Below are 72,089 nucleotides of genomic sequence, written 5' to 3' on the forward strand. Positions count from 1 at the left end.
AGAGACTCGAATTTGTGCACCAAAATCTAACATCTCATCTCTCGTCTATACGAGCCCGGTTATTTGATCGCGAAGGATCGCGGTTCGAACTGACCATCGTAAAACCTTTCGAGGTTTAATAAAAACCGATAACCACTCGGGGAAAAAGGCTAAAAATATATCCGCGGCAGCGGGAATCCTCTCGGCAATAAAAGCGATCCGATTTATTTGGTAACTGGGGCCCTATTTTTGCCCGAGAATATTTCCAGTTCCTCTACTCCCTGAAGGTGTAACCCAAACCTCTAACCATCCACCGTCATAATGCGCGCACCCTTGTATCTGTGATTGGGTTTACACCTTTCGGCTTCTGCGGCACAGGTATAAATCCTCCCGTTGGAACATATTCGTTCGTTCATGGACAAACACCTTCGTTACACACGTGTGGACGAACGCACCAATTTACCATCCACCCCTTTTTGCCGGTGTGGTCAAACATTGTTTGGACACGGTCACTTCGGTCAAATGCCCACTCGGTTACGCGTTGGCCACCACTTATAACTGTGCTTCACGATTCATCGACCAGGGGAATCAGGGGATCATCTCTTTCGCCATTTCTCTCACTCTCTATTTTTTTTTTTTTTTTTGTTTGTAACTTCCCTCTCACCCACCGTGACGAATTAATACATCCATGCATGTGTGGCGAAACAACAAACAGTGCAGGGGTCGATGGCGATTTCAATGCAAGTCAGTTGCTATGGTTCGTTGAATCTCAAGCGGATCAGAATCGTTAGAAAGTTAGCATTCAGGATTACGTATTGACCGAGCAGAAACAATTTTTCAATTATCACTCGCAACGATGGGCAAGTTTGATGCGACTTTTTGTATACTGTTGGTAAGAAAAATTCGATGTCTCGATATTTTTCGTATGGAAAAATGGATGCGTTTGAAATTTTTTTTAAGATAATTATTTATTATAGAAAAATGTATATTATAAAAAGAGTGTCTGTGGCTGTTTTGCAAGAAATTTAATGCTCTGCAAAAAAAAACTTTGGAAAAATTTTCCTAAATTACATATTGACCACGTTATTAGCGAAAATTTTACAAGAGATCTTATTTGTAGAGAATTAAATTTTTTTTTTCTTATAATATACAGTTTTAAAGTAATCAACGGTTTTCTTGAAAAAAAATTTCAAAAATATGCATTTTTCCGTATAAATATTTGACTGCTTGCCGGGCGTGTCAGATTTTTCGGAAAAATTCGAGAACTTGGCCAAACATTTTTACAAATGTGTTGATAACTTTTGAGGAGTGAGCGCGAAGGAATTCCTACATGACAAAAATAAGAACGGCTCTAATCTGCAGCATTACTTGTGCGTTTCAGTACTTACGGCGTTTGCTTTCCAAAAGAATACGATCAAGCAAAAGTATTCATCACTTTTCCAATTTTCCAATCGAAATGCGGAATCACGGTATTTTTCTGAAAATCGTACCACGTCTCGCGGAGGATCCAACCAGAGTATCGATCAGGCGAGAGACCAACAACACGGTCGTTGAAAACGTGGGATTAATGGCAGTAACTCATGCGAATCAGCACAGAAGGGATGTACTCTATGTTATTTATTGGGGCCAGGTCGCGTCGAATGAAAGGGCCCGATATATACACAAATAAATCTATCTCGAGGTTCGAGATGTGTGCCAACACGCAAGTGGCGCGCCTCTCTCGCCTTCCAGATTCGTGGTCAATTGGCCGTGGTTAACACGCCAAGCGCGAAGCTCTCCAAGGTATCCGGGGTGTTTAGTGTTTGATCGTTGATGCAGAAACGGCGTTCCTGAGGGCAGATGGGCCTGATATTGACTCGGCCCTCCGCCGATGAACTCATTCTTCGAAACGCTGCGGCAAGCTGGATCCTCTCTTCCTGTTCACCAGTCCGGAATTCGAGAAGACAAACACTCTCGCCGTTGCGAAAATCGATAAGAAGCGTTGAAATCGATGAGAAATTCGCAACGATCGATATCGCGAATCGATGTGCACCCAAATCTACGCTGCGTTGGTTCACAGCTGATTGTCAGTCCATAGCCGGAGGCTGTGACGCGGACCGAAACCTGTTTCTTCATTCCGTATAATTTCAACCGGCGTCCCGGCCCAGGACATCTTCGCTAATTTATCACCGGTCCAACATTAAACCCTACCGTTATACCCGGAGTGAACGCATTTCGACATTCTACTGCCGCCGATCTTCCCGTTTGTAATGCCCCAATGGCGACTGGATACGTCTACGTTATATAAACATATATATATATATACACATATATATTATACTCTGATCACGATAGTTTTGAAATTAAATACACCGTCCCTTTATTCAATTTTGCAATTGTTATACGTAATAACTGAGAAAAATTTCATTCGTTACAGTAACTAGAAAAATTGAGTAAAACAGGTATCGTTAAAAAAACTGTTTGAATGTTGTTGGAATTACGAAAAAAGAGGTACGCTTAACCATTCTGCGCTATCGTCGATCCTTTTTGGTAATTCCAACGCAAAATTAGTTTGTGAGGTTTACTCCACTTTTTTAGTTAAACAAGGCAATTATTGTTGCACAAGCATTAAATTTTCGCGACAGTTACGAGAAAATATAGCAACAGTGATCGTAATGAGAAAGAATAGTAACGGATACCAGACTTTCCGGTAACAGCTAGAAAACTAATTTTCATTTTCTACCTAGAACTATATTTTTCGATTGTGGTAGAAAATGAAAATCGGAAGCAAAGGATTGAAAAGGGTAAACATAAACATCTACACACTACAGTCTCCTTACATTGTGCATGCAGAGAAGAAATTCTTACTCGAAAATGAAAATAGTTAAGGACTGAGCGGTAACCGCAACTAAAAATTCCTCTCAGTAATAAGTTGATTTTGAATTTTAGAATCTTAGGGTTGCGACTCCCGACTGCTTTTGAAGATGGAGAAAATGATGTTTTCACTTTTCGGAACATCGCTGAGAACCTTCTTCCGCTACAAATAATAGTATGATCGTTTGTAACGCGGTTTGAACTTCTGTTTTTGTTTGCCGGTAAACATACACACTGCATACAACATAGATTAAGTAGAAGAAAAAGGATCAGGGACAATAAGTAGCTTACTAAAGGGGCAAAACCATTTTGTGGTTTCTGACTTTGGCCGGCGTGAGTTGAACCGATTTAATAGATGCGTACGAAATAGGTTTAAGCTGTTATATATCCGGAGTGGTTGTAACTGCTGTCCGCAGATGGTTTGGGGAACGGGCCGTCGGTCCCCACTAGAACGAGGGGTAAGGCCCCGAACCGAGTCCGGCAAAATCGGCACCAACCGTTGGCGGAAAGGCAGCGATCGGCGGACGGCGATTGGTCGATACGATGACGGGCGGTCCCGGTGGGCGTGTCGGACCCCCACCACTGGGCCGATTCACCTGGATAGCACCTTGTGCGACCCAACAGGTCGGCGATCTAAACAAGCCAGTCTTCTCCCGTCCACCGACGTGGTCGCACCGATTCCGCGCCACTATCGGTAGCAAGGAAAAAAGAAAAAAGAAAAAAAAAACAAAAACAAAAACAATAACATTAAAAATAGAATTAAACCGTCGATACAAAGCGAAACGACTAAACAATGGAAATAAATCAACGGGAAAGAAAACTCGGGTAGGTCGAATAATGGAACGGTAAAACCTGAACGAGGAAAGACGAAAACACGAGATCACGGATACGGGGAAAAAAAATCAATATCAAAAAGTAAATCAGATGTACAACATCGATCGGACGCAGCCACGGGAAGTTCGTAAAAACCGAACGGTTCGTTGTCAAAAATCGGATCAACGTAGACACGGTGCTGTTTATTCATCGGTTGGACGTATTCGAGTCGGCGTAAAATTTTTCCCGTTCCGCAACTCGCTCGAATTGACGCGAGGATTACATGCGCTTAAGGATCGTCGCATCCTGCGCGGTTTGGATTAAAATATTACAACCGGAAATCAACGTCATCGGTGCACGCGCGCAAACACGCGTGCCCAGACGTGCGTCATCGTGACACTTGGATATTGTTGCACGCACACGCGTGCACGCGGGTCATCTGCAGTGACCACCTGGAGTATCGTCGTTTTTAATCGGGGTGGGGGTGGGGGTGGTGGTGGGGGGGGAGTGGGAGGGGGGGAGGGGGAGGAAATCGGAATTCTCAAACGGAGGCGATATATAAAACAGAGTTTTCACGATTGTACGAGACTGTTTTTTCGTTTTTGCATGTGTTCTTTTTTTTTTTTTTTTTGTACACAGTTCCGTTGTTTGTTTTTCTAATTTTAAACATTGTTCGCTCTTGTTGTGCTTCGAAGAGAGAAAACTCTTCGAGGAGAGTTTTTAATAACCGGTGAAGAAAAAAACCGTGCAGGGTTGGTCAACGACTGTTGCAGTGTTTATTTAGAATGATATTTTTAAACCGTAACGAAAAAGTTCAACTAATAATTGCTCATTATTTGTGGGTGAAAATCGGGTGATAATAATCGGAAGAAAGCTTGTTCGGAGCTACGTAAGTGGCGGATATTGATAAGGCGAGATGTTTTTATAGACGATATTTCCAATGACTTGATGATTTGGTTGGGTGTCTAATAGAACGAGACAGACTGTTCAGTGTGTTGTTACCGGTGAATATAATATCACAAGTCAGACGCCATCGGAATACGTGTCGTTAAAGGTCGGTGAAATTGTTTTAAATACCTAATAATCGTTAGATAACGTCGATAATTTGTGACGACGAAACCAAAAAATATCTTGTAATCCCTTTTTCTCAAGATCGCGACTCGATCGTGCGGCGCGTGTCTTATTATAAGCGAGCATTAAAGTCTCCAGTTTTCCCGATGGAATCCCGTTCCAAGCGAGCTTTTCACCGTCGTTACTTCGAATCGTTCTCTCTTTCGTGTTTTGCGAAATTCATTCTCTTCATTTTCTCCTCATTGTTTAAATAATTTCCCTCCCCGCCTCTCTGTCGTCCCAATTTTTTTTCTTTTTTTCTCCTTTTTCTTTCTTTCCAACACGTGAATATTCGCGACGCACTTTACACACAGCTTTTGTTCTCAAGACACAATGCCGAATGATTGAAAGTACCGTTCGCGTTATTTCAGCTGAAACGTATTCCACCGATTTACACAGTTGAAAGAAATGTCGTCGGGAGTATAAAGAACTCGACGTAAATTTTGAAAAAAAATTCATACTTCGCAACTTTCTAACATTGTTATTGGTCGAAATTTTCTTCTTTCTTTGAGAAAAAAAAAAAAAAAGAAACAAAAAACAAAAAACATTGCATACATATTTCCGAATCGATCGTAAATTTCAATAATATGTAATTAATCGCGAACGTAATTTGTACGGCGTGGCGTATACTTTTCTTTTTCACAATAATTTTTTTTTTTTTTTTTTTTTTTTTTACAACTCTTTTTCGAAACGTCACACCGCGTAACATATAACGACAGAGACGAAAACGTAACAAAAACATATCGCGATATTTATCACCATCCGCACAACGTATAATCCCCATAATATTTTCATCTCATTCTCACATTGTGGAGCCCCCCCCCCCCATAAAAGCCCTGCAGCTGATGACAATGCAGTCCACTCAACCTCGGGCGTTGCCTACTAGTCAAAACGAAATTGTAGCACCGCACGGATGCTATGAATAAGGATCACGGACGGTGCGTATATAGAACCCCGTAATAAATAAAAAAAAAAAACAACTTGGCGAGGAAATGAATAAGAATAAGCCGTGCATGATTTCGCCGCTATGTAACACAGAGAGAAAGAGAGTATTCTTACTACGGCGTCTAGTCTCCCATGTCAAAATATATTTATTGCCCCCCCCCCCCCCCCCTCCCCGTTCCCTGTTTTTTGGCGCGCGCCCCAAAGTCTGCGGTATGTCAAGAACCATTGTCGACCTTTCTTACGGTTTATTACGTACCTACCGGTGTTATTCTCCTCCTCGTGTGCTCGACTGCGGATAGAATAATTCCTGCGGCGTTGATACAGACGTTGGTAACGAGTCCTCGGGGCAAATCGGGCGCAGAACAATCAACCGGGTGACGTTTAGGGTCGTGGTACTGAGCAAAGGGCGCGAAGGGCTCGGATACGCCGATTAACTCCTTCGGTCACCACTTTTTCGAGTCAATATTATGGTCGGAATTTTGTTATTCGACGGTTGTCGGGCTGGTTGATCGTGAATTCGAAATCCGAATTTGATCATTTCTAAATCCAAGATGATGGATGCAATATGGCGGATGTGAAATATAAAAAATCAATCGAAATTCGATGATTTTTTGAGGCTATACGGAGTAACGAAGATCGTTTTAAGTTTTAAATAAACTGTGATTAAGGTAGGACACGAACGTTGATAATTCCGCCGGTTTTCCAACCAAGGGTGGTAAAATCGAGGCGTTTAAACGTAGGGGAAACGTGAAGAAACAAGGACGAGTGCGACGTGACGAACGGACAGAGACTCGCCGATCGTTATATCGACTGGGGTTCCTAATCATCATCCACGGGAGAATTCCGTAACGATGCGATAGGTCGGACGGCGATCGTGATGAATGCGGAGATCGATTTCGATTCAAAACCGATATCCGATTTCAGGCTGCCGGGGGTGAAGCGATCGGTTTCAGTCGTCGGTTGTTATTTTTGAGAAGGTGAATTCGACGCGCCCCGAAATTCGAATTCCTCTCGAGTATTCGGTACGAGGAAAATCTTGCGCGGTTATTCCCACAAGTGAATAAAGCGGCTGAGCTAAAGGGTGCATCGTCGTAGTTTCTTTGGTAGGAGATCGGTTGCGTTAAAAATAGGATCGGTCATGCCGCGCGGATAGGAATAAAGCGGGTTTGTCGTCCTTGCAGCGACGGGAGCTTAAACGGCGGGTATAAATGATCCTTCGGAAGGATATTAATTGTCTTTAGACTCCCGGCAGCAGGGGTATTGTGCAGATTGCGAAAACATTAACTTGAAGAAGTCCCGCGTGTCCCTGGGGAGTTGAGGATCATTTTTCAAGGACTTTGTATGAACCGAGTCTTAGAGATTCTAGGTATAACTTTACCGTACCGAGAAACCGAGGGACCTCTTCTTCTCCGCTCCTCGGAACCCGCCTTGGTCCGCGATCATCAATCAGGCTGATCGTTAAAACCGAATCCCAGAATACAAATTGCGCAAAACTGAAAGTCATTCTCGAGGTTTGCATTATTATCGAACCCGCTCGTTGTACGTATTCACGCACAAGTTCCGTTGGTCCGTTTTACCTTCACGAATGAATTCCATTATTCCATATTTTTTTATTTTTTTTTTTATTATAGGTCAACGAGAAAAACTGCCACAATAATCCTTAGATCCTCGTTCAAGACATTTTCACAATGGATTCCCTCCATTCACGATGATCCTTGCCCGTTCACCGATCACCCAATTTCGTGCCGTTGGCGTGTTCGCATACCTATCCATATAATACTTGTGCAAGAATCGAAATATGTCGCAGGTCGCAATTTGTTTCACCGTCTTTCTCTCCCTCGTATTCTCTGTTCTCTAAACTTTCGTCGCGAATCCTCGAGACGCCGAGGAGTCGAAAGGGCAAAAAGTTGACGAAGGAATTGAATAAAGGGCTCGAGCCCTTCGTTCGTCCGAAGAAAAGAACAAGCGGACGAAGGGCGAGGGAAGGGGGGAGGGGGGGGGAGGGGGCTAAAAATAAGATAAAAAGAACAAGTCTTCAACACCCGAAGACAAACCGGATGAACCCACGAGTTTAATGACGCGTAAACAGGGGCTGCTGCCCTTTTCACCCTTCGGCCTCGAGCAGCGGTGTAAAAACGGGGTAAAGTGCATTGTGCATCAGGGTATATGTATATATATGTATATATATATACAACAAGAGGTATAATAGGATCAGATCGCTTTGCCTGACCCGGTCTTGTATTTGGAGCAGGTAAAAGCGAGGCAGGAACGCGTCGCCAACTTCATTAACGGTCGAGTGTTTGGCAAATATTGACTCGCCTCGAAAAACTGGGCTACTGGGTGTTGTTTGACTTTACGGTTTCGTCTAGATATATACCCGTGAAACTTACGAGCGTAGCTAAGTATATATAGTTCGTCGAAAAGACTTAGCTTCCACGTTTCCACGTCAATTTTTACCGAATCTTTCTTCGTCTGAAATGAAGTCGGGGATGTCGCGGGCGAGAAAAAAAAAAAAAAAAACTAACCAAAAAACGTTTCACCGTTTGAATTTCAGCTCGTGCCACATATCGCGCGTTGCGATAAACGCACGAGCATGTACCGAGTGTGCATAAATGAGCGCTGGCGACGTTTCAACGCGAGACCGGATCTCTGACCGAGCTCCAATTACGTCAGACTAATTAAAATAATTCGGAACGTAGCGTCGGATTGGAATTTTATTCTGGAGAGAGAGCTGGAAGAAAAACAAATTTTTTTTTCTTTTTTTTTTATTTGTTTTTTCTCCTACGGTATCAAATCCATTAGGTTCACGGGTGACAAAATAGCCGGTGATACACGAATGTATCGATACTTTGTTGCAGGGTACCTTTAATATCGAAATAAGTATACTCGTTTGGATCGATCTAAACGGTTAAATAGCAAATGTTATCCTATGCGGAGCGACGCGCGTTTGACAACCACCATGTTTTATTTCCAATTAACTCGGATTTAACGTATAAATTAGCAGTTAAGTTATCGGCGCGTATTTTATGCCCCGGGAACCCGATGATAAATCAAAAGGCATGTATGCGTGTATATATATATATATATAGATATATATGTGTATATATATACATGCGATAATGTAACATCGTTGTATCGGAGCTAGGCGGGAGTAATTAGCTGGGGCAGCGTTAGTTACGCGTTACTTTACGTAGCTCCGATCTTCGTTGTTTTTATTAATTATTTATTTCTTTTTTTAATTTCGTGTTTTATCACCACCATCGAATAGGAAATGAGGAGCGAGGCGCGCGACAGAAGTGGGACAATTTAGAAGAGACGGAAACAAACTGCGCGAGGCAGATGTTTAAAATGTCAAATAACGCGGTTGGACCCGGTAAATTAGACTTATCAGATTCGGGGATAATTTTATTCCACTCTTCGCAAGAACGACGATCGAGTTGCCTCGTAGCTTGCACGCAGCTTGCCGTCATCCCATATGTGCAGCTTGCTTGGGTTTTCCGACATGAGCCGTGTATTTTTCACCACTTTCGTGTTACAGGCACACATTTATCACATAATTGCGTTTTGTTGTTGTTTTTTCTTTTCCCCCCCCCCCTTTAATGTCCATTTTTAATTTGTTGCAGATGAACCAGCAGTGCAAAGTCTGCGGCGAGCCGGCGGCAGGCTTCCACTTTGGAGCTTTTACGTGCGAAGGATGCAAGGTAAATTATACCCGAGATCAGGTCTTGATTACCACTCGCACTAATTACCGATCGAGGAAATTATTAGTATGCGGAATCAAACTCGATACAGTGTTTCTTTCTTTTTGAAAAAAAAAAAAAAAAAAACTTCGAATCGTAATTATGGTCGCCGAAAACTATGGCTTCGTATTGTAACTACATACTTTCCTTATTTTTTTTTACTTTCAAAACAACTCGCAACGCAAATTCCAACGAGATTGCAATCTCGAACAGTGATGAAAGTCACTCACATTATTTAAGTTCAGTCATCGGGTGTTAAGAAAACAGGTCTCAATTCTGAATTGCGATTTCCAATATTCGGGAACATTTCATCGGCAACCTTTAACAGTTTTTCTTACGCAATAGTGAGAGTTATTACAGTTTCAAGATTCATCGAGTTAAATAATATGTTATGAAAACATAATTGTGCCTCCAAATCAAACCATCGCATAGCAATGACAAAATCGACGTTATATTTCTATCTTTACACAGACGCGTGTGAAACTTGGTATATATTATTAGCCTACGGGACGTTTGTTTATGAATGATTTTTAAACTGAGAGAAACTAATTTTGAAGACTCTCAAACAGTTTGTGTAATAACTGATCACAGAGCGAAAACTTTTAATGCAATTTTAAACAAAACTGATATCGGCAGAATTTAATCTCCGTCCGACTTATTAGTTATAATTTACCGTTTGGCTTCTTGATACCATATTTCTGAATTCAAATTACGAGAAAATAAGTAATCAGCGCCAGACTTTTTACCGTTGCAATTTGATCCTTTGTTGAAAATCAAAAAACCATGTTTCGATTCATATGTTATTTATTAACGATCCGGCGTTGAGAAATTTCGTTTTCGCGTAAGAGAGGCTGTGTTATTTTGTCACCAATGTTTATGACCTCGGTTAAATTGTCGAGGAATTTCGTGCTTATCGCCAAACCGCGATAGGCGTAAATGACGCTGGATGCATTAATCGGAATTCCGAGTGCCGCACACGTGTACGACACGATTTTGCCACGCGCCGAAAGTGCGGTACATAAACTGGCCCAAAGTACACGCGTGTTCCAAAATGCTTTTACGTTTATACTCACCGGGCGAAAGAAGGCGTGTTGGAGTTATTCCTCGGTCGGTGTTTTGCCGACGGAACTTGGGTGACGCCGATGAATTTCCATCGATCGATCCGAGCTGCGCCGACCTGCGAATCACGACTGTTGGGAAAAAGGCAAAGAAGAAAAGAAAAGAAAATAAAAGAGAAGAGAAGAGGAGAGGAGAAGAGAAGAGAAGATCACCTCGCGGGAGCTAAGCTGGTAATTAATTAAAGACGTTCCTGGAAGAAGTCGGTTAATCGGTTCACCGAAGCGACGAGACAAGTCCCGGCTCCCTTCGAGAAGAGAATATTCTCTTCGAGGCAGTCTGTAGTTAGCAACGAATTAACGAACCACGGGACAAAGGTGCCCGAGCAACAATCGGCCGTCCAATTTTATTATTTGGCCCATTTCCCGCCGGATTGGCGGGTAACTCTTTTCTCCATGAGACCAATCCAGAGTTTATCGACTCAGAAATCGTCCTGCGATTCGTGGCACACATCCAACCAGGGAAGAACGAAAGGCGCCCGGTGATCGGCACGCAGGCTGTTACTCCAGTTTAAAGAACCCGAGCTGATAGGCCAAGGCGAATCGTCAAAGTACACCGAGGAAGAGGCCCGAGTCCGGCTCGAATCCGTAAGTGGAATACCGAGGGATCCGAGAGGGCGGATTGAAGGCGTGTGTATGGACACGGAGAGAGAGATTCGACCGCGTCCAATCGATTACCGCTGATCATGCTCTGACCATCCGCAAAAGATCGATTGCATCGGCTCTCGGATCCCACGAAGAACGTCGGCTTCTTAGACACTTGTTGATTCATTGACTCGATGGGTAACGGAAACTCGTACCACACTGAGAAAAATTTCATTTGTTACAGTAACTAGAAAATTTGAGTAAAACAGGTATCGTTGAAAAAAAAAAACTGTTCGGATATCGTTGGAATTACGAAAAACGAGGTACGCGTAACGATTTTGCGCTATCGTTGATCCTTTTTTGGTAATCGCAACGCAAAATCAGTTTCTGAGGTTCACTCTACTTTTTTAGCTAAACAAGGCTTTAACGTCAATTTATTCTTGCACAAGCGTTAAATTTCCGCAACAGTTGCAAGAAAATATAGCAACAGCGATCGTAATGAGAAAGAATAGTAACGGATACTAGATTTTCCAGTAACAGCTAGAAAACTAATTTTCATTTTCTACCTAGAACTATATTCTTCGATTGTAGTAAAAAATGAAAATAGTTAAGGACTGAGCGGTAACCGTAACTAAAAATTTCTCTCAGTGCAGCAGTTCGTATCTTTCTGACTTTCTACATGAAAATCGTGAAAAATGTAAGTAGACCATTTCGTCCGATCGGAGAGTGAAAATTCCTTTTGAGATTCGAGATGTGAAAGCTGCAATGGTCATCGGTGCAATCTGAAAAGTCAAGAGTCTTTAAGATGAATACCAATGGTCATTAAAGTGTCCCGAACAGTCCAAGTTTTGAGGAAAAATGATATCCCGGTGTTCCTTGAGTAAATTTTTCCCATTCAGGAACGAAAATCTCGATCATTCCGATCGGTGATAACGAAAATTTGGACCAGGACGTAGAGCGAACGCTGTTAGTGAAACGGCGTCGTTGTGGTTTCAGAAACAGGGTGTTCACCTCGACTCTCTTTATATTCAAATACCAATGTATTACACATAGCGAGTCGGATATCGGTTGTGAATACCAAGCGACCGAGAGCTGCCGATAGTAATTGGACCTCATTAGGGCAACAACGAGCAATACCTTACGTCCATCCATTTCCTGGATAGTCGTAGGACTCAGATAACGCGTTTTAGGTAAATTAGACTCTACGCTTCCCAGCGTTGTCCGCCACTCTGGAACCATAAATATTATACCCGCTCCGCGTTCTCATTCGACGTCCCGAGTAGAACCGCGCCGACGACCAACTGCCTCTTGTCCTCTTTCCTTCCTCTGAAAACCCCTCGCCCAACGCCTCGCCGAGGGGATATTTTTCACCTCTGCCTTACTCGTGTCCGGACAGTTTCCCCCGGCGATGACGCCCATTCGTCATGAGCTTTCGAAGCCACGAAACTCCGGAGTCATGAAATCCGAACGGTACCAACCGGAGTTAATCGACTTTGGAGAAGCACTCCTTTGCACCTTCGGCTCGGATAGGTACAGTGCGTAATCAACCGCTCCTCACAGAACCTCAACAGCCTTGACCATGCGGTGGTTATAAGTGGGAAATATCGTCCATTCACGGTAACTCGACGTCGTTCACAAGGAACGAACCAATCTCTTGAGACATTCTTGGGGCCCGGTAAAAGGGCCGATAGTCGGCATTGCTGCTCCTGGGGGACGGTCAACACCAATTAGAATGACATTTGAGAATATTCAAAATAATTCAACGAAAATGAACAGCACGAGCGATGAGGCGAAGTAGCGCTACGCGTTTCATTAGCATACTAACTACTCCTCGAAACTGTGCGTCACGCGTGAAATAAGTGCGAGGCGAGAAACGTCCGGAGTGGCTTTCGAAACCTTAACCTTTTATTTGGTAAAGTATGTTCCTCCGGGTTACTTTGTTATTCACATTCCTTCTCCGCATATTCGTTGCCACGTAGCTACCAGTCTTTCCGTTTATGCAGCAGCATATAATATGACGCGAAATGTGCGTACCGCATGAATATTTAGGGGCATGAAAGGAGCCTCTTCACTCTCTGAACCAATTTGCAAGGCTTTAGCGCGGTTCCTTGCCGCGGGTCAAGCGAGCTACTCGAAGCAGGACAAAATCCGAACATTACAACAGAGTTCGCATCGGTTATCCGGGTCGCGAATGCCACTTGTCATGCAAATAGCCACGAAGCTGTGAGTGGACATTGTTTTTCCAGCAACACCATCGGCACCAGCTTCAATGCACGAAATTATGCGCTTCCATTGTCAAAATTCCGGACCACACCCCTGGAGGCCTCGATACGGACGGTACTCGAGCCTCCGGTTGGCTGGTGTGATTCAGAAGATGACATATTCGTCGTACCGATAGCTACCGCGATGAGACAATGCCGACATCGACGTATCGGGGACACTTAACGTCTGTGAAATGTACGTTCGATACAATGAGAAGCGGCACGAAGCGAGGAGTCGGTAAGTCGGGACATGTGGCGCCACGGATACCGATCGTTGGAGGATCGATGCAAATCGGGTATCGTTACGGGGGTCGAACGGTTTTTCCCCTTCTTTAACTTTTCGCCGATCGTATTGCGCTGCGATGTTTTTGCCTTGAACTAAGAGGGTCGTAAAGTCGATTACGCCGCGGAGCAAATCTCCCCGTGATATCTTCTCGGTACAATTAGCTCCCTCATAAAGAGACATTAGCGCGAGACGCGTGTTCAACACACGGCAAGAATCTGGGCATCGGATTCGCGCATGATGATCGTTCCTCTTGCGCATAGTGCGCTGTTGCAGGTTGAGTTACCAACTCGAAACCGGCGATCGGCTTCAGGAGGAGCTGCTGTGGCTTAACTGCTGCCATTACGGCTCTAATTGCCCGCCATTTGAATACCCGGAGTGCTTCCATGTGCCCGAGAGCCGTGGATAGATTGACCGATATTTCACGCGCGTGTATTCATGCAACCTACGAAGATCGTTTCGACCAGCTGCTGTTGTCTCGATCGGCGACGGCTGCGATCCGGAGGAATCGAAGAACCCGACGCGGACAGGAAGCCGTTCCGATCGTACCTGCAACAATTTGTTGCGAACACAGCGCGCGGACTTCATCGGTATAAATCGCTCGCCGGTCTCGCTCGCCGATTTATTCCCTCGTTAAACTGTCATAACAGCACGGCGGCTGCTTCTTCGTCGTAAACTCAAAACCACCCCGCCGATATATTTTCCCCGTGTAAACCTCTCCTTCACACGGCGACCGATTTAAGCCTGAAACTGATTATGCGGCCGCTTCGTTTCACCGCGGAATTTATCAAGGAGAAAAAAAAAAAATAAAAAAACTCTGGGCACGTGCGCGGGGAATGAAATTATATTCAATTTAAATATATGCTCAAAGTCGTTCGAGGAATCGGTTACCGATCGGCTCAAGTTTTGAAATCATGAAATTTTACCGAAAAAATCTTACAGAGGTTATCAAAGCTTGTTGTGAAAATTCATCCAGGAATTCGAATCGAATGATACAAATTATGATAATTTTCCGATTTACGATCGAACATACTTTCGATTTATCGAATACTTGTTTAAATATTCCTCGGAATGTTACGAACGAATCCAATTATCTAATTATACAAATTATTCCATTGAATAATTCCACCGAATTCCTGCAACAAGTATAAAATCTGTCAAATGTAAACGGTAGAAAATTGTCGAAGCATTCTTTTCTCACTGACTAATTGAGTTACATCTCCACGAGCAAAAATACTACCACCAACAACAATCTGATTTGCCATGTTACAACATACTCAGACTAACGATACATTGTTTGAGTGGCGTGTAATGACAACCTATTTCGTTCATAGCACCTGCAATTCCACTCGCAACTTAAGACAACGAGGCTTCGTTTCTTCCAAGTGAAAAGAGCATCCATATAAGCTTCAGCAAGGATGCCCAAGTTGAATAGCTGCTGGGAAAGGATGCCAGATTTCAAACCGAGTCGTTCGAGGGACAGACATCAACTCGTCCGTTCAGGAGTTACAAGACACATCTCTCCGAGTGAAAGCTAAATTATTAGACTCTCCTCTCTGCGCACCCATCGGCCAGAGGGCGCCGGTTCACGACGCGGGTCTCGATGCTCGTTTGCGCGCTGCGTTCCGAGATCGAATTCTAACCTAAAATTCAGTTTCAGGCATCGAATCAACGATTCGTTGCCCCCGCGTTAAGCGCAACTTGGCTACAAAGGTACCGCGAGTAAAAAATTGGCGTTTGTCAGTTATTGCTACATTTCGATCGCCGATTTTCGGCTCTACAACCATGCGAAGTGACACTCGTGTAGTTGCGAAACTTGCCACCAGAGGGCAGAAGTGTCGCTGTCGCAGCGTACCGATTTTGAATGACATTTGACATAAGCAATGTCATTTCAGAGTTCTTACGGCCAATTTCAAATTTGATTCGCATCATTCGCATATTGGGTGCGAATCAAATTTTTTACATTAATAGTTGCCTACAATGATCAATGGATCAATGGAAACCTTCAAACTTTTGCAGGATTGATTTTTCTGCTTTCGCTCGTACTGAAAATAACTGTTTTGATTTTTTTTTCCTCCCTATTGTGTCACCTTTGTCGACAAAATGCGTTACAACGAGTCTGAGTTTATCCACGACGGCTTATGCTTAAACTGGTATTAGAAATTGGTTTCACATCTTTGCTGAGGATGATTTCAAAATTGTGAAAAAAATTCTTCTTCATATCATTCAATTTACGGGTTTCATGTATTTTGAGAAGTTCGTTTGCGAGTAAATGTGGACAAATAAGCTTCTCCTCAGCTTACATTAATAAATATGACATTTATTGTACCTGCTGTGATTTCATTCCAAGACTTTTATCACCCTTTTTGAGGCATCAAATTTTTTTCTCGTCATCTCTTTGATTGACTTGATTTTTGCAAACCACAAAAAGTCGGCTATACTTAATTGCAAGATAAACTTTCTCGACAGTTTAGGTTAAATTTTTCCTTTCAAAACGACTGCTACATTAATAATAAACTTGAGGTAAATTTTTGATAATACCGAGTTCTTCGTTTTTAAAATGACCGAAATCGGTGTATTCGAAAGTTCCTCCCAACAACATCGAGATTAAAATAGTCTTTGTCCTGAGAAAAATAAAAAAAAAAATCAAATCTACTATTGTGATCCGAATCCTTCCGAAAGAAATATTTCACAACAACTTCTTTCGAACAACATCAAAAACAAACGACTCATAAAAATTTCACCGAAAGCCCTGCTCAAGGAATCCAAGAATTCAAAACCTGCCAACGGTTGACCGAATTGCATCTGCGATGATTCAGACGTCAAGTCTATAAATTTTTACCTAAGAGGTTATGTCACACAATGGCGGAAAAGGGAATCTCTATTACGCAAGTGATACGCGGATTATAATAATATATGTATATAATATATATATATATATATATATATATATATATGTGTGTGTGTGTGTTACCCGTCGCAGTTTCTCAATATCGTTCTTCTTACCCAACGTTGTGGCGGCACGGCGCGCGTTGATCGTTCAAAGAAAGATCGTTGTTTCGCGTTTGAACCTGAACGTGAGGCCATTAGGGTTGCGCCGCTCGGTGTATCCCGGCGCATTTTAAACGATTCCGAACGGACGTACGCCCTTGGCCGGGTGGCGGCGCGGCTTCGGTTCGCCTCCGATTGTGGCAACAATAACTCATTGAGCGTGATCTAGGGCGCCTACGTGCCCCCCTTTGGGCCCCTTCCCCCACCCCTCCCGGGCCCAGGGCCTCTAACGACGCTCCAGTATTCGGTCCGGCGCACGTCCTTCTCGCCCCCGAATACCTACCGCTTTAAGTGCCTCCGTGAGCGGGACTGATTCGGAAATTAGGTGGCGATGGGGGAGGGGGGGGGGGGGGGGGGGGGAGGGAGGCATCACCCTGCCATCCCCGCTCCCTTTTGCCTCTCAGGCCCCACCGGGCCCCGTATTGCGCCTAGTTTTTGGAACGAAAACAAGAGTGAATCGGTGCTGCGACCGATATTGGCATTCGGCTCACACAACACGCGGCATGTCCAAGGTCTCTTCTTTACCGATGACATCATATTGTTATATCTACATACATAGGTATACATAATATTGTGGTATACATATATTATAACGTACATACAGGTACGAATAGTGTGATTGGGGTCTTTGAGTTGCGAAAAGATCGAAGTGGTTCGCATCGGTAACTATCGCTTTTTTTTCGGTACGCTTACAATATCTTTGGATCTTTTTGTTTCGGTACAAAGTATAAAGCTTGTTGGCGAAAAATTTTTCACATATCGTTGGTTGATTTTTCTACATTGCCGAAATTCGCTTCGTGATCTTTCTCTTCGTATCCTCGTAACCTTTTTTTTTTTGTTTTTTTTTTCTTCTTCCGATGCCGCCACGCGGAGGCGACTCAAGTCAACGACTTGATATGATTTCTAAGCCGCTCGCGAGGCCCCCGCACACTGTTACAACGCTGTTTTGTACGGGTCCGAAACGAGGAGGGGACCGTTTGAATGGATCGGCAACGCCGGCATGAAAACTGGAATACAGAATCGCGACTAATCCTGATTCTGAATCACTCACATAGGCTTTTGTCTGACGTGGGCCAAGCCATACGACGTAAGATTTTCGAATGTCGGTCGAAAGCTGGCAGCAAATTGTAAGGCGATAAAAATTCCTTGCTAAAAAGAAGTCGAATCTATGTTGCAACATCCGTATTTCGTTAAAAAAAAAAAAAAAACCAGCTTATCTTCATACGGAGAAAATATTCTAAAGGATTGTGAGTAATCACTGTTTGGTAGATCGACAATGCGCCGATGATTTAAGAGGCCGTATTTCCTTTCAACTACAGTTTACAAGTTAATCGTTTGTTATTTCAATCTTGCTTTGCAGTTGATTGATGAGGGATTTGGATTGTTGCAACAAATTGGCGGTACATTCGCGAAATTCTTAAGGAGGAAAGTTTAAACTCTCAGATAGGCAACTCGTAACATCGGGTTAATAATCTTAAGTTTCGCTTCCAATTTGGACATGATGTGAGTTGGCCGTATATTGTTAAGTGCAAAAACAAATTGCGACGTTTCACAACGTGATTCACGACACCCACAGCAACGTTTAGAACGGCCATTCACACGAGCGTTAAAGCTTCAACCAATTACTTCGTCTTTATTGAACCGAATTATTACTGGAACGTTAATTTTCGTACGGAACATGTTTTTTTCTACTTATAATTGAAGAAAGAAAAGGATATTATGAATAGAAATCGGTGGCTTATTTTTACTTCTTTCTCCACTCATTCTCGACTTATAAATATTTGATTTTTGCTTCAAGCAGCACCGGAGTGAGAAGAATAGGTTATTTATCTTTCGTTTATATATAATCGCAGAATAAGCGAAGAGGAAAAAAAATACTATCCCAAGTCCAGACACGTATGAAACATTTAATCTCGAATCAATAAATATGCGATTCTTTTTTATTGCCGACTGAGACAACCTGAATTGGCGAGCTAGGCGAAGAATTTCGTGATACGTATAATCGTTTACCTATTCGCGAAATTCTCGTTAAATCATTACAAGAATTAATCGCTGCTTACGTATATTCATACCTTTTTTTTTCCCCCCACACTGTACCTACACTGTTTTATTTCTTACCAGGGTATAAAATTACGTCGAGAAAAAAATCCCCGACGCGTGACGTCAACGAGATTTTTTTCTTTTTTTTTCTTTCTAATTCGCAAGCTTGAAAATGTTCGTACGTGTAAAAACGTTGTTTCAAATCTCTTTTTCTTTCCCTAATCTCTCGAAAAAACGAAACTTGTTGTAAAAGGCTCTATGTGGAAACAAGAAATAAATACGACTCGGTATTAAAATAATCAAAAACTACTAGGGGAGAAGAAATCGAAATGAAAAATTAAAAATGAAAAATAATTAAAGATCTTAATCAACCGGAGGAAAGAAAACCAAAACCGCTCAAGCAACGCGATTCAAAGCGTTTAAATCAAGACCTAAACGTCAGCGGTGTGTTTCCTCGAACCTTCATCGCGCCAATTATAATAATCATCCAGTCTCATCCTCGTGCACTGATTAATTGTCATGCGGACGTCGTAATCCACGCGAGTTCCCCGGACTAAATGACTACCGCGAAAGCGTTATTTCCCGCATCTGGATACGTATGACTAAGGCATAATAGATACGCGAAACGCGTCCCGTAAAACGTTCGCACGAATTGACACGGGAAAAAGTTTAATTCGATCGCTGTGTAATGTAATAAACTGAAATGGATTATCAAAAATGAGGCATAAAAATATTTGGTCGAATTTACATTCACCAAGATAATTATAACATGGACTACAGACGCACTGTTTTGTAGTAAAAATTACAGTTATTTCGGTAAAAATGACACATTAGCATGTTAAAGTTACATTTACTATAATGTTCTTTGAACTTGTCGAATACCGCAATCCCAGTAATTTTTACTCCGAAAAATCTGTGTCCCTATAATTACCGCCAAGCATGCAAATCAAACAGGTTTTATTCTCCCGCTGTACAATTTCGCAAAGATTTTACCTTTTTGATTCGCCATGAAAAAATTTTCGATTTAATTTTCAATTGTATTCAAATTTTGCAAACCTACGGAGACTGCAGCTACTATTTGATCGAAGCACGCGTTATTTTGTCGATCAGAGAAAAAATATTTCCGGTTGCGTATAATGTAAAACGAAGCGATAAATTAAAAAAAAAAAAAACAATGAAAAGAAACACGAAACTATCAGAGCAAAGGAATGTCGGTTAACGGGCAATTTCTTTCTCGAATAAGGAAAAATAGCGAAAAAGTAGCAAACGAAATATAATGTAATCGATCATGGGAAACGTCATCGTGAATATCCTCATGTTTGACTTACGCAATTAAACGTAAAAACACACAACTTCCACCTACGACTGATAGATCATTACATATTGCTGTGTGCGTGTGTGTGTGACGAAGAGCTATGTGCGAATAGCCGCGCGTATAGGCGAATCGGTGTAATATATACGTGTAGAACGCACACACCGTTCAAACGGCCGTTTCACATTCCCACGACCTTAATATAGATTCTTGATACGCGTCCGAGAGAGAAAGAGAGAGAGAGAGAGAGAGAGAGGATACGGGCGGAACGACTGGCGAGAGAAAAGGACGGAGGCCGCGGGTCCAGCGGCTGAGAGACGCCGGGGATTAAGAGAGACGGAAGAGGACGCCGCTATTTTATCCGGCGTGGGAGGGACGAGGAAAGGAGGCGAATATCTTGCCTGGCGCACAGGTGCCGAAGAGGGAGACGGAGGACTGCGCCGATCTATTAGAGAACTCGGGAACGACGACGAACTTGGGGACAATGAATCTGAGAGGGATCATTTTTTTACACTATACAGTTATGTTGGCGACACAGAAAAACCTACACTGACAATGAGGGAAATTTTTAGTTACGTTTACCGCTCGGTCCTTGACCATTTTCATTTTTTACCAGAATCGAAGAATATAGTTCCAGGTACGAAAATGAAAATTAGTTTTCTAGCCGTTACCGGAAAGTCTGGTATCCGTTACTATTCTTTATCATTACCATCACTGTTGCTATATTTTCTTGCGACTGTTGCGAAAATTTAACGCTCGTGCAACGATAAATTGACGTTCAAGCCTTGTTTAACTAAAAAAGTAGAGTAAACCTCACAAACTGATTTTGCGTTGCAATTACCAAAAAAGGATCGACAATAGCGCAAAAATAGTTAGGCGTACCTCGTTTTTCGTAATTCCAACGATATTCAAACACTTTTTTTTTAACGACACCTGTTTTACTGAATTTTTCTAGTTGTTATAACAAATGAAACACGTCAACAAGTATTCTAAGCTTAGATTCGACGGTCATGGGTTATGTTATGTTTATTGAGATTGAGTTTATTTCGCGCTCGGCCGACTGTGGCGCTGCAGGTTTCTCGGTGTTGCCAACATAACTGTCGAGTGTAAAAAATTAGTCGTCTCAGATTCATTGTCCCCAAGTAGGTGGACGATGCACTCGGAGAGGAGGATTGTCCTTGATGGAAAATCGTGGGATTTTGCTGCCCCGTTTGTCGTATCGAGAAGCGATAATTTTTTAAAGTTCTAAGGGGGAAAATTGGCCAATATTCAACGTAAACTCGTTGTTGAATTAGGAATTGGAAGCATATCGTGTGGGCAATATTTGATGTAGCGAAATCGAAGAAAAGATTTCACGGACTGTGCTGAGGAGAAGTTGATGATTGATTCGTTGCCTACTTGATAATGTGATACGTGTTCATTTCATAATTCATTAAAATAAATATGACTCAGTCGAACGAAACTCACGTCGGCTGATTCAATCTCAAATCAGTTGTGTGTAAACAGATATGAAGATGATTCGAGAGTGATGACTCAGTTGAATGGATTGAATCATTTTTTTTGATTCATTGTTCAAAATCATTCACTTTTTCAGTCTCAAAATCCGACCACTGAGAGTGAGACTAAACGAAATTTCTCGAATATTCTACGTACTATCAGATATTTGTTTTCAAATGTTGCCAAGTGAGGTCGAATTGTGGAGATTATTTTTGAAATTTTCGAGAACATTTTTTGGGAAGATCGGTCAAAATAGCTGTAAAATTTGACAAAACAAAATCATCGAAAATTGAATCCCAATGAAAACGGTCAATGAAACGATAGAAATGCCGTTCGATTGGCGGAAGAGTGAATAATGATTTAAATCGCTTTAGGCAAAGCGTAAGGCCACGTACAGTAAACGGAAAAACGGCTTTGAGCAATTCTTGTTCGATGGTAAAGATACAGACAGATATATAGCAATGCGACGATCAAGTTTCGTGTAAAACGCTCCAAACTTAAAACGACTCTAGTCGCAGGACCATTTACGGATCGGTACTTACGATCGGTACAAATTTGTCGCATTGATCTGGAAAATTTCTCGTGCCCAACCGGGTTGTTGGATTATATTTTAAATCGAACAGCCTGGCTTGCCCGGAATCCTGGACCGATTTGTAACGCCATAAGACGCGATTTCTTGGCCAGTATATTTATTGTCCACGGTCAGCCAAGTGCGAAAGACTTTTTCAATTTGCGATTTGATTTTTGACGGTTTGAGGTCAATCAACTTTCAGAATAAAAGGCCTCATGCTGCTGAAATAAATTTTTCGATTTCAAATAGCGGTGAACTTCAAAACGTGCGAATCAAACTTCCGTCCAAATGAGAGGACAATTATTTCTAGCCTCGAGTTGAGCAACGAGTCGGTATTACACCTGCGGATAGCATGTATTCGAGATCTGTGACATTTTCCACGAAGTGAGAAGCTATCGGATAATAAAATTGGAAAAATGCCTGTCGACACAGGAATTCCGTTGTTTTTTTTTCACGAGAACCAAAATCAGTCGGCATTCCACGACGGAAAAGGCGTCTCGTTTAGTAGAGTGGAAATTTTATTTTCGCACCAGCTTTAATTTCGCACGTTGCAAATAAACTCGCTTTCTGCTTGCTGCACTTTAGAACCAAATACTAAAATACGCAATATCTTTTGATTGCGTTGTGATTCTTGTATAAATTGTCTTGGCAAAAATTTCCGTTCGGAAAACTGTCTATTACTCAATAGTCCAGTGATTTTTCAAGATGCAGAAACGATCGATGAATCGTTAATTCAAATCGATAATATTATACATATCTGATAGTCGACAAATTCTTTCAAAGAGATATTCGAATATAAATTTAAAAAAAAAAAAGAAAAACGAAAAGTCCTACATGTCTGAAAGCTTGTTTTACTAGCTCAAAAGTCTACAAAATTGTTAAAGTAAACGCAAAGAAAATTGGTTCGCTTTTCAAGATGGAGAAAAATAATCGTCGTCTGGGGTGAAACTTTTGAGATGATATTGAAAATCTTTGTAACGATGTTATTCAAAAAGTGAATAAATCACGAAGGAAATCTTGACGCAGGTTCAAATCGCACCGGCTTCCGGAACAAAGCTCTGCAAGGCCTTTCAAGGATGATTTCGCGTCGAGCTTTCGCGAAGCTGTCGGGAAGTTGTGGGTTTCGCAGGTTGCCCGGGAGTGTGTGAAATGGGTCAGCATGCCACGAGGGAACTGCTGCCCTCTTTCGTCTTTCAGCTAGGCTGACGATCGTCGGGCGTAAAACGGGCCCCGTTTCTATCCCGCGGCTTATCTCAATTATATCGGAGGGACAAGCGAGCGCCCGGCGGACCGTGACGCGGCGCTGAAGTCGCGACCCCAGCGCGGACCTCGGGGCCCGGAATCCTTGGGCCCGGGCCCAGATCCTCACGGCGCACCGCAGCGCCGCGCAACGCCGCGCCGCGTACAAAGAGATCGGCTACGCGTCCCGAAAGCCGATCGTAAATTAACCGGCGATGAACGGCCGAGGTCTCGGTTATTCGCACTTGCTTGTAAGCCGCGGTTTATCGCTGCCCAACAACCGTTTAACTTTACGATCGAATTTGCTCGAGCCCTCCGATAGATTAGACCAACCGTCGGGATAGTCGATCTTACCGATCTCAGGCGGTAGCCCGAAGAAATCGAATCGAACTGTCGTTTTCAATATCGAATGTTGCGAGACTCAAAAAGCCAGTTACCTCATCCTTTACCTAGTTACGGAGCAGATTTTTTTGCTATCGCAGAAACGGTTTTGTTTAAACAGAGGTTTTATCCTCGACTTGCAATTAGCGGACAGACGTAGAGCGTTTGAAATAATTCTTGGAAGTTTGAATATTAAGCATAGGTCGAGAGATGTTTAACACGTCTTTTCTTTGAATACGACATTTCGCTTTCACAGTCCCACGAATTTCACGGTTATGTTTATTTCTATACGAATGCGTTACAAAATCGAGGTGTTAGAACCACGAGCGCCTGCTAATTATCACTCAAACCAGTCCGTTTTTATTTTCTGCGACTCTTAACGATTGCGTAAAACTAATGATCGTTTCGCGCGTTAATTTCAATTGCTTCATTCCGTATCATCTTTCTCTTTACCTGTCTCTCGGTACGGGGATTTAACGGACGTTTTTAACACTTAGTTTTGTTGCTCACTGGAATTATTATTATCATTATTATTATTTGTTTTTTTTTTTTTTTTTTTTGCAATACTCGGGAGATTCATCGCATGCGATTAATGTAATTCAAGCGTGCGTAACAACATAGTTCGTGTAACTATCATCATCAAATTTACGTCGGCAAATCGCGGCTGTTATTTTGTAATTCAAGGTGTTAAAACCGGATCTGACTTTCAACTTCCGGTTGTGCAATCCAAATAATATTATTCACGAAAAATGGCATCGAAAGCAATAGCGTGCAGTAAAGTAATCGATACACTGCTTTCACCGATGCAACTTTTGGCCCGTGAAAACTTATGGGATAATAAAAACTTCGCTTTCCGGTGGTTGAAATTACTCGTGAAATTATCACTCGCAACGAATGGCAAGAACGACCAAGTCGGCATAAACTTATTTGAACGCATAAATACCGGAACCGTTAACGCAAGCATCGTAACGACAACTTATATTCCCGATTAAGAACAACCGGTAAAATGAGCCGATTTATGCACTGGTTTCAGGTTTGGTCAGAGTTGTCCACACGGCACCATTTTTCATGAGTTTCTCGAAACTTCGCTACCGATCACTAATTGGGGACGCGAGTGAAAACTCGAAAACTACAAATATTACGGTGAAAAAAAAAAAAAAAAATGAAGAAAAATGTGTGTAAGGTTAAAAAAAAAAAAAAATATGTAGATATTACATTTTGAATAAAATCGGCAGCCTAATGAGTTGTTGCGAATTTGACTTCAAAACGATGATATTTGAAACACCGATCTCAGGCAGACGGACAAGAATTGAAGAGAGTGTCATTTTTTCTTATTTCAATTGAGATGAATGATCCAAAAAAATTTTTGTTGTTCTACGAATCCATCAAATCTGCCAATCTTTTTTAATCTACGTCATGTCGAGTAGAAGTTCCGGGTTGGCCGGACGGTAAAAATTGATTGAGGGTATGCCAATTACGGTCCCCCCTCCCTTAGTGTTTTTTCAATTTATTAAAAACAAGTAGCAGACATAACGTTAAACAAATTTTTCTCATAGAGTTTGACTGATAAACATAATCAATCGGCATAGAAACTTTGAGTTGGGTCGTAAAAACTTAAATTAATATCGAGTTGGTGAATTTCTCATCACTGGCATAATTTTCATAGCGAAGGTGTTAACGAAACGCACTTAGTAAATCGGCAATTTAAGTACAATATTTTTCGAGAGCTGCGTAGTTGGAACAAAAATGCATCGATTTCTATTTATCTGATTTTTTGACTAATAAGCAAGATTAAAATATTCCAAAAAATTGTTTCGATTCAAAAATCATTAATTCGTAAGTAAGCGATCTGAATCCTTCGTGCGAACACTTGTTCTTTTTTTGTTTGTTTTTTTTTTACATCTCTTGTCTGTACACTTTTTCGACGTGCTCGAGGTTATCAATAAATTATTAAAAATTCAGGGTTTCTTCTCAAAGTGTTGACTACATTATCCAAACGTTGGTGGATTAAAAATTTTTGAAGTATTGTTCATAAAAATTGATGTTTGGAAAACAACTGTTCTTTAAAAGTCCCAGTGTTCATATGAAGGGTTAAAATCACGATGTAACAGATGTTGAATGGAAAACGAAGTAATGAACTACTACGTGCTCCGTGATTGGGTCACCTACCCTACAGCTACTTCGCATGGTTTATGATATTCTAACCTCAAGTTTACGATTTTCTGATTACAGTCGTTCTTCGGCCGGACATACAACAACCTGGGGAGCATATCAGAGTGCAAGAACGGAAACGTTTGCGTAATAAACAAAAAAAACCGAACAGCGTGCAAAGCGTGCCGTTTGCGAAAATGCCTGCTTGTTGGAATGTCAAAATCGGGTTCACGTTACGGTCGTCGTTCCAACTGGTTCAAAATCCATTGCCTCCTCCAGGAGCAGTCCAACAGTACGCAAGCTAGCGGGGCTCACAGCACGGCGCCCTACGGTCCCAGTTTTCTTCCTGGTTTTCTACCGCCACCGAGCCAGAGCCAGTTGGGCCTTTACGGCAAGGATGCGAAGGAGCGCGCATCGCCGAGCCAAGAGGACTTGGCGCTGCAGTCGCATCTTTTACACGTGGCGATGCTAAAGCACGAACGTGAGAGGGGCAACAAATCTCCCCACCCTGACGACATCGCGCTACAAAATCAGCTCCGACTTTTGGCCTGGCAAAAGGAGCGCGAACGAGTGAGTCAGCAGCCTCCGGGAACCCCGCCGAGGAACGAGACGCCCCCTTCTTTCGCTTACGCGAAACACCCGGCATCCATGCCCCCGATATTCCCGCCAAACTTTGCCGAGAGGGAGCCACCGTCGAGTCCCGAGGTCTGCAGGCCCTTTCTATCGCCTTACAAACGGGCCGCCGAAACGCCGAGCGACAGTGGCGCCTCTTCGGCCGGTGAACAGGACCAGGACGACTCGCGGAGCAACTCGGCGATGAGCTACTTCAAAACGGAGGCATCGCCACCACTTTCCGAGCGTGAATTTCCACCCCGAAAGATAAACGCCACCGTAACTCTAACCACCGGCTACCCCCACCACAGTTTGGGCCTTGTCACCCCCGCGACTTCCCAGCACTCGCCGAGGGGCGGCGATCTCCTTCTCGTCAGTCCGAGTCCCGGCGGTCTTGCCGTCGAACAGGAGGAACCCATCGACCTCAGCGTCAGGCCCGTTTCGAGGGCCTCGTCGGGACTCCGAGCCTCCCAAACTTCCGCGGAGGACTCGGCCAGCTCGAGCAGCGTAAGTACCGCCAAGGAGGAACCACCCGCCGTCAAAAGTAAACCCCTCGACCTCACCCTCGGGGTCAAGAGGCCCGCGGAGTTACCTATGTCGCTTTAGGGTCCCAGGGATCGGTCCCGATTTTCGTAACACAATTTTATTGATATTATTAATATTATTTTTATCATTATTACACCTATCACTATGATTATCATTATTATTGACAAGGTTATTTTATATATACATATTTTTTTTTATGATACATGGGGAAAAGACCGGATCCTAGGGGAATCGGTGGTCTTTTAACCTCTTATGCAAACATGTGTTCAATTTGTAAATACCGCCGTGTAGTGCGAGATTTATAATTTTATTTCTTGTTTCTTCTTCCTCTTCTTCTCTTTTTTTAACTTTAATTTCTTCCTATATTTTTCTTTCTCGTCCGAGTCCACTTTTAATTTATTATCCCGAAAATTAAAATACGTTATCTAGACGTAAATACGTAGTTGAATATGTATGTGTTTATAATTAAAAGACGTAATATTGAGGAATACGTAATTGGTATGATAATAGAAAGTTATTATGAGAATTGAAGAAATTTATATTGCGGATATATCGGCCAGTATATATATAATAGTTTCGGTGCCTTAATATATTGTTTCTCAATCTAGTATATTATATAAATATATTATACATATATATTACATATATGTAAATGTGTGGGTATGTCGATATTTAACCATTATGCATAAATTCTAACAAATGTATATTTTTTCTATTTCATTCTACACCAGGAAAATAAGTTATTGGATTTGATCAATGTTAAGTGATCTAAATAATCCATGCGTTTGCACAGTACTGAGAGTACGTTTATTCAATGCGACTGTTTATGTGGTTTTGGATTTTAAAAAATCCGTATTCCGGACCAAAACAAGCGACTTTGAACTGTCCACGATTCAACCATCGAGCTATCCATTTTCATACTGCAGGTTCTAACTTTGCAGAGAGAAAAAAAAAATATTAGTATCCAATTCGAATTTCGAACTACAAATTCAGATTCGTGATTAACGATTCAAAAGCCCTCAGTTATCGTATTACATGAAATTATCACGATTTGTCTTATTTTGAACGACTATAATGGATTCGACATTACAAATTTTGAAAGTCTGAAGTTGATTCAAGCGAAGTTGTCGTTCCGAAAGTTCCAGTTTAATATTACGAAATAAATATGTACTAGTTTTAAAAACAGTAAACCGTTTTAACCAAGAAGTGGTTGATTTGAATGAGAAATTTTTGGAATCAAATAAACTGAAAGTCAAATAAATTAGCTGTTTGGTTTGATAACTTTATATGTTCTCAGCGTTGGATGTGTATTTTTGATGTACGCATATGTGCATTACATATATGTAAAATATTGAATGCGACGTAGGAAAAAGAAAAGAGTGCGCGGTATGAATGAAGGATATATTTGGAATTGATTCTACGTATAGCCTAATTATTATTGTATTTTATTTTATTTTATTGTGATGATGCAAGGCCAGTAGATACCTAAGGTTGAGTGGTTGCAGTTGTAAATATAATCTTCGAATGCTATAAATAAACATATGTATATACATCTAAATATACACTGCCGGCCAAAAGTTTAGGTAGACCGGGCGAAATTTATTTCCGCACTAAAAGTTAGATAGCGAAATCAAAAATAAATATAATCAAAGAAATCAAACGGCGTTTTAAAAAACATAAATTTATCTTTATTTTGTTTCTGCAGAAACTTCTCTACAATTTTTTTTCACCCCGGTAAGTATTTTTGACCATGGCCATGGAATTATGAGGTCTAAGACTCATACTACAATTTTTTAAGGTTAAAAATAAAATTATTCCAACAATTTTTCCACAATTTTTCATATTTTTAATTATTTTGTAATTATTTCAAAGTTTTAACGTATAAAATTTACTGAATATAAAGAAGTTCGTATTTAAAAACTAGGCATAATTATTATTCAACGTACTCAAGGCATGTTATGTTTAATTATCGCGAAAAATTGAATGTATCGATAAATATCGTCTGATCGGCACAAAGGCGATTTTTTTTCCTTAACGAAAAACTCGGATACATGAGGTAAGAGACGTGATTGACAATTTGTTTAAACTTTTTTTTTACAACTTCTTACCCCTCCCAACATTTTCTCTAAAACCCCCCAGTTATTCAGTCACAGCATTTTAAAAAAAAAATATCTTTTTCAGTTGAAAATGCAATGCTGGGGCGAACAAAAATCGTACAAAACTTTCTAAAAAACGAACATGTAGGTTTTGATATTCTTTTTAAGTTCATCACAGAAACAACCAAGAAAAAAAAATTTCTACAGGTTGTAGAGTCAATTTTCGGCGTCTAAAAAAGGTTAAAAAACACGTTCTGGGGTGTGAAAAAAAATGTCGACAATTTTCTAAAAAAACAAAATGAAGATAAACTTGTCCTCTTTAAAACGTCGCCTGGAACGTTTGTTTATATTCATTTTTTAGCCAGCTATGCAACTTTTAGTGCGGCAAGAAATTTTGACTGGTGTACTCAAACTTTTGGCCGATAGTTTATATATATACATATATCGATGGATATACATATGTACATAGATTATTTTTTTATACTTGCTTGGTGAAACCGACTTTTTTGATATTTCGTTGCAATTTTTTTTACAACTATTTCGTTCCCCCATATTCTTATTTTTTTCACCTTCTCCACAACGAATCTTTCTTAAATACTATTTTCTCCAATTAATCCAAGAGCCTCTCAATAATATAATCTGTAAATAGTTAGGTATTAAGCGGTGAAAACTATGAGTGGCAGGCCAGTACGTGTATATCAATGGAATAAATATTTTTGTTCAATCAAAACCGATTTCACTGTGATTTTCATTCAACCCACCATTCTTACAATTAGAACCATATTATTCTCTCTACGCATCGAACTGAAAAACCAAATACAACGTTGTCTGTCGGGTACTTAAAATCGAATCCGGTTCGTTCACAGCGGATATATGTTAACATCATTCCTAATCCGCTCGCGAAGCGTTTCGCAATTCAGCGACAATTCCGATTCCACGCGATACAAAATAGCCGAGTGCTTTTTTTTTTTTTGTTCTTTTTTTTTTTTGTCGAAAACGGAATATTCGGTTTCCGATCACGTGTAAAGTACTCGGATCCCGTAGAGACACGTAGCGACCTTGAATAAATTTCAGATTACAGAGTCGTAATACGTTTACCCGCGTGTGTGTGTGTGTGCGTTTGTGTGAAAATTATTTCGAATCGATTTATCTCACAACAATTACGTAACATATTTTTTTTTCCGTAATTTCTTTTTTTTCTTCTTCCTCCTTTTTTTTTTTTGTGGCGTTATTTTTGAACGAAAACTGGGCGAAACGGGTTTCGGTGATCGGAAGCGTTTTTTGCAAGCTGACGGAATTCACCTCCGGGTAACCGTGTCGCGGGTCACATACGGCAGAAAACGCCTGCGGAAAAACTCGTGCGCATGCATAATCTAGGATGCAAATTACGCGAGTCACGATTTGGAATTGAACGCGCGCAATCGAGTTTCGAAGGAGGAAGCTTACTAATGTGTACGGGAAAAGGTGTTTCCTTGTTTGTTTTTTTTTTTCTATTTTTGGTTTTCCCAAAAACTAAGAAGGCCGATCGCAACTTACCATATTGATGAGCGTCGATTCAACGCTTTGAAACAAATCGAAAATCATTTAAATAAAGACGAAAAGAGAGAGAGAGAGAGAGAGAGAGAGAGAAGGGAAAAAACATACTGGAAATGCACAACTTGTTCCACTGACTCACGGTTTTTCTTATAGCCTCCGTGCTCCGTTCAGGCACGTACTACTCGAGCTTATAAATGTGTCTCGAGCCTATCGAACAATCGCTGGACGAGAGTCAAGAAAGTAACACATCTGTATCGGGCGCATGTAGTCCAGACGTGTCCGGATCTGGTAATAAGTTTACATTTCAGGTATTCTGGGTTATATATACATGTGTTTTTCACAAGGTGCAAGCTTATGACATTCGTCGCGGTGCAGATGAGGATTACATCGATTAGTAGATGCTTTGCGGTCTTTTTTTTTTTAGCTTTAATCCAATATGTTATCAATGGATCAATTTCAACGGGATGGTGATTAATCCAAATTCGGGATATAGAAATTTCTTGTGATTTCAGTGGTAGAGGTTATTGTTAGTATTGTAGTCAGACAGTGTGGAAGGCCTTAGGCAACCATCTATTTTTTTCCCTTAAAATGCATCTGTAGATTAGGGTATTCCATGAAAAGATCTTTTTTAATTTTGACCTACTCACTGCCTAAATTGGCTAGAAATAATTCAAAAATAATTCCCTATTTTGTTCCTATTTTTTATTTCAATAAAAATCTGTCGAATGGATTTCGATGAAATTTGGTAAAAGGAGTTTCTTTGGGTCACTAATTATGAATCTGAACTCAAAATTCGAAAAATCTAAATGGCGGATCCAACATGGTGGACCGAAATTCAAAAAGTCATCCGCATTCGGTGAAACTCATTATTGAACGGTTTTTGAGGTCACTGATTTTGAGCCTGCACTCGAAATTACGAAATCCAAAATAGAGGATTCGATATCGCGGGCCAAAATCCCAAAAGTCATTTGATTGTTGCCATGTTGGATTCACCGTTTTGAATTTTGTGAATTTCAAGTTCTGCCTTGAAATCTCCCGAGCACCGAGTTTCAGCAAGACCGAATGACTTTTTGGATTTTGGTCCGCCATATCAAATCTGGCATTTTGAATTTTTAAATTTTGAGTTCAGATTCGTAACCAGTGACCCAAGTAACATTCCTACACTAAATTTCATCGAAATTCATTTGTTAGATTTGATGTGACCCTCAAAGGGTTAAATGGCAAAAGCCACCGTTTTACGGGCACGGGTTAGAGTTGAAATAAAAATTTAAAAAAATTGTTGAATTATTTTTTAACTATTTGGAATCCATTTGATGGGTGTGTTGGTTGAAAATCAAAAAACACCTTTTTAAGGACCACCGTACCGTAGACAAGGTACGGTTTTCGATTCAAACATTTTTAGTTTGCAAATTTTACATAAAATTTAGTTCAGCTGAATCGATGGTACTTTTACACTACTCCAAACATATTTAAAACATGAAAATGATCAAGATTTCGATGATATCAGATTAACCAATGACTAATTATCGAGTGAAATACTTTTGCTGCAACAATTCTGCTAGCTATTGTGTACCAAAAATGGATTTGGAGTATTGCATTGATCGAAAACACCATGCCGGAAAACTGGGAAAAGTCAGTTAATTTCATCGCAGAGTAAGAATCGATTGTAAAGTTTTTAGTGAACGAATGTGAGACACGATCAAGTACAAGCTAGTTTCAAGAATGGATTACGTAGTTTCCATCTATACGTAATTCTCATCCGTCTCTCTCTCTCTCTCTCTCTCTGCTAAACTCTCTTCGAAGAATAACGTGCTAAATCATTTCTGCATAAAATATCTATCTGAAATATAATTTGAATAATGATTATCATAACTTTCTAATATAATAATGTCCTTATGAAGTATGTTCAAAATCATAAAATATACGGTGAAGTGTTACATGAAAAATTATGAAATTTCTTTTAAAACGAAACAACTGATGAATATTTCCGACGAACCTGTCACCGTTGTAAATCATCGACAGAAGAGTATAATTCAACTTTCTATCATCGAAAAGAATTTCAACTTGACGTATAAATTAACGAGAGATGTTTTTGAAATAAACTATAAAGAAAAACGAATGACATGTACAATTTTAATTCTTCGTACCTTTCATTTAAACAGATAATTTGTATTTGTGATTAATTACTATTTCAATGTGAGTTAATGATTGGATGGATGCATGAATGGCTGTATAATTTGATGATACAAAACTGAAAAATTTATAATAAAAAATTGAATATTTACAATCTTCATATTAAACATGACATAAAACAAGTAATAAATTTATTTGAATTGAACCGTATCCTTGGTGGTAAATATTTTCAGTTAAAAATAATATTTTTTTTATTTTTTGGTTTTATAACTCTTCAATTTATATTTAAACGAAATAAAATATATAAAATATTTACACTAGAGTCTCTGAGATGCAATGTTTTCTCGTTCTCTCTTACAGATGATAATTAAAAGCGAATTACTGGCCTGGCAACATATATTGCAGACTCTGATCAGGCGCCTCTCGCCACGTGCCAGCTATTGTACACGGAGTCATCGATGTAACGATCTGAGATAATTATTCTCAAGTACTTGAGGTTATACCGAACGATGATGAATTGTGTCTGATCCGTGAGATGTGATAAAAAAAAGCGAGCATCGTGAGATGGCCTTTGATTCTCGACGTGTAAGGAACACGACGTAACGTTCCAATCGATGACGTAGACCGAATAGTTGTGCAGTGTATCTGTAGCAAAATCTTAACCCTTTAGCTGTCATTGCAAAATTTGTAAAAATATCCACAATATCAATCTGAAGGTTCCGAAATAATTTGATAGATAGTAACGCACTCTGGAACAAAGTTTTCGCTGAATAAATTCGATAGAAAAAGTTTTTGTCCAAGTATGAAAATTGAGAAAGGCCATTTTTAAAAAGTATAGTTTTCCGAACATTTTCTTTGAGAAAAACGATTTTTTTCATTGGGATTAAGGCTTGTCCGTTAAAGGGTTGAGCGCGGTTGAAGTTTATCAGCTCATTGACTCTCTCCTTGTAGTGCAGCGGAGTTGAGTTGAACAGCGATGTGTCACTGCCGGCATGGAACCGTGGAGCTCTCCTCACAGCTCGCATCACCGAGCAATATGTAGTCGGCTAAACGCGCGTCATGACTCTATGCATGAAGTTGAGCAATCGGATACCAGGCTGTTATGTATCGGCCGAGCTCCCTTCGTTCCGTCCGCAAGCTCACATGCTGAATTAAACCGAAGCCGCCAGCCTTTCCTCAACTCAAACTCGACTAAATAACGAACAGTTTGTCGGTTAAAAAATTATTCTTATATAACGCGAGCATGTTTAGCGTGTTTCTCCGTACACGGATCGCTCGTTTCTACGACGGTAGAGCTAGTCTGCGAATGCGCATGCGCAGAGTGCAGAAAAGACCACTTTTAACGCCTAGGAGTTGAAAGTGGTATTTTCTGTACTGCGCGCATGCGCCGTCGCGATCAAATCTGACATTACGCGACTCTAACCTCAATTTCGTGCATCGTGGAATACGCGTAGCATACTATTGTTGCATAGAAAATCCTGCACTGAGAAAAATTGCATTTGTTATCGTAACTAGAAAAATGCAGTAAAACAGGTATCGTTAAAAAAACGGTTTGAATATTGTTGGAATTATGAAAAACGAGGTACGCGTAACCATTTTGCACTATCATCGATCCTTTTTTTGCTAATTGCAACGCAAAATCAGTTTCTGAGGTTTACTCTACTTTTTTAGTTAAATAAGGCTTTAACGTCAATTTATCGTTGCACAAGCGTTAAATTTTCGCAACAGTTGCAAGAAAATATAGTAACAGTGATCGCAATGAGAAAGAATAGTAACGGATACTAGACTTTCCTGTAACAGCTAGAAAACTAATTTTCATTTTCTACCTGGAACTATATTTTTCGATTGTGGTAAAAAATGAAAATAGTTAAGGACCGAGCGGTAATCGTAACTAAAAATTTCTCTCAGTGCACCAGTTTCGACTCTTAAAAACCGTTTCGCTGTCAATTTGCAAAAGGAATACGCCAGTTTTCATTACGCATCCAAACAATTGATTACATATATTGTTACGAGAATAGGCGCGCATTAACCAAACTGATCGACTTGAACCGAGGCTGATTCGACATGCTGTAGCGCCGTTTATCCGGACTAGTTTTCCGGCTCAAGATCGCGGCACTGAGAGGATCTCTTCCTACGAAGAGAGTGCACCATCGGCTACCTGAACTCCTCGAGTAGTCCAAAGCCGCCTCGTCCAAGAGGAAACCGACTTCTTATTCCATTCGTGTGTAGCCTAGGTAATTGTGTCGGATCGTTGGCTCAAGTGGCTCCCATGAGGCGGCCATTACGGGGGCCAGGAAACCGATCCCCGGGGAGCTGTTCGCGTGCCGTGACGCATTTCAACGGTCTTCATTCCAACGACTATGGGGTGGTTTTTCATCACGTTATACGTTCTCGATCCTTCCGTTAGTACTCAGTTTTGTTTTTCATCCCATTGTCCAAACGTCCGCGTTTACGATATTGCCGAGCATTCAATGCCGAGTTTTCACCTCTGCAAAACCACGCGGATGCTAGTTTCGATAATTCTACACTGAGAGAAGTTTTTAGTTCCGGTTACCGCTCAGTTCTTAACTATTTTCGTTTTTTATCACAATCGAAAAATATATTTCTAGGTAGAAAATGAAAATTAGTTTTCCAGCCGTTACCGGAAAGTCTAGCATCCGTTACTATTCTTTATCATTACGATCGCTGTTGCTATATTTTCTTGCAACTGTTGCGAAAATTTAATGCTTGTGCAACAATAAATCGACGTTAAAGCCTTGTTTAATTAAAAAAAAGTAGAGTAAACCTCACAAACTTATTTGACGTTGCAATTACCAAAAAAGGATCGACGACAGCGCAAAATGGTTAGGCGTACCTCGTTTTTCGTAATTCCAACAATATTCGAACAGTTTTTTCAACGATACCTGTTTTACTGAATTTTTCTAGTTACCGTAACAAATGAAATTATTCTCATTGTACCTCGTCGAGTGCAGTCGATGAGAAGGAAAAACTAACCGAGAACGGGGAAACGTTTCTAGTTCGCAGGCTCTGGCACGGTGTCAATACCGTTTCCTCAAGCCGATCGGTAGTCGCGTGGATGTGCTCCGATTAAGACCGTCAAGCATGCACCATTAAGTGCACCGATGTACGGTGAGGCAATCGCTCTGAGCCTGGGCACGAGCCTCCGCAGTCCAGAAGCAGGCTATCGTCCTTGTCATTCAGCGCGTGCAGCGCTTGGATATATATGCCCATTCTCTAAGTGGGCACACTGATAACCATACTCTATACGTGACGACGAGGCATTGCAGTCTCTGAAGAGACGTTTGTTATGCCCGCTCTTCAGACCGTCTCGCCGCGTCAATGAGAAAAACTCGACCTACTAACGCGCTTATCGTTGGTGCATCGAATCAATCCGTCGAACGTCTATAACAGCGATGCAACAAGGCGCAGAAGAATACGACTTTTGTAATCGTTTCAACGAGTTCAAGGAGCATCTTGAACCAACGGTCTGCGGGCATTGGATTATTATTGACTAGGAAATTGGAAACATTCCGTTGCAGTTGCAGCTTTTCGACGTACACGCCGTCGCGAACTGTCAAGATGATTCCAGCATTTCTGCATCAACGAAAAGACGAACAGAACCATCGTCAGATCTTTCGAAACTGGTTTAAGTTGACGGTAATTGGCATTTGCTACAAGCTGTTGAATGGTATGAAGGTTTCATTCACGTAGCCCACTCTTTTGTCCAGACAACCAATTAAGATACCCGGTGGATGAATAGTACACGTTTATTCTCCTAATCCGTCAAAATTAGCTGACTTACTGTAATCCCTAAAGAAATCGAAAGATTTTATGGAATACAGAAGCGGGTAGGATTAAGAAGCGAGTGAGTGACACGCGGTTAAATGAGGTGAAATCATCAAGGCTGCGATTCGTTGGTTAATCCGTCCGAATGAAACTCCCGCACGGAGCAGCCAACGAGACCCGAAAAAGAAAGGCGACGAGTGATTTCCGTGAGAACTCGGTTAATCAGAGACTAACCGATGATGACGGTTGAAGGCGGCGAGAGCCAATCGGTTCGAAGCGTCAAATGAAACGGAAGCGATTGAACATGAGCCGAGAACAAGCGACCGACGTACAAGCTCGCCTAATCATTCGATCTGTATATTAATTAGGGATAAGGAGTTGTACGAGCCGTGTTAATGATGTAGGCACGTCAAATTTGTCACCAGCTAAGGCTGCCGTGGTGCCGATGCTTCTGTTGTAGATAATACTTGACGAGATGATTTCAGTGGTTATACCGGCACGTCAATATTATCCCGATGATTGCTACCTTCCAACCATTGAGTGAAAGCTCACAAGTGTTGGTATTGGGTACGTCTGCAGACATTCGTACAACGTCAGTCTCCCTTTGACATTGGCTCGACGATTGGACAGTTTCACAAACGGATACAAAGTCACTTTGTCACTCCGTTACGTTACTGTTCCAATTTTAAGCACTCGGGACAAGATGTAAGAACCAACTCGTTTCGCGATCTAGATTGATGAAAAGCTGAGATGATCGCGGGTAGGGGTAAAAAGTCAGAAAAACCAAAAATCAGAATGATCAGAATTCCGAACATGAATATATCGAAAACTCACAATCGCGAAAGAACAAAATGGTGAATCTTCATTAAGCCAGAAATAATGGAAATAGAATATAAAAGTATCGAAATTTGAAGTTATACAATTTAGAATACACAACTGGTGAAAATTCCGAAAGGCCGTCAGCGGAATGAGGCAAACACAAACAAATAACTTTCGGATGGATCATAAAGTAGAATTATCGTCTATTCGAATTCATAAATGCGAAGGATCAAGAATCAGAACGGTTAGAACTCCGAGTCGTAATCTTATAGAAGGTTCGGAATATAGAATTGCAGTATGTCAGAATCGTCGGAATGCGGAATCGCAATAAATCGGAAGAGTCGAGAACTCATATCGTATTGGAAGCCAAGAAATATAAGTTTACGATATCAAAAGTCGTATTCAATCTTTTAATGAGACAAAAATATTGCAGATGAAAAGATACGCCCGATGCACCTAAGAGTTTGTTTGATTCTGTATATAAAACATTTTGCAAGTCAAAATAGATCATTCGGTTACTTTCGGAATACCGATCTTTCTGAATTGTACGATTCTGAATAATGACCCTTCTACGTTCCGGATATCTATTTTCTGCCGTTTCTAGACGATCAAGTCCTAACTTTTATTTTTATAATATTTGGACATTTGATAATATGAAACTTTCTACAAATTCGTTCTCTGGAATATTGACTCTGTACATTATTAAATTTTGTATCTCTAAATTCTTGGATCAACGTTTTCTGAAATAAGTGGATTCGAATAATAATAAAAGCTCTACCAAATATATTTTAGGTAAACTGCAGCTTTTTATTGGGCACCGTTAGGGACTTATAATTTCTAATAGCATCTGTTCTCTTATATTTGTTATTCGAATTTAATAAATTCGGATTTCTGGCCATTCTGATTTTCGGTTTTTCTGATTTCTAACCCTCACCCATCTAGGCACCGTTTGGTTTCGAATGATTTCTCAACATCATCGAAGTTGGCACTTATTATTTTGCCATGCTTGATTACGTCGCTATAATTCACCCGAACAGAAGTGAGCAAGCTCAACTCGAGTGAATTTACGATTTGCGATCAGATCAGAAGTGCTGAAACGGTGACTTTGGTCCCTTTTCGCAATAATACGCGTCGATGTGCCTACATTCAAATGTACGTCTAAACCGCCGCGGGTAAGTAAAATATAACGAGGGCGCGCGTCTGCCTATTCAGATTTCATTCAAATCACCTTATACGTATTCCGATCGCATTTTCTTCGTGAGGAATGTCTGAAGTGCTTTTAAAACGTTCTCCACGGCTGCTTCGACGAAGACCCGAGTGTAACTGAATCGGTTCTTACGGGCTATTAGGCCTCGCGTTGATGGATAAAAAATACTTCGAGACCAACTCGAGCCGTGCTTCCTTCAATGATTACTGTTATTCCGCCTGAGCATTCAACAAATGAATTGAGCAACGCTATGATAATATTCTAGTCTTGGAACTAGTTTTTCATATTTACCTTCAAACGAATCTGTTCATTTCTTTTATTTAGCCGGCAAACGGAACTGAATTATCGTTGTTGTTTATTATTTTTTTTTCTACAGTCGTACATAACTTCTCGTAATTTTTAGTTACTGACTTACTGACTCGTCAGTTTGTCAAACATATACAAATTGTACGATCATAATTCTGCCTGATGAACTCGTCGATAATTTGTGAGAAAATAATTAAATTAGAATAGTTATAAAGAAGATTGAGTTCTTCCAGTACTTTTGAAATTCCATGAATTTCAATCGAGTATTCTAATTTCTATTCAAAAATATCAGAAACCACTGCGAACAAGCTTTCGAAACTCAGATCCTTAATTAAAATCAGTTCTACACGCACTGTCAAAAAACTCGTCCCTTGAGAAATTCGTTACGCAGTTTATGAGACAAATTGATCACCTCACGATATATCCGATTCAAACTTCACGCAAACATTGCAACGTAAAAATCAGATTAATAATTTGTGTGTTACACATATGCATGTATAAGTAAAAGCCCAGTTAAACGTACACTGAGAAACATTTCGTTTGTTACAGTAACAAGAAAAATACTAGACTTTCCGGTAACAGCTAGAAAACTAATTTTCATTTTCTACCTGGAACTATATTTTTCGATTGTGGTAAAAAATGAAAATAGCTGAGGACTGAGCGGTAACCGCACCTAAAAATTTCAACGTAAATTTTCGTATCTCCTCTAGACAGGATAGAGAAGACAGTAACCCTGAGGTTTGGGATGAATCATCGTAGGTAAATTTAAGTAACATCTTCCTAAATTTTTCTATAAATCTTTATTGGGACGAATTAAAAAAATCGAATCAAACTTCTTTCAAAAAGTCTTTGAAAATCCTGAAGCAGAATAACTTTCGAAGTTCCGAGTCTCTAGCAATTTTCCCGGAGAAGATAATCCCATGGAAGATGGTGGAATAACAAATTCATGAATATTAATCGTACAAGCTGCTGCGAAGATGAACGGTTTCGACAAAAATAAAGAAAAACGGCAAGGAAAAAAAAAAAAAAAAAAATTCCGCAGGACGGTTGAATTAAGACGCACCTACAACGCTTGTCGAGGAACGCATGTAACACAGGCGGCACGATGTCGTTGGAACCGATCGATCTCGACTGACACTTGTGTAAAACGCACCGCATCGAAGCATCATGCGCGCGTATAACAGGTGTCGTCCGACATAACGATCGGTAGGGTGAGATTAAAAAAAGTCTCGAAGACATTACGCGACCAACACCCGCAGGGCTGCACGTACACCGAGACTGTACTAAGGGTACCGCCCAATCGCATCAAACTGAGTTATAACCGTATCAAATTGCCGATAATTGGCGATCGCATAGCTCAATCTCGAACCGATCTCATCCATGGTCGGTGTATAAAGTTATTTCACAAAGTGGCCGAGGACGCGGTTATAGGGATTGATCGATTTTAAAAATTTTTCCTCGCTCCAAGCCGCGGGATCGGTACCGATCTTTCCTCCCTTCCCATCTTCCCGCACCGATCGCCGATCTAACAATACAAATTGCTGATTATGCGCCGGTTTGCGCGCCCGTTTTCTAATTGGATCGGGTTCACCGTGCGATCCTTCCTTGGGAAAGATCGTTAGAGATCGGTGCATGATGATCGTTAATTGGAAAAATATGGGTTGCTGCGCCGGACGATTACTCGACTGTTATTATATTCAGGATATTTATTATACAAGTACCTGTATATGCAGTTATACACACATTTGTTATTCATGTATCGACGAAATGCCGCGTGCAGTTTTGAACCTTTCGCATAATCGCACGACAAGGGGGAAGAAGATGCAACCGATATCTCGGAGGTTAACATCAAACACACGAACACGCGTTGAAGTAAGAGCAGGACCTCGATAATATTATACCCAGCGAAACATTGTATTAGGCATCGTGCACAAGTCTTGCGTCTCGAAAATACATCCTCGCGAAATTTAACCCCAAGGCGTAATTCGGCGTTGCTTACGCGTAGTAAATAGCATTTCGATTCCCATAGTTAAGGCTTGTCTACAAACGATCTCGTTACCGCGGCCATCGTTGGCAACCCGCTCGGTTCGCGCAATTATCCAATTCCAGGTTCGTGCCGCCGCCTTTTCAGCCACGATACTTTTTGCCCCTTATGTTTCATCTCTCTCTCTCTCTCTCTCTCTCTCTCTCTATCTCTCTCATAGTCACTCGTTTGCGATCTTTCTCCTTTCGTCATCTCGACGGGACGCGCATCTCACACTTGATGCGCCAAATCAACTAGGATCTGTCAGTCGAATCAAACTTGTGCTTGGTCATCTATTCTGGAGCAGTCTTTACGGTTCTGTATTTGGATGTTATAAATCATAAGCCGAAAGCAGGCACTCGAAAGACGTCTCTATTACCGACTTTGACCAGAAATCATTATCCACGTATTATATACACGTATAATGCTTGTGGCAATGATGTGAAATTCTGCAGCAGTTCGATTCGAGTGCCGGTTAGTTAGACGGTTATTCATTCGGACGTTGGTCCGAATCGATTGCTCACACATTGTTCGAGTTTCGAGTACCAACGTCGTTTTCTAATCGAGCTGAACTTCTGCGATCTTTGACGTTACAGCTGAAAATTATCAATTTTTCACCAATTCGGAAACTGTAATCGACCCTTCGACGCAGGTGCAAATTAGAAATCTGGGACGTTATAAGAAGCTAGTAATACGATTTTATCGCATGGCTTTTGGCCGTTAAGAATACTGTGTGAAATTTGAGTTTCTAACAGTTGCCTCGGTCAAACTATCATTTCCCATTATTATATGTATGTTAGGCGAGTAATGAAACGAATCAACGTTTCTTTTACCATACAATATACAATTTCGTACGTATGATGACGAAAATTAATTTTATTGTCAAAATTTTTACAAATGAAAGATTTGAGATACACGAAATTTAATTTCTCTTTAACCAAATTATTGAATAAAAAAATCTAGGAATAATATGAAGAGACTATTTACTCTGAAACATACATCTCACAATTTTCAATCGTGAATGTTACAGTTTTAGAAAAAATATAAGAAATTCAAACATTGAACAGATACGCATAATATTTTTCGAGTGAATTTAAGCTTGCGTCAAAAGAAAATCGTCATTCTTCATTATTGAGCGTTAGTGATATTCGAATAGTTTTCCTCACAGTTTCCTTCGATCAAAAGCAATTTTGATTTTGGCTTTCTGTAATAATCGAAGTGAAGAAAAACTCGAATGATCCTTACGACGAACATCCTGTTTCGTATAGTCTAGCTGGGTACGAAATTGTGAGAAATCAAAATTGTACAAAATCAGTCCCGTGCCTCTGGATCATTAATTGACTCGGTTTTTATCACCCTCCTTGACCTCCGGATACAGAGGTAAATTAAAATTATATTCCTATTCATCGTCCATTTATTATGGCAACCAGACGATGTTGAATCTTCGGCTCGTCTAATCACCGCCATTCTATTTTAAATCCACCTAATAGGAGAAAAAAATAAAAATAAATAAATAAAATTTCTGCAGTCCAATAAAGCGTGCCCATCGAATATTCGTACAACTAAAGTCTTCTCAAGCCGTACCGATTAACACGAGCAAAACACGATGCGGGACAGATATAATTGCAGTAGGTGAAAAAAAAGCGAATGAAAAGGAAAAGAAAAACATCCAGTCAACATTGAGAGCAAAAAAGCACACGCGGTGTACCGCGGTTCAAGGCTTCCAAGTTATCTTCCCACTGATTCTGAACAAAAAAAAAAAACAAAAAAAATAAATAAATAAAAAATAACAGAAAAAAAAAATCCAACGATGCCTGTTGCGCAGGTTCAGAAAATTTTTATACCGTTAATGTTTGACGAACTGAACGATTAAATTTTTTCTCAATCGTGTCAAAGATTTTCTTCAATAAAGAAATTGATAAATCATTCGTTTTAGTTACCCGCTATTAAATATCTTTGATATATTCATGTGACTGTGCAATGGTTGTTTTTTTTTTTTTCTGCTCTGCTCAACTCGAAGTACTCGAAGAAACGTTCAATTTTTTTCACAGCATTTGGATTAGGACTGTGCAAATTCGGATGATGATTTCTCTTCGGGTCAATCTTGTACGCTTACCCATAGCATATATATATATACATAATAGACTTGCGATAATTTTATTCGGCGCCGGCGGAGTCGCGAACAAAATCTGCAGAAGCTTGCGTCACGTTTTAGCCGGATCACCTTTTTACACATCCGAATCGATGTAATATAGTCCTACGGTTCTCGCTCTGTAAACGAGATCCCTTCGAGGTCGTAACTTGTGTCAACCGTGAATATAAATTTTTTCTTTTCCACGAATAAATATACCTATATTATGCAAGCACGGTTTGAGTATCTATAATATTATATACACAAAACACAGGATTCGCGTATACCCGTAATATCATGAACCCGTGAATTTACAGAAGCGGAGGCGAGATCGTGTCTGATCGTATCTTTTTTTTTTCTTGTCTTCGATCCCGACTACTTTTTTACACTTTTATTCAGCTGCGTTTCGGTCGCGATCGGTTTACCATTATACAGCTACAATCTTTCAGTGGCGGGACGACCGTCTGAATTTTTTTTTCTTTTTTTTTTCACAATCGAATCTTCTGCACGCTTATGTCGATTTTTTCACCGCGTTGCTTCTTTTTTTTTTTTTGGTTTTGTTTTTTTCTCCCGGCACTCGAGGCTCGGCGTGTTTTGTAGATTGATACAAGGCAAAAAGAAGAAAGTTGTGCAGTTAGTTAATCGGTACAAGATATCGTTTCCAAACTTCTGCGCCTCGACCAAGATTATTAATTTGAATAACATGCAGACGTCGAACACGTGAGCAATCGGTGAGAATAGCCAGGATCTTTAACTTCTCTCTCTCTCTGTTTCTGTCTCTTTTTTCATCTCGGTATGTATATCATTGTGAACAGAGGATAAATAATTGGAGAAATAAATGAAATAAAAATTTTAATCCGATCGATGCAATCAAACTTATGCAATTATTGTGCTTACGCGATGATTGGCAGCCTCGTTTTTTGCCGCACTCTGTGTTATTGCTGTTTTATTACAACGGTGCGAGACTATCTTTGATTTTATTCTCGCACATTCCACGTAACGAGACTTAAATTTGTATTGCAAATTGAGCATCATTCTACTTTTTTCATCACCACGCGGATGATCAATTACTCCCACATCGATCGAACAGATGGTCTTGGAGAAATCCAGATTAGACGTTTACTTTACGTTAACGAATGCCGCGCAGCGACGTCGAGACGGGGATCATCCTGACCTCGACATTACGTAAGGTCGAGTCTAGTTAAATCAGAGATAGAGATAGAACCAATTAAAACACGCGTATAAAATGCTTTGACGCGTTCCAATCTCACGCGGGTTTCCTCAGGGGTAATGAAGTTGGTGAAAAGTGTTACGCAAGGATTTTCAAGATACATCGATAGATATTTTATTTATTCGTAGTATCGAAAATTTTTTATTCGTTCGTGGAAAATTTGACTAACGATTGAATTTTCCGAAATTTTGTTGAAATGGCAACGAAGTTTTCCACAATCATTACATACTTTGATAATTTTCAAAACTCTGAAGGAAATTTTTCACCCAAATAGTTGAGAGAAAAATAGATGCTCTCTTCGGAAACTTTTGGACAAGAAAAAAATTTACTTCGAGTCCGTAATAATAAAAGGATTATTCATTTAATGAAACGCCTTTAACAGACTTGTGGATAAAAATTTTCAAACAGAACACAATGCCGATAATCAAAATCGAAAGTGATTTGAATTAAAAGTTTTTCTCAATATTTCTACCACGGCGGATGAAAGCAACAATTTGTGAATACGGAGTAATTTTGTCGACAGATTGAAATTCGAAGATCGGACGGTCGGCTAAAAACTTCAAAATTTAATGATACGTCGTGTGTATGAGAACAATTAGCGGTGATCAATTACGCGAAGTCTTCTGAACGCTTCTCGTTACATCCCATATAATTTTCTCCTTTGACGATATTACACGCGCTCGTGAAATTGAGCGGCAAGAAATTGGTGCGCGATGATGAAGTGAGTAAGAAGGATAAGAAAAAAAAAAAAATCAAAAAAGAAGAGGAAGGAGAAGAAGCAGAAATAAAAACGGCAATTGAGAGATCGTTGCCTCAAAAAGAAGAAGAATAAAAAGTTAGGTTTATTTTTACGAAATATGGTCTATTATTTATTTATATAATTTTTAATTCAATCCAACAGAATTACTGCAGCAGTTGGATAATCAATAGCGGTCAAGCTGTGCAGAAGTTCGCGTGACTTGAACATGTTCCCACGTTTATGATCCTTCCAAGAAGATTTCTCCGCTTATAACCCATATATCAATTGCACATACGCGTATGCATGTAATAAACCATGTAATTCTATACATACACGTATATGTAGATTGAAATTCCGAATTTGAAAAGTTCCGAAAGCGCAAATTTGCCATTTTTTTTTCGTGGCAAAACTTTAAGAGAAGCAATTAAACTTTGACGAAATATCGAAGTTTCGAATGGTCCTAATCCCGAAGCTCAAAGTTCCGAAAGTGCGAAAATGAGAAAATTTAAAGATCTGAAACATCGAAATTCCAAATGATCCAAGATTTTCAGTTCTGTCAATTTATGGATTGGTGAAATTTCATCTCTTCGATCTTTCTTCGTGTTGCATTTCGATATTTTTATATTCGGAATCCTGGTCAATCTGATTTTCAGTTTGTCTGATTTTTTACACCCACTCGTTGCGTAAGCTTAGCTGTCTGAGTACATTTTAATATTCGGAATCTTACTCTATGGAAACTTTATTTTTCGTAATTTTTCTCTATCGGAACTTTACTTTTCGGAACTTTGAGCCGTCGGCTTTCCAACCATTCGAAACTTTGTTGTTTCGTAAAGGTTTGATTTCTTCATTTTAAGTTTTCCAACACTGATAGAAATTGTTAGTTCCGGTTACCGCTCAGTTCTTAACTATTTTCATTGTTTACCACAATCGAAAAATATAGTTCTAGGCAGAAAATGAAAATTAGTTTTCTAGCCGTTACCGGAAAGTCTAGTATCCGTTACTATTCTTTCTCATTACGATCACTGTTGCTATATTTTCTTGCGACTGTTGCGAAAATTCAATGCTTGTGCAAGAATAAATTGACGTTAAAGCCTTATTTATCTAAAAAAGTAGAGTAAACCTCACAAACTGATTTTGCCTTGCAATAACCAAAAAAGGATCGACAACACCGCAAAATGGTTACGCGCACCTCGTTTTTCGTAATTCCAACAATATTCAAACAGTTTTTTTTAACGATACCTGTTTTACTGAATTTTTCTAGTTACTGGAACAAACGAAATTTTTCTCAGAGCACCAAATATTTTGGAATTAGGCGCATTCGTAACGACATATTCGCACCGTTATGATAGCGATACCGACATTGTTATAGAACTTTTCAGTCTGCTATATGAAATCAAATTTTTCTCAATATGCAAATATTCATGGGCACATAGACTAATTAAAAAACGTGGAATATGCGCTGCTTCAAGACCATCCGAAACCGCGCATAAACTCGGCTACGACTTTTACTATTTCACAGATCGATGCTTGGTTAGCCCACACAGATACGAAGACAGATGCGTGTGCAGGCATCGGCCTTCCAAGTTCTATTAATTATAGTTCAACTAATGATCCGGTCCGGGGGAGAGGCGGCGGACAAATAGTAAATTGATTGCTTAATGACTCGAGTAATTAAATGAAATTGAATTACCTAAGCAGCCGAGCGAGATCGCCGTGATCTCGGAGCTGTAGAAACCGCTTATATACTTCACCGACTCGATTCTTTTCTCAACTTTTCTCTGTCTCGCTCTTTTCTACGACCTAATTTTCTCAAATTTTCTCAACTTCTCTATACATCTTTCATTACTTGCGCCTTCTCGTTCTTCTCACGCTCATCTACAGCCGCTTCTTCGAATCACGAACAAATTAGTATAATTGTTGTTGTTGTTGTTAAAAAATAATGGAGCTAACCCTTTCGGTCAGAAATTATTGAATCGATGTTTGAAAAAAATTTACTGCGCTTCTTTTCGCACATCACAAACTATACGATGAGTTTATATGCACTTTGTATTAGCTCATATTGTCCTCAGCAACATTCTCCAATATTTCAAACTAATCAAAAATGACAGAAGCTTGTATTCTTCAAAGAACCAAACATCGATATCGGTATCAAAATTTTTCATCACACTATCGGTTTGTTTTTTATACAAAATGCAGTTTAAATTTTTTATACATTTTGAAAATGAATCACCGATAAAACTGTAAATAACTAATTACTAACACGTCGACAGAAATTGATATGAAAATTACAACTTGTTATACATGTACCACAAAGAAGCATGAATTCTTACCCATCAACTGCATCAACTTGTCCGACTTTAAAAGTGTTCTTTTTTTTTCTTTTTTGCCCTATGAAATAAATTTGAAAAAACGAATTCCCGGGTAAACTTTAAAAATTCTGCGGAAACGAACAGAACCACTCGTGTTTTCTTTCTCGACGGAAACTCTTTTCCGCATCGGTCAAGTATCGACGTGCAGGGGACGAAAAGAAGCCCTGTTTCCAGGTTACAAATTCCGGAGCATGAATATTTAGGCGGTCAGCTACTGAGATGGTGGAGTTGGTATTTATTCGATGTGACGCTATTATATCACTCTAAGAGAATCGCCGTTCCTCGAGATCCACTCGCACGGCTGTCTTCTCGGATCCTCGGCTCTGTCTTCGATTCAATGCACTTCAAAGCGGCTCTATAATACCTACCGAAGATACGGTTATGTTGTACCAATGGCCATTTCCATCAGCTTCTTCAGAATGCGGCTTCGCAGTGATAAGTATCTTTCGCGTTTATTGCCCTCCCCGTTCCTTGAGAATCGAAATATGACGCTAAATATTTCATCCGTTTTTTTCAAGGCAATGAAAAATTCGTTCCTATAACCATGAAGATTCAGAAGAATAGTTTTCACTGATTATGAGTGCAGAACGATTTGGGGTGGGATTGAAGCGCCGAATTTGGAAAGCTTCGAAAGCGCCTAAATACGAATTATCTGGTGGCGAAACTTCAAGTAAAGAAATCAAACTTTGACGAAACTTCAGAGTTTCAAATGGTCGGAAATACGACGGCTCAAAGTTGAGAAAATTCAAGTTACGATAGAGTAAAATTCCGAATATTAAAATATCGAACTGCAAAACAAAGAAAGATGAAAGTGGTGAAATTTCACCAAGCCAGAAATTCACAGAATTGAAAATCGTTTATCATTCAGAATTTCGACGTTTCAGATTTTTGAATTACCTCATATTCGCACTTTCGGAAATTTGAGCGTCGGGTTTCGGATTGTTCGAAACATTGAAGTTTCGTCAAAGTTTGATTTCCTTACTTTAACTTTCGCCGTCAAAAAATTCGGACCTCGGTAATTTCACAATCTTTTAAATTCGAAATTTCATCTCCACCCCAACGATTTTCTATAAAAAAAGCAAATAGCTTGGAAACCCAGCCGAAAATTTTTGTCAAAAGCCTGAACTTGAGAATTTTGTTGAAAAGAGCAACATGTTATCATTCACATATGTTTATTTTTACTCAGCCAACCTTTTTTTCTCACACCACATGTGCATTTGCAGCCGTCGTTTACTTTACCTTTTCTTCACAATTTATATAATGTATTCGCCGAATCTTCAGCACGTGGCGTTGTTTAATTCAAGTCTTCCAAATTTGGCAGTACCAATTACGCTTAATTAATTACCCAGCTCCGAAAACGGTGCTTATAACAAGTTCTAGGTGAAATAATTTCAGTCTCTTTAACGTATACGTCTGCCACTTAAACTCCGTAAGCATCGTGGGCAGCGAAGATTTACAAGTAACGCTTTAATTACCGCTGTAAATTTCACCTTGCGTACACTGTTTTTTTATTATTTCGCTGAAACGAGTCCAAATTCTCAACAAAACTAAAGCCTCAAATTTTCCTTGCACAGAGTAACAAGTTCTTCCAAATTCTTTCCAAATCCAACATCTTCTCGGTCACTTCTACGAAGTGGTAAATTTAACCCTGTTATGTTCTAAAACATTTGCAAAGTTTACAAATACCGACGAATTTTCATATTCGGTGAGAATTTTTTTCTACACAGAGAAAAGATTTTTTCGTTAGAAAAATTGTTAGAAAAATTCAGTAAAACGGGTATCGTTGAAAAAAACTGTTTGAATATTGTTCGAATTACGAAAAACGAGGTACGCGTAACCATTTTGCGCTTTTTTCGATCCTTTTTTTGGCAATTGCAACGCAAAATCAGTTTCTTCGGTTTACTCTACTTTTTTAGTTAAATAAGCCTTTAACGTCAATTTATCGTTGCCCAAGCGTTAAATTTTCGCAACAGTTACGCAAAAATATAGTAAATTTTGTCACGTGATAATTATTTTACGAAGTGAATTTTTATAGGGAATTTAGGCTCTCAGTGACGGAATTATCATCGTCAAGTGTACCTCGAGTTGTGGTTACATACTTACATGGGGACAAAACTTTCTTCCCAACATTTAAACATAATAAGAACTGAAAGTTATAACGAGGCTGACCGGTCTGCGTGTCGTACATTCAGGCGGCGAGTTTATTATGGAATATATTGTAGGTAGGAATATGTATACACGAATACAGGATATATATCTGTACACATGTCATCGGTACGTACACTAATCCGCACTGTCGTTAAGATCGTGCTAAATGTGTCCTGCAGTTCCAGGACACCGTTTTTCGGATCTCCTTGCCGCTTGCGGAAACGAAGATTCACAATTTGACATTAAAATAATGCACATTTTTAATTAATAAAATATCTCCGAATTCAGCACGCAATTCGACCCGCTTCCTTGGACTTTTTTTTTTTTTTTGGGGGGGGGGGGGATCTCGCAGTCATATCTTAGGCCTTTTTGACTCGCTGTTTTTTGCTTCGAGCTTACTAAGGAGAAATTATTTGCTGCATCTTGGAGTTACAACTCGGTTCCACCGGAATATATTCTCTGATTTTATGTTAAGTGGCAATTAAGGCCTCTGAAGGAGTGTCAATTTTTATTTAATAAGATTACCGGTGCTACTTGATTGTGAAATTAGTCAAGCAGGGCTGGTGAATAGATGTCGGGATAAGCCGTTGCTGCGTTTTCAAAAATTTTTAATTCCTACTTCATCTCTGTAAAAGATTCTATTACTCTTTTGATGATTAACCAGTGTAATGACAAACCGATTTTTTCATAATAGAAGCTAGTAATTCGATTGCGGGTATCGAAAACTTTTGGAATTGATTTGCTGTCTGTGATCAAATGCCTGATCTCAATACTAATACGGAATTATTGGAAGACATTAATAACCACAAAATTGAACGATTACGAAACCGTCAATTACGTAAATTTGTAAAAACTGTTGACGATTCTTTATTTCAAATTTAAGATTCTACGTCTTTTTTTACACCAAACATTTATTCAAAATGAACTTCGACATTTCGCAAATAAATAACGATAAAATCAACATGACTAGAATAATTTCAAATTTTTTTATGTGATCACAGAATTTCTTATGTTTTCACGTCAGGTTTACGAAAATCTTATCTCAGTTCAATGATTTTTGTTGTGGATTTCAAGATGTCGTGCAGGACTGGCAAATGATTTGGCTAAATATTCATGGGACTTGAAAAGGTTTCAACGGATTTGAAAATATTTTACGTTAGTTTAATTATTTTTCCTCCTCAATTAAAACAATCACTATGCATTCGAAGACACTTTACTTTTAACGTGATTCCCACGAATTTCACTGACTTCTGTACGCGACACTTTGAGGATCGTTCACTGACTGTGAGCTGAAACTTTCAAGTCGTATTTCGAAATAAAGTGAGAGTTTAGTAAAGCGTTTGTATTTAAATAAATACATTTTGATTCTGCACATCGAATAATAACCAAAATCTTCATTTATTACTTATAAAATTTTTTTTTGTCTTTCTTACGTTGCTGAATGAGTTTTGAATTTTTTGGCTGAATATAATATGGGTGCCTATTCAGAAGAACAAGGAAAACGTTTTCACCAAGATGTGATGGACTCTGAACGACGTTGTTAACGGCAATGTAATGAAATCACGATGGAAGATTACATTTGAGGTTTGATACAAGAAAGTCCATACGAAAGTAAAAGAAGCACGAAAAATATTAATTTGTAAACTTTGTTGATCAATTCTTCTACATTTTTAGTATGTTTTTAATCAAATTATTTTTAATAAAAGTGATTTAAGTGCGAAACTGAAGTTTGTTTGATTATTATTTACAATGAATCTTTGAGAAAATGGGTAATTTTTTTTTAAATCCGAAACATCGTTCTGGTTTCTAAAAAATCATACTTGATCCAGTAAAACCATTTTTTCTTCTATCAGTTACGGGGAAAAAATCAAAATTTGTAATCCAGAACCCAGACTAAAAATTCGTATTGACCTGCGCAATTAGAGGATACCTGAAATTGTCGTCGACAATGAATATTTGTGAAAATGGATAATTTCACTTAAAATCCCAAATATCGTTCTGGTTTCTAAAAAATCAAACTTGATCCAAAAAACCATTTTTTCTTCTTTCAGTAACGTGGAAGAAATGAAAATTTGTAATCCAGAACCCAGACTAAAAATTCGTATTGACCCGCGCAATTAAAAGATACCTGAAATTATCGTCGACTCGATCGACTCGCTCGATGATCTCAGCTTAGGTGCAACCTGCATCACGATCGTTACGCGTTACAGCCGGTAGGTACTGCACTTTATAATCCAGGGACTTGGGAAATCGCGTATCGTCCTTGGGTTAAGAGGATTCCTCTGAGAATAAGGCGCGTACATGTGTGTATGCACAAGCGGAGAAAAGATCACGATGTTTACAGCCCGAGGTATTATCCACATCGCGGTTATTATACACACATTCATGCCCCCCCCCTGTACACAGAGGTTTAAGGTACACACATGGGGCTCCGTAATAATCGAGAAACGTGTTGCGTCCGCTAAGCGAAGCGATCATGCTCTCTCACGGCGCATCTCGGTCCAAGATTACAGGGTTAGTAATTAATATATTGACCGGTAATTAATATATTGGTCGGCGGGCGGCAGCAACGTGTTATTAGGGGTACATACGCGGCCATACGCGGCCTCGCGCATTTAAGCGCGAGCTTTCTTTTTTGCGACGACACATTCGCCCGTTTCTTTTCCCCGTTTTTTTTTTTTGTTTCCATCATTTTTTTTTCCATTCCTTTTTTTTTTTTTTTTTTTTTATTTTACGCTGCCGCCGTCTCGCGAGCTTTGTCCTCACTCTTAAAGATAGCGTGGTCCACGGAGGTGAAATGAGGATGCGGAACGGGCCTCTTCGATTTATCGATAATAATTTGCACCCTGACGACGCGCCGTACTGAATATACCTACAGCTGTAGGTACCCGCGAGGTGTTTCGAAGCTCGCTTCTTTCGCTAAAACGTTTAAGGCTAAGTTATTAGTACCGGAAGGCAGGACCGTTATTTTCATACTGATTGTTATTTATGGGGTTAATTTCGCTGCGCGCTTACCACCCGCGGTGCGGTTTCTGTATACGATTTACAAATTCGATGAATCTGAGGAGGAAACACGCGTTTCCGATATCAGAGAAATTGGGAAGACTTCGGGAAAATCTTCCAACTGTTGAATTGAAAATTTTTACTCCCATGTCCCTAAAAATTTTCGGGGTTTGAATTTAGTTTGACTCATTCGATTTTTTCTACAATAAAGTTTACAATCTTGATTTTCGTTCTTTACGATTTTCTCGAGACGAACTGCGTATTAAATAATTGCGGAATACGTGAAAGAGGGGTGAAAATTTTCTGAAACATCGATTGCCGCTATTTGTTTTGTAGAATTATTCTCACGTTGCGAGAGAAATGCAAATTTTGTAGATTAAAAAAATCAATTTCTCAAACATGTCCGAAACATTTCAAAATCTTCCAAAAGGTTTTAGAATTTCGGAATTTTTCATACCTATGCCATATGCAATCCACAATTTTGAACATTTGAATTTTAGATCAAAAGCTAATGAACTCCAAAGTAAAAGAAGAAGAAAAAAAAAAAAAACGTTATTGACCCGAAGAATTTCAAAAGTTTTGTCATGCCATGTCGAATTTTGAAAACTTCTCAGTTTTGACTTCCAATGTCAATTCGTAAGCATAAAATAACCTGGAATACCAATTTCGGACATGTATCATGAGGTAAATTATTATCTGCTGCTGAGCGTTTTTTGTAATGACGAAATTCTTTTTGTTTTATAAACTTTAATCGCAGAGAATCAATATAAATCTCAAAATGTTTACACTAAATTTAAGTGACCAGTGATAAGAAGAAGTGAGATTTTGGTTGCGATAGTTCAAGTTAGGAAACGGGTGCCAAGAAAATTGAAAATAATTTTCAAAAAAAAAAAAATACAACGCGGTTCTATTTTTATCCACGTTTTAATGTTCCTGCAAAAAATTTTATACTCGTGCATGACGTGTTGGTGAGAATGAAACGAAGCGTGTATAAGGTAAGTTTGGTTTCAAATTACCACCGGGATTCAATTTAAACGATAGTTCTCCGCGAGCAGGCTAATTATACCGATAATTACGAATTGATTTAGTATGGCGGAACAACGTGCGAGCATGAATACTCATCTTCGAAAAATATTTACAGACATACATACATGCAAGCTGCAAATGCTTGTATGTAAGCAGAACGTAACAGAAACGGTATAGACCGAGTATAATTATAATCCGTGATTAGTGGCTGCCGCTAATTAACCGAACTGTTCTTGCGCAGGGATATCGAAACTTCCCTGTCGAAAGTTACATAAATATGAATTATAACTCTGTATCGCTTGGCTGCGAAACTTGAACTTTGTTACGTCTCCTCTTCGTCGTTATATATCGCTGAAAATAACTAGAATTCTATCAAGATCTTTCTTCGTTCTTGTATTATTTCAACAGAGATCTAGAAAAGATTGGGCAATGTTTACTCTCGAAAATTTTCTGCCCCTTAATACCTACATTAAACATCTTGTAATGAATTCAATTATTTCCGTGACAGTGTCAATGATACTTCGCTTTCTTTATTTTTGGAAATCTGATGAAAACATCTGTCAATTTTGAACAATCCTCACATTTTATGAAAGTATAGAGAAGATGAAAAATCTTTTCATACATTTTTTGAGCAGATATTTTTATCGGAAAGCGTTACGTTTATAAAAAGTAGTATAATTTCAGGTTGAACTTGACTTAAAAAATGTTCGGTCTAAGAAAGAAAAAAAAAAAAAACCTTCCTGATCACTTTGGAAAGTTTTGAAAAATTATAAACCATCACAAACTTTGATATTTGAAATAAAAAATTGGAATGAAAAACAACCACCAGTATGCTTTTGTTACTTTCAGTGACAAGATAATCACTAAAGTGTCTATTATTCAACTTTTTCTCTACAATTATTCATATTGACTCGTTCCTAGGTCGTCTGATGAGAATCGAGCGACTTGAAACTAGTTTCAAACGAGTCCCTAATCAATCTATTCATGCGTCTATTTGTCTGTTATTCCTTCTCCGAGATCCCGGGAATTTGGGCCCGAGGTAATGAACGAAGTGTCGACAAGGCGTTGATTCGAGGAGGAGCGAGGTCTAACCCTTTGACGCGAACCAACTAAAATAGGATTCAAACGAGAGGGATCGGGGCTACAATGCGTCGTCGACTTTGTCCAGTCACGCGAGGAGGGACTCACGGACAGAAGACGTCCCGTCGCCTCGGAAACGTCTACATTATGTCACGCTCGCGCTGGGCATTATTAAATCAAAACCTGATCAGTGGGCCCGATAGACCAACAACGTTGACAACGCGATTCGTTCTCCAGGCTGACCGATCCGGCCCATCGTACAACCGCTTGATCTCCTCCACCAAGCAGACCTTATCGCCCATAGCCGTGACTGATTATACGATCGGCGAGATTGAATCACGGGAATGTTGAAATTGTGCGATTCGTAACGGGCCTTGACGCTAATAATTATCTCCACTCTTGATGTTTCGGTGGAAATCAGACTTCGCTTCCGTTTTCACGGCAATGATCGATTCGTCCGATGTCGCTTGGAGCTTGCAGGTAATTTATTGTACTTGAAAATTTTCTAACACAAGACACCGAAGAACGACTGAAATATGATTTTTCAAATAATTTTCACCGCCCAACAGCTTCGTTTATAGTTTTTACTGAGGTAAGAAATTTCACAATGTTCGAAAAGAACCTGTTTTCCAACTAGTACAGAAATACAACGATATTATACAAGTGTAAAAAAAAATAAAGAGTATAACTTAGCGAGTAAAAAAATTTCTCACACGCAAAGAGATGAAAAGACAAATTTACTAAACGATTAGAGGGAAGAAGAAAATGTCTATTGTTTGAATAAACGTATTGCAATTATTATTCGTTTCTAGATGACGCGATCTTTCGTATATTGAAAGTAGTTCGGACCAAGGTGCAGAGATTGCAGAGAACGTTTCAAGCGGTGAACAATTCCGCAAGATCTGGAGAAAGGGTCGTCCAAGGTATAATCTCGAGTTGGACGACCGGGGCGCCCAAGTGGTTTAATTTATTCGGAACACCTCTGTTATTAATTGCCTGCATCTCGGATGAGGTGATTCCTCGAGTATAGTTATATACGCTCAGGGTACAAATAACCAACAAGCCGTAGGAGAGGAGCAACGGGGCAAGGGTGAAGGAGAAGATGTGTATGAGAAGAAGGAGAAGCGAGGAACTCGAGGCACGCAGTGTGTGACTGAGAAATATTTGAACTCAAGCACAAGGGGGAATTCGCCCACGCGAAAAGCGTCCGAGATCCGCGAATCCTCCGGGCTCGTTCCGACGATAAATTATAACGCATCGTCACCGAGAGACGCGTGTGTGTGTGTGTGTAGCATGAAATCACGTATACCTGTGATAATTGCTGAGCTTGTAACGCGCGAACTATAAACGAGAGGCAGCGATTTCTCGACCTTCAAGATCTATGTAGATCGATCCCGTAAACGTTTTTTCGCGAATTTCAGTTATCCTTAACACTGATCGTGCAACAGTGGAGTTTATGTATGCGTAACTGGTTACACATCTGTTCACCCGAGATTGGAGAGAGGCGCAGCCTTGGAGAACGAAATTATTAACAGCTCTTGACACTGACAAGAGAATTGTGCGACTGAGAAACGCTTTATTCGTTTAAGTTTTCCAATCGAAATCGAGATTAGCGCCCCGATCACAGAAGCCTTTTATCGATAATCGTATCCAATTTCATCCGAAACTGATATTAAAGATCTTAAGTAACAATTCATAGGTTATCTGCGAAACGAAATAGGGAATAAGGAGATCCACGAATGTTCCGAGGATCAAGTCGATTTCTATTTGTTTCTCATCCGTTGTTCGGAATTTGTTTCTTTTTCAAGTTTCAACAGGTTATACAATACGACATCGGGGGGAGGCGGAGGAGTGAGGCGAGAAAATAATTCGTTGAAGCGAGAGAATCCTCGGTTGATTTTGGACGCAGGTACGGAGAGCCGTGAGTAAATTAGGTGATTTAAATGTATTGAGGATCGCCGTGGATCAACACGATCGGTATCGAGCACCGCCCCCACTTGCATTCCGACCTTGGCACATTGACGGGCCACAAATATTAAACGGCCCTCCCGGTGCGGTCTAGCGAATGAATTAGTACCGAGAGAAAAGGTAGGCAGCGGATAGATGGGCACATGATGGGTCTGACCGAATATTACATCGCCTTGAGCGAAACCTGGTCTTAAAACTGCGACCGCGAATAACACGCGAATTAATTAAGCATCCCGGTCACGTTGCCGCCGAACGATGACACGCTGTCACTGTAATACGTTTGTGTTATACAGCTTTTATCGCAGCGCGGAATACAGTGCCGCGCATTTCTTTCACAGTTCCAATTTTCCGAACCTGAGCAATATCGTGAACTTCATAGAGTCGAAAACAGCCTCTGGCTTTCCAAGTGTACTGACATTTGTACCCCTTTTATGTGAATTGAACGATATGCAAACCGGCAAGAGACACTGGGGATCGTGAAGAAGCACCGAAGCCTCAGCTGGTGTAGGAAAAGTGAAAGGTACCTACCCGAAAAGTAGTGGGAGATACGCTCAATTAGCTCTGCACACACATGATCACGGTGGAAAGGGACCACGAGGATCCATTTATGACCGGGTCACAGAGTCGCGATAAACCGACCAAATAATGTCATCTGTGTCATTGGATGTCGACTGTCGTTGTTCCGATGGTTGGACGACACGGTCATCGGACGAATCTCCATTTGGACGGACAGGAACCGCCGCAATGCACCTGTGAATTTGGTTTGATCGTTGATAAGTGCTCGTTTAAGTACGTGGTTGCAGGTGCAGAAATCGCCGATACGAATGAGCGTGAATCTCGTCGTGATTCGCCGTGCAAAGAAGTTGAGATCTCATGGCGCGGGGGACCTTTTGCTTTCTAATCATCAAGGTTAACCTGGTGAACCTGCCTCGAGGTTAGGACCGACTCTTCCGCTCTTCCCTCCATCACCGCTCAGCATTCATGGAGCCGGTCGTCTCCCGCTGCTACTACCGTGACTCCCGGAGCAGTATGACCTTAGGCAAGAGTAAGTCGTGGGTGTCTTTGTCAAGTGTACCGTTAGTGATCGGAATACCTCATGCCTCGCTCCCCATTGTTCTCTTGCTACTTCAAATCGCGGGGGGCTTTATGGGTTTATTAGAAATGCCTATCCACCGCCTGGACAAAGTGCTTCTTCCTTATAGTACCTACTCGATATGCTCGCGGAGATGATCCGGTTACAACGATCCAGTTATGGTAGTCCGTATATAACCCGTTCACCTATTCCGCGATCAGATTTTAACGGAGATCAAGAACACGAATGGTCCCATCGGTGCATGTAGAATTATATCGAGAGCAACAGATGCTTCCGATTATATATGTCTTCATTATACGTGGATGATACTCGCTTTCCTCACGTAGTTGCCACATGTTCCTCATGGCTGAAATTTTCCCGGTCAATCAGAGTCCAGACGCAGGTTTAATCCGTTCAGGAAATTGATCTGAATGAAGAAACCAATCAGTCGACTCGACGACCGCATGGATCCCGAAAGTAAAAAAATACTCGACCTCGACAACGTATACATTTATCCGACTGTAAATCCTTTCCCCTCGAGAGTGCGTTGAAGGAAAGAACGCATCGTAGCCTCAGAGGCTTGCCGTTGCATTTTTGGTTATGATGATGAGCGAGTATAAATGTCACGTCGAACGTGTATACAAGTGGTTTATACCGTCCTGTGCATCCGTTTAGAAGTGACGTGTGCATGTATATCGTAGGCAAGATGCGAGAAACAACGAGACCACGAATAAAAATAAATCGTTGAAAGTGAATCGACGATGAGTTCAAGAGTGAAGGTCTCATCAGCTCGTTGTACGGCAGTTGTTGCTTCCATGAGTTTGTAGTACCTTCGAAGCGGACCGCGCTACGCGGTCTACCGACACAGATACGAGATGCGGGAAGAAGACAATAGGTCAAATGAAAATGCTCTCACCGGTACGAATAACGTGATCGTCCTATCAACCGATCTTGGACACGTGACGCGTTCTAAACGCCGAGTCGTAAAAATTCACAAAGAAATTATTTACCGAGCGTTCAACCCACCCGCCGTTTACAAACCAGGAGACGCCACCGGTCCAAACCCTTTCCTAGCCAAACCCAATTGAGATTCGAGGCCCAACAGGTGCAGGCTCGCCTCGAGTTCATCGCGCTGGTCGGCGACGCTCAAAGCTCCCGGACCCAAGACGGGGTGGACGGCTAGCTGGTCCATCCTGGTCTTTCCATGCATGTCCATGCCGGTATGTTTCGTGTCCCCGGGCGACGCAGATAATGCGCCAGCTCTAACCCGTCATCAACACAGTTCACGTTGTGGCGGGGGCTTCCTCGCTTACACGATAAATTCCCGGAGAAATCTCTCCTCCGCATCAACGACCGGGGACCACGCCCCGCGAGGTCTATCCCACGCATACCGCACGGCATGGGCACGACATGCTGATCCAGAGGTGAGAGTGGCGAGGACACTTTCCGTTGGATCGACGATGGCGGTTCTCGTTTTTCCTCCGTTTTTCCTGCGCCGATCATCCGGCACGCTGTACGGAATGAAGTGATCACATAACAAACCAAGAAAGGCGGTTTCAATCCGACTGACGGGATCAGATGACTAGGCGAAATCTAACGCACCAATGCTCTACGTGTAGGTCCCTCCAACACCCGATGCTCGTGCTGGTGGTAATTATTTGAGCAATAACTGCGCGCAACATTACGGTCACCGGCAAAAGAGGAGGAGGAGGATGAGGAGGAGGAAGGGGTGTGATATCGATTGAATTTTCAAAGCGAAACGCGTCAATTAAGGCTCTTCTAATAGAGACACGTACCAGGCTCTTCTGAAACGGAGTGCATGGTGCGGTTCTTAGAACCGCGTGGATCGAATGCGTACTTTTGTGCTCATTGAAATATTCTTGCCATTCAAAGCCCGGACTGTACGTTTGTAACTCTCGACGCGACTCTTGTCCTAAGCAACATTTAATACGCGTCTTTAATAGATTTATTTCCGAGACTGAATACGGGCACCGAGGAAAAAACCACTAACGCGTCGGTAGCCTGATGATACTAACGACGCTTTGCTCTACGGGTCGAAGAGATTATCAAACATCGGCGATGGCGCTTAAGGATGCTGGACTCGCGGCCTGCAGGCTCGTTAAAAAATTACTCTCATACGTCTATGTCGGGGTGCAGAGAGCGGATCAAGCGAATGGGCACATTTGATGCCCGAATAGCCATGTGGATTTCAGGTCAAATATGATTGATAAAATGTATGTTACCTTGGTGACGCAACTTTGGATGTTGGCAAAGGTGGAAACCGAACAACGAATTTGTACGATGATATTGGAGCCAGTTTTCGTTGGAACGTCGCACTGCACTGATGAAAGATTTACCGCTACATTAACCTTTATCTTAATCGTTTTCCGCGAGGAACTGGCCTCTCGACATCGGCTGGATTTCGCGCGTTTCCAACGCGACCTGCACGCTCGCATGGTTAGAGGCTCACGGCTAGGTGACACTCGCGGCGAACCGGCCATATGCAAAGCCCCCGATAAAATCAGGCTCCAGGGTTCCCAGGACGCGGCTGACAGCCGAGCCTCGTCACCCTGGGAGACGAGATAACCATAAGAGAGCCCGGAACGCGTAACAAAGTGGTTTGGAAAGGACGCGCGGAAACCCTGGGCGCATATATACCTTATACTCCGGATAATTCAGCCGCGGCAGCTCTTTTCTCTCGCTCGCCGCCTCCTATCTGCGCTTCCATCTCTCTCTCTTCCTGATCTCTACCCTCGACCTGCATCATGCCGCTGCAACCTTCTTGTCCAAACTTAACGAACAAGAGATCCCAATCTCGTTGTTGCGGGTGCAAAGTTCGCGATGGTTCCCCGTTTGCATACCAGATTTTCTCTTTTTCGAAAAGGATACAACGATATTTGCGTAGACTGAATTTCGAAATCTAACTCAAATTTGTCCCACGTGGTCGGGTATGGACCAATTGCTCGTGACGATGTTGTTCGACCCGTTTACCATCGCATTTATACATCCGCGTAAGAGATTCTCACAATCGCTAAGGCGCTGTGGCACGTTGTGCTCAGAAACGTTAGCATATAAGAACCTGTAAGGTCAGGTTGATCGCGTAATTAACACGCCTCTTGATTTACGGGGTACAAAAAACAAGATAAAAAGTAGTTAGGAAAAAGAAAAATCGTTCCCCCGAGAATTAACCGTCGTGGTTAATAATCGATTTCAACGTTCATTATGGGACGATCTTGAAGTGGTCTTACGCTTAGAACCTTGATACAACATAAACGCGACCGACGAAGCTTGCGGGGCTTTATTGCACCAAGTAAATTTTCTCCTAACCTTGGTATCCAAGAAAGGAATTGCAATCACATTTTCACCTCATACTTTCGATCACTTGAATTTCACCGCGAATTTGGCATCAGAAGAACAGCAAGCTTTTTTAAGAAGGCCCGTATGAATTGAACTACACTATGGGCACGATGGGTCCAAATGTCGTGTACAATTCACTGATATGATATGACTGTTTCCTTGTTTCTAAGGTTTCCAGTGTCTGCCACTGAAGTCGTTCGACTACATGATATGACGTATCGAGTCACGACACCGTTTTCCATGATCTAGTCATCGGTGCAATATCCTACACTAGCGCCTGTATAGATGCGAATTGTTTTCCAACGCGGTGGATGGAGGTGTCCTTCGATGATGGAAGATGATCCGTACGATAAAGTCGGTATCTCGAGTATGGATCAGGATGCTTCCCACACCACGGTGAATCATGTTATACACACTTCGCGGTGTCACAGTACTTCTCCTCGGGCCAGCTGGTCTTCTTTATCCTCGTATACCTATTGGCGTCGCGACGACGTAGCGGTTCGTCGCCACTCGATATCGACGCTGAGACCAAGCTGCAGAGGCCTTATCCACGTTACAACTCTCTGTTCGCGATCAACCTCATTATCTCCAACGTGAATTACAATTATTATTCGATTGTGCAACGATCATGTCTCGCGATCGGCCACAACCATTCATTTCGATCCATCCTCGATCACACCGATCACCTACCCACCACCGTCAATATTTGCACCGTCACTCCGTTTGGATCTTACATATCCACAAAGCAGGTTTGCGTCTCGCTTATAGCTTCGGCTTTTTTGTAATTAGGCATAACAAAATCATCGCTCCCACTCTGACGAGGTCGTCTCCTCTTCCGTCTCAAATCTCCCATTCATCATCGTCGATTGCTCTTCGAGTGGCATGAACGTTAACTGAATTTCACTTATGGACCGCGATTCGTTGCTCGTAGTGAATTCAAGTGGTTTGAACAGTAACAATTTTGATGGATTCTCAATGAAATTTCCACGATAATAAATTTCAGCAGACGTATTGGTTGAAACCTCTTCATTTGAAGTTGATTGCAGTCTTCGTAAGACCGATAGAAATCTCGAAAGGGTTTTTAACTCGTCGGTAATATTAATTATGAAATATTTTTGCAGAGATACTCGTTTGCGATATTATTCTGATCGAAGAACTATCGCTGTCGGGACGCGAGACCTTTCCGTTTGACATTTGTAATACTGTGGCTGTGAAGGGAGATCAGCTTGATGACGTTCAAATCACGGATTAAATTGCGCCTTGTTTTAGTATAATGATGTCCGACGAAACGTACGGTAACTTAAGTAACTTATTAAATTTGTAGCTGGGATTTCCGGTTGCAGTTTACGACTGAGGGACAATTAAGGATAGTGAAGCAATCAGCTACATATACGTATAAAAGCGTCAAAAGAGTATGAAACGAACGGCTGCTATGAGGATCAGAAGCATTAACGTTGCATGATGTTATATTCCCACGGCATTGAAACTGCGCGGGGAGATGAAATGATGAGCAAATACCTAAACAGTGGTGTGTGTGTATATATATAATATATGAAAAAGGAGAAAAGGGAAGAAGAAGCAGCAGAGGAAGGAGGAAAAAAAACAGAAGGAAAAGAAACAATCCATCGGCTGAAAGTGAGAACTGAGCAGCACCGCCGTGGCAGGTATATCAGTAATTATCCGGTGATCGGAATATAAATAATAATCTGTCGTAGAATCACGGGAAGTGGAAGAGAGGGAGGAAGGTAACGAGAGAGAGAGAGAGAGAGAGAGAGAGAGAGGAGCGTTGCCGATTTATCTTTCAATCAGCAAACAGGAATCCGGAAAATCAGGATTGCTTACGATGTAAATTGCCTTAGCTATCTAGCATGCGACCCCCACGTTATACATACATGTATACCAACTTCGATTCCATGCACACACATTATCCGTGCACCTAGCAAGCGACCCGCACGCGGATACGTTATGAGTCAGATATCCTCCAGGTTTCAGCGTGCCAGGTCATAGGTCGCATGCATCTGTTTCTCTGGCTCCTTTCTTGCGCGCATCCATCGCCATCGCGAGTCCTTGATATTAGAATGGCCCCGTCGCGCGATCTCGCGCCTTTGCTACACTGACCATCGACGTTGTTTTGCTGCACGTATGCAGCCATCTCGAACCAACATTGAAAAAAAAAACGACACAAAAAATAGGAAAGAAACGTTATTGGCAGGAATAAACAAAAGTAAGAACCGTAACGGCGGGCTCAACATAGCGCAGTTATCAGTTCGTCATCTCCTGGTAATCGTTTTGTGCCTACAAAATTATTCTTCTATTTCACAGCTTTCTCACGTTCCTGTGATCATTCGATTTACCGTTTAAGCATATTATCTGATCTATCTGAAGCTATTTTTTAGTTGATGAAATTGGTCAACGTGATTAAAGACCATCGGATGTAATCGTCCTTCAAAGATGTAAAAAAAGTCCTCGACACTGGCATATATATATATATATATATATATATATATAAGTATGTTACATGTGTGCTTGTCTGATTCACTTCTGATAGACGTAATTTTGTTACAGACGCAGAAAATGATTAATACGAATCAAAGCTCCATCTAACGAGTCGTTCTGCACATATTAATGGATGCATGAACAATTTTACCATAGAAGATTGCTGCCACCAAATCCTAGAGATGTTCGAGGAATGACACGGTAGTCATCATTAGACATCTGTTTGGATCTCACCTGGCTTTGGCCGTAACAAGTGTTCATGTGTCCTGAATTCAGCACTTTTGCACTTAGATGGTTCGAAAGAGACGTGAAGAATTAGTGCAATCGTCATGAGAAGTCATGATGTTACGAAGATCCCGATTGGACAATAATTGCCGATGGTGGATGGTTTCTTCAATAGCAGTTGTAAGACTCCCATAGTTTTCGATAGCGCTATCGATCAGGCATTGAATCGGACTGTCCAAAGGCAGTTATCGATTTCGCCACAGGCCGTCCACCTAATGGGTTATAAACACCGCGTCACTTGGTGTAGTTACATCATTCATGGTACAAATAGAGTTTCCACGTTGAATCGGTATAGGATGCTAATCATACCTCTGAAAGCGTCGTTCATCCCGGCCGTTTAGCAACGGAATCACTTAATTATAGGAAACGGTTTGATTTCAATCCCACCGAGTAGAAGCAGAGCATCCCTCATCCTTTACCCAGCTTGTACCCGACACCTTGGACTCTTTCCACGTTAATTTCCCGGACGTGAAATACGTGCCAGACGATCGTAGCACCTTGTTCGAGCATGGGCTGTAAATCAGCCTATCGGCAATTTTCACCGAGCCCAAAACATCGCGAGGAGCACTCCCATTTCTATCCGCGAGCAATTCAAGCCGCGTTGCGCAAGTGAAGGCAGGTTAAGAGTCGAGCATAGCCTAGGAGACCCAGTTCTCATCTATTAATATACAATTACCATCAAACAATGTGATTACGCCGCGTTTAAGTCGTAACAAGAGCTTGCCGCTACACTCCAAATCACTTCCGCCTGAATCACCTGTAATTCGACTTACGACTCACGGCCGTCCCACACGAGAGGCGTGTCTCCCGATGGTCTCTCACGTAGGGTATGGATCACAGACCGAAAACGTTCAGCCACGGATCAGCGGATTTGAAACGGCATTAACCAGCCTTGTGTTACACATTCATTTCGTCGTAGGTATAATTCTTTTTCATCCTCCTCCTCCTTCTTCCTCATCTTCATATTCTTCTTGGTCTTTTAGTGTTTGTAATTTCAAACTGCCGAACTAATTTTGATGATTAACCGAAACGGTAAGAATTACGATGATGAGAAAAAGAGAGAGAGAGAGAGCGAGAATGGGGAGGGGGGATCAAATGAGTGAGTGAAAAACTTGTATACACAAAAAGAGGAGTGAAACCGAACGTGTGTACCCGGGCTCAAAGTGTGCAAGGAGTAAAAAGGTCAGGCCAAACACCGCCTACGAGAAGGATAGTGTATCGAAGTGCTTGGATCCCAGGCCATTAAAATTAAACCTCTAATTTTCGATCTGCACCAACAAATCAAGGCGTCAGTGGCTGACCGTGCGTTGTGTACAAGTGTGGAAGGTACGATGTTTCGGTAGGCCGAGGTCCGCGTTTCAAAAAGGTGTTACACATACACATAGAGAGGAATTGGGGGGCTCCAAATCGCCTGCCGACATCGCGTTGTGCTCGGATCTTCGCCACACCGCCGCGGTTCTAGGTAACAATAATGAAATTAACGTTTTTTGCTCCGATTGTTGAGGAGCGTTCGGCCTGGCGAGGTGCTGCACCGATCAGGATAAGAGGATCGTCTCCTCACTCTCAGCTCTCACGGCAACCGATCCGTGATCCAATTTTTTTGCCCTCCATCTTCCGCCCTCGGCCCCTCTAAATTTAGAAACGATTACCACTGATTACCGGCTGAGAAAAGTTGAGATCAAAGATCACCATCCCATAGCCTGGAATTCAATAGCGAAGATCGCAATCTGCCCGTTTTTGACACGTTGGTATGCATTAAGATTACAGGTTCGCGCTTCGGACATTGTACGCGTTACGTACCTTTTACATGCATGTGGGATACACACATATATGTATATTTTTTTTACGTCTACACTTCGGGCGGTTTAAATATCGCCCGTAGATTATCTACCTCCGGATACGTGTCGATTATTTTACTCTTACGTATCGGTCTTCACCCATGTACCTACATATGTACACTTGGAATACCGTTCGCACTTTTGTCGTAGGTCGTTATATTTTGCCTAACTCGTGTTCGATCTCTGACGCATAGGTTACACTCGTGTCGACACCGTTTCAGCTGTTTAGCGATCAAGTGGTGTCTACTTGATGTTGGTGTGTTTATTGAATGAAGAAAACTATTCAACTCGTAAGACGATATGATCGATTTTGACGTTTGAAGTAGGTTTCCACGTATAGATGGTCGAAATTATCGATATCAAAATTATTTTTTTTGTCATTTAAGTAACTTTGCGGAAATCTTCTCAAATTTCGGTTACCGTCAATGAAATTCTTATATTGTACTGACTGGTGAGTATAAAATCATAGTTTTCGCTTCATCACTGAATTAGATTTGTGCTAGAAAATCAACGTTTTTTTTTCAATATCTTTCATTTGCAGATTGGTATCAACGAAGAAACAAAAAATCATGACCGCGTGGAGGAAGAAAAATAATGAAATCGACGAACCTTAAGAACCTACGACAATACTATACCTTCAGGTATATCCTTAGTTTCGCGTAAAGATAATGCACGGTACGCTTTGCAGCTGGCTATATTCTCCGACTAGGGATAATTCTCCGTAAAATTTAAAGAGAGACGTAAATTCTATGAGGCATGATGATCAAATTACAGGGAGTACGAGACGCGGTTAATAGCTTGCTGGTACACTTCATCAGAATATCATAACATAACAAAGCGACGTCTTCGTTAGTACTCGCGTCGTGTTTTGTAATTTTTATTTCATTTTTCTAATTCCTCCGCCATTTCGGCTTTCTCTTGAAATTTGTCAAACGTTTTATTTTTTCTTCTCAACTTTCCATCGGCGTATCGGACGTTGCATGACGCTGAATTTTTACCGACCTATTATCACAGGTGATTTTTAAAACGAACGGACAATAGCCTCGGCTTAATTACACGTATCCGCAGAGCTTCTTTATGTGTATACCTGATCATTATCACGCGGGTACCATAAAAATCTTGCCGTGATAGACAGTCTCGACGTCGCGGGTTATAGGCGGTAGTTAATTCTATTAGGGAAGAATACATACGCACCTCGGTATCGGGACTTTCACCCAACCCAACCCAGCGTCAATAATATATCGATCAAAGCGGGCATACAGTCAATGCCGGTCCTTGATCACCGCTAATCACTATTGTCTCACTGTCGATGAGGTAGAAATCCAGAGAGCCTCCGGCCTTAGAAAAGGCTCGAAGCCGGGTTGGAGACAAAAACCGGGCACCGATCACGGTCGGCTATATCGCACCGGTTCGTCGTCACCGATCAATCGTCAACCGCGTATTTTGTTACATACACACAGGCGACGTTCGCGCAAGAAATATCAGCCTCGGGTATCGTGTGGATAAATTAATTAGTGTAATTAGTGCATAAATCTATGGAGAATGCCGTACCCGTCATGGTTAATTACAGGTAATGGCCAAGTCCAAACGCGGCGGCTGGCAGACTTCTTCAGGAATCATCGTCAGGTGCTTTTGTACCTACAGAGCACATGCCGCCACCCATCGACTTTTACATCCCTCGTATTGTTTCGCGGCCACGAAGTGATGCTTTCACCAGCCAAAAAATTCCCTCTTGGGTTACACAGATTATAAGTTACTAGACATCGAAACCCGCGAATGGATTTCAAGCAAGGATAAAATATTCCAAAAAGCTTGAGTTTCAAACATGCGGAGGTCATCGGACCAAGCTTCAAAGTTCTGTTCAAATCTGTCGGTGAAAATATGTGATTCTATTTGCTTTTTGTTTTTTTTAATCTTCTTTCTCTTGTGAAACTGCGTTATGGCTGGTGTGAAGTACAGGATAAGGATTTAACGATCGTCAAATGTAAATGGGACAAACCCGTATTTAGGAAGGTAGTCAAACAACAGGTGAATCTAACGGTCTCGATTAAACATCGAAGGAGGACCATATGAAGAGAGCAATGAAAGAAAAAGGAACGAAAAAAAAATTTAAAAAAAAAAAAAACTGTTAATAAGATTCGTACGAAATAAATCATCGATGCCCTTGTTTCGCATATTGTATTCTTGAACAGCGACCCCATATTACGCGTCTCTTTGCTTCTCGTCTCTAACGGTGCCTTGAGGTATTGGAAATTAATTGCAAGCATATATCATACCGGTTCGTACAATGTGCGGAAAAAGTGTGGGTAAATAGGTGTCAGGTGTTTTTAACCTCCGGGTCATATTCATCGGGTTATAATTTTGCCTAAATTATGCTGACAATAAAAATCGTCAGTTTAAAAATATCCGCAGTCAACGTTTAGAGCGGTAAATTTTCGACGTATAAATCCCGTCGATCTAAAATCTCGTGTTCGTGGACAAAAACCTTGCTCCAGTTACGCTGGATTCACGATCCATGAGATAAAGAGAGAGAGAGAGAGAGAGAGAGAGAGAGGCGAACATGCGGGGGATGAAAAAGTGCAGCGAGGAGAGTAAGAAAACTAAACGAAATAAATGATACATGGTGAAAAAAAGACTATGGAAGGAAAAAAGTTCGTCGAATTGCCGGCTTTCACCCTCGGGGATAAATCACCGCTCGATCCTTCGCGTGTATCCAGAGACAAATAGTGTTTCTCCGCGCGTCCCGCGCCCCCGATCTCGGCGTATAATATGCCAAACAAGGCTTAATTGCCTTTCATTGACATGCACGTGTGCCGCACCGCCTTTTGTTTCTGCATTTGTCCCAAGGGACTCCCGATCTTCGCCTCCTACGACTAAGGAAAAATTAATCTTGTTCCCCCGCGGCTCCGGAGGCAAACGGTGCGCAAGAACGCAGCAGAGCTTTCAGTTTCATCCGCACAGTTTGCTTCTATTTGTGCTTCTAAATATTTCGCTTCTGTTTGAATCAATGGTTTGGGGTGAAAGAGAATGGGGCGTATAAAACCGATTTCATCGGCGTCGATGATCGGTTCATACGATAAAAAATGGATTTCCGGAAATAAACAAAGCAGAACCAGAAAGTACGTGAAATGAGAAATCAGTGAAAGGTTGAGAATAAAGATTGAATATATTATGCGAATTATACTGAATTTGCGAACTAAGATCACGCGATCGGTTTTTAATACTTTTTAATTTAAGTGTATATGTATATATATATATATGAGTGTATAATGCTGTTGATCGGATAGATCGATATGATCATGGGACTGTGAAGATTAAATGAATTGACATGATTTCGTGGCTTATCTTTTATTCGTATTTTCTCTTAACCGAATTCTACTAATTCCAATTTTAATGGACAGAGATACAGTTATAATGTTTGAGCCTTACATGTGACGCGTTGTCATAATCGGCTGAATGTAGCGACGAGTGAAAGTGAGCTATTTAGTGTATATTATATTCTATTACGCAAATTATCAATATTGCGACCATTTCGAATAGTAGAAATCGAACGTTAAAAATTCATTACAAATATCGAACGTAACGCATCGGTAATTGCCGATGGTAAACTTGTAAAAATTTATGTCAATTTTACGGTAAAAAATTAACTCCGTGCATAAGATTGTACGTGCGATACCAGCGTCTTTTCGAACCTACGTTGGTCCACGAAATCTTATGTTATTGTAAGTTTTTTTTTTCATTTTTCTCTGCCAATACACCATTCGTTCTTACGGTCCTACCGTGTACATTTCTTGGTGAGCTATGCCCGTTTAGTCGAATGATCCGTGAATCTTTCCCCTTGCGCAACGGTAAAATCACTTTCAATTCCGCCCTCAATAGAGACCAGGAAATCAAAAATTGTAATTGAAATACACGAATGGAGTTAGATTATGCCGGTATAAAAAAATTAATCGCTTAGAGACAAATTACTCGTTACAGAGTCAAGTTATCATTCCGTGATCGATGAAATATCCATTACGATGACAACTATGTACTCGAGTATGTCCATGTGTACGATTGGCTGGGTATTGCGGAGTATAATTATCAATAAATTTATTCAGTAATAACCTGACGAGCAGATTAATAATACTCGTGAACGTTCGTGGTATTCAATCACCGTGCCAAAAAATTGTTCTTGTTTTTTAAATATTAATTCAGTCACTGAATCGATGCAGCTCAATAAGATTTGTTATATTTCTTGAGGGCAGATGCACGAATAGCTGAATACGAGGATCTTCTCAGTATCCGTAATCTCCAGGATTTTTTTAAAGGGTATATTTAATACTGCGATATAATATAATAAGCACATGCTGATCGTTCTTGACTTGAGGATCTCCGGTCCTCAAGATCGAGTGCAGATCGTTACCTGAGATGATTACCGCGGTAATCAATGCCGCTAACAGGCATGAAGGGACGCTAAACGCAGGGCGATTCGCTCCACATGAATGTCGAATGAAAACTGTTTCAACTAGCTTATCATGCGTTCCCATAGCCTGTATCCTCGGAATTCCCCATTATAAGTGTTGCCGTAATTCGACCCCTCACCCTCCAGCATATAAAAAAATTGACCCCAAAAAAAGCAAGCTGAATAAAAAATTGGTGATACTGTAACCGAAAGCTCTCTTCGTGCAAGTAAATCAATTTCTACATTTTCGTATTTTCAAGTGAAACGTGCCGTTTTAACAAGGAAAAAAAAAAAATTCAAACCTAAAGGACGAAATTTGATCCACACAGAAATCGTCGGCAAGTGTGCAATTCGATAATCTGTCTTGTGGAGGGAAATCAGTCGCGGGAATTTGGAGAATCCCGAGGGCAAAGTTCGCCGCGAGTGAATTGGGATGAGAGGAGGGGATGGTCGGCTTTGTCTTTCGGGATGTAGATGAGATCTGGCGATACATCCGTGAGTGCTGAACGCGTCTAGTGCAGGGGGCACCGCAGGAGAGAGGCGAAGGGGCCCCGTACACGAGGGGCCCGGTTCGAAACGTCATTCCACGCCCTGCGCGCGTCGTGTAAACGTCCAACCGACCGTCGGAGCGAACGAGCGTCCCGACGTCGTAGACGTCCAACCGTCACTCGGTTTGACGGGAACAAGTCTCGGGGCAACACCAGCGAAGGCTCAGGCAAAGTTGGCCGCGGGTCGAACGAATCACGTCGAGCATAATCACGAAATATAACCGGAGTGACTCACGGCGTTTCACACACACACGTACGAATTCCCCGCACACGCACGAAACGCGCGTCCATTTGGCACAAAAAAAAACCCCCTTAAAATACTTCCCACGTCCTAAAATGCTCTCGCTTTTCAATTCTATCCCCCCCCGTTTGACTATGCGTTATGTTTACTCGTGATCGTTCACTTGTATTCCTGCAGAGGACGTAACATCACTAACTGCCAAATAAACAGTTCTCCGTGGACGAAGGTCACAGTGGCGTCTCATCGCGAGGATATCTCAGGTCTCCGCACTCGCGGTTGTGAGAAGAGAGAAATTGGAGCGAATTTATTCAACCCGTAGATCAATTTTGCTCTAATGGACATTTGACCGCCAACGCGGATTCCGCTGTTCGACGAATCCTCGAAAGGAAATGTCGATAAGTGTGGTTCGTTTTACCGAGAAACGTCGGTTGAGACAGACCTGGCAGCTTTGCTGCTGTTCGTATACGTCATACCAGCTCGGATCCAGGATCGCGTGACGCTAATGGTTTGTGGACCAGTTAGTTAGTCAGCTGTATGGATCGTCTCGCTAAGTATATTGTAGCGTATACCTTATACAAGCCACGGATCGGAGGAGCCGTGTGAACTGCTTCGTGATCCGGCAAAACTTGGCGACATTTGAACCAGGTCCACGGATTCAAGGCACCGAATACTTTGGTGATTGTGACGGTATTCGTCAAATTCGAATCGTCGATTCGTATGCTGAAAATGTCAGGAAATGGATTTCACACAGGAATTCAACGAACGTATTGTGGTTGAATCCGGAGCTTACCAAACTTTTGTTGGATTAAGTCATTCTCGCTATGTTCAAATCCTAGAATAGCGCAACCATCGGTGGCAAAGTTCAAGACACGCTGCAATGAATCGGATAAAAAAGTCAGGTTTATTGGGATAGTTTTCAGGTGACTTGGAATTGATGAAACAATTATTATGGTGAGACCGTTGAGAAACATCCTCATCACTTTCATCCGAAGGTGAGATAATTGTAAAAGAACAGGTTTTAGCTGGGAATATTTTTCCCTGTGTAAAATAAAAAGTACTTACAGAGTCCTGTCACAATTGCAATTCCTCCGTCTTGACAGGTAAAACATGTTTAACGATTCAT

General features: G+C 40.9%; 1 protein-coding gene across 2 annotated transcripts; it reads left to right on the forward strand.

Annotated features, from left to right (window-relative positions):
- Positions 1-4,178: 4,178 nt before the first annotated feature.
- On the forward strand, positions 4,179-29,910 carry LOC124214273 (protein embryonic gonad). Of its 2 annotated transcripts, none has more exons than XM_046616506.1 (3): positions 4,179-4,699; positions 9,324-9,401; positions 26,008-29,910. In XM_046616506.1, exons 2-3 carry the CDS (start codon positions 9,324-9,326, stop codon positions 27,142-27,144), a joined length of 1,215 nt encoding a protein of 404 aa, XP_046472462.1. In that variant the 5' UTR covers positions 4,179-4,699; the 3' UTR covers positions 27,145-29,910. The 2 variants fall into 2 exon arrangements, with proteins under 2 accessions (XP_046472462.1, XP_046472463.1); XM_046616507.2 differs by lacking the exon at positions 4,179-4,699 and adding an exon at positions 5,456-5,693.
- The last annotated feature ends 42,179 nt before the right edge of the window (positions 29,911-72,089 follow it).

This window comes from Neodiprion pinetum, chromosome 3 (genome assembly GCF_021155775.2).
Source record: "Neodiprion pinetum isolate iyNeoPine1 chromosome 3, iyNeoPine1.2, whole genome shotgun sequence".
In the NCBI taxonomy this organism is placed as follows: Eukaryota; Metazoa; Arthropoda; class Insecta; order Hymenoptera; family Diprionidae; genus Neodiprion; species Neodiprion pinetum.

Bases quoted from the DNA above. Each gene is read 5' to 3' on its own strand.
- LOC124214273 (XM_046616506.1), top strand. From the start codon at position 9,324: ATGAACCAGCAGTGCAAAGTCTGCGGCGAGCCGGCGGCAGGCTTCCAC. The intron at 9,402-26,007 runs GTAAATTATACC...TTCTGATTACAG, and splicing joins TTACGTGCGAAGGATGCAAG to TCGTTCTTCGGCCGGACATA.